Source organism: Python bivittatus, unplaced genomic scaffold (genome assembly GCF_059951505.1).
Source record: "Python bivittatus isolate LINGU-HERP-01145 unplaced genomic scaffold, Pbiv_v1 ctg000020_np1212, whole genome shotgun sequence".
Classification (NCBI taxonomy): Eukaryota; Metazoa; Chordata; class Lepidosauria; order Squamata; family Pythonidae; genus Python; species Python bivittatus.
The window spans coordinates 122,067,202-122,139,290 of NW_028277030.1; the positions used below are offsets into that span (position 1 = coordinate 122,067,202).

Consider the following 72,089-nt stretch of genomic DNA (forward strand, 5'->3'; position numbering starts at 1 on the left):
CTTGAATTCAATTTGATTGAAAGAATTCAATCAAATTCTTGCATTCCATAATTCAAGCCTCATTTCCTTAACATACTTTTTCTTTAAATCAGCAAAAGTGCACCAAAGTACTTTCTCATATTTCATACATTACTCAAAAGCCTATTGAAGAACCAAAATCTGGTTTGCATATCTCTTGCAAGCAAATAACCATACTGCACTTCTCAAATGTTGTTCATTGTAACCTCTCATACCCTTTCAATCTGGGTTCTGCCAAGCCCTTTCCCAGCCACATTTAACAAAATAATTCCTCTTGCCAGGTACAGAGGAAGTCTTCACATACTTGTTGAATAAATGGCCCAGCCACTCCATTAGCAAACTGATTTCTTTTTCTTCAGTTTTTTTTTTATTGGACATGAATGTTTTAAAAAATTATTTCAAATCCACTATTGAACTAATGGCTATCATTCTCATATAAATGTCTAAAATATCTCCTAGCATTCAGTCATTTCAGTTTCATCCAAAATTATTTATTTCTTTTCTTTTCAATTACATTCACTCCACTAGAGCATCCTTGTTTAGCCCTTTTTACTTACTTTCAAAACAATGTCCTTTTCCGATGGGAACTGTTCTGCATTTCCCTGCCTCTTTTAATCTTAACTTTTCTTTGCTCTCTTTGACTACATTCTGTACAACTTTTTTCCCTCTCTATACAATTACCTATTTTCATTTCATCCTCATTTTTTGTAACAGTCATTCTTTTATAAGCATATTTTTTCATCCATAGCCTCTTTCATTTCATAATTCCACTCTTTTTCACATCAGGCATTACCCTAATTCTATTCACTTCTGTGGCACTCTTTAACATAATTCTTGTAAGGGGAAAAGAGTGAGAGAAGGAAAATGGCAGAAGGAATATTTGGAACCAGCAGGACAGGGAGTCCCCCCACTGGCTGAAGGATTACTCATGAGTAAGAAGCTGTGGAGAACAACAAAGGGTACTAGAGCAATGACTGATAGCGGATTCAAGGTGGAGCATGAGAATCTGGAGGTTCTACCTGTAAGGAGAACCCGAGAAGCCTTCTGAGGTCCAGCATAGGAAGAGGAGGATGACAAGGAGAGAGTGGGAGGAGAAAGCACATTGGTGACCTGACCTAAGAAGGAAGCAGAACCAACCAGCTCCAGGGGACCCTGGTAGAAACAATTCAAGTGAGCCCAGTATCAGAAGCAGAGAGGAGGAGAGTTGTTTGGTGACTGGAAAGTTCATTCCATAGCTTAGGGATGTTTAAAGCTTCTCTTTTACTGAGTGTTCCTGGGTCTGTATACTGTTGCTAATGATAGAAGTAAATATTGCAGAAGAGTCCACAATTAGAGGGGGGAGATTCTTTTTTGAAGCCCAGGACAGAGGAAAATTGCCCTTTACAGCTCTCCCAGCTAGGGGAAATGTTGGCTGCAGACTTCATGAGAATCAAGCCTATAGGAGGCGGAAGACTGAGGACCAGCTCTGGTGTCTTAGCCAGGGCTACATTTTGTTTTACCCTTCCTTCCATGCCCATTTCCTCCCTAGATCTATTTTTTACACTACTAAAAACTGGTGTGTCCCACATTCAGAAACTCTCACCACTCTTATATCCTTTCCTATTTTTTTCAATCTCATATCAATAACTATCAGAGCAATTTTACTTTCAGAGCAACTTAGCTTTAGGTCAAACATGATTACCCTAATGCAAGGTAAGATCTCTACTCCAGAGACTACCTTACAAATCATTATAATGTTACCTGCTTCCCCCCAGTTAGAAGGTCCATGCAGTTGTTTTCTATATTATAATGTAAATTCTGTATAGGAAAGCAAATAGATTGGAGGAGGAAGAACATTTCTCTTAGGTATTGACTCTTTCATTAGTGGTGTCATTTTCTGGTTGCCAGTCGCCTAAGCAGCAGCAACCTTGTGTTGATATAACAGTCTTGTACTGAGAGAGAATGAAGCATCAAAAGTAAAATGAATCTCTAAAGGTACCTGACTTTTTCAGAAGTACATTATCTTATGTCAGGGGCAGTTGGAGGCAGTATCCCTGTTGTTACTGGATTTACCCACTGCACAAAGCCATGATTTGTAATAATAATAATACATTAAATTTATATATCACCCAAATCCCAGCCATTCTGGGTGGTTATCTGAGGGATCCAGGACATGGTTTACAAGCCATTGTGGCTGGGTTTGAACAACAAACTAAGATAAACATTGCCATTCTAAATAGAGCGTGATTTCTTAGAATGTGTCTTAAGATGTACAATGATAGGAAGGTACATAGGAACCAGGCCTTCCATGACTAGCTTTCTACCTGCCTCACCTTCCTTTGTCATGATGTCAACAGATTTTGATTGATTGATTGAGTCAGCCACCATGTTCCTCGTGTGGCAAGAGTTTGATGACTAAAGGAAAGGAATACTGCTCCTCAGGCAGAGAAGTCAAAACTGGGACACCTGTCACAAGGCTAGTTAACATATTTTGCATTATGGGTTTGGCATTGTTTGAGCATAAGCACTACTGCATGTTGCAACATATATTCCCCTGCGTTGAAACCCTCAAGGGGTTAGACGCTGGGAACAGTCAAACTTTTGCTATGAAGAAAAGTACTCAGAACAGATCCAACTAGGATAGCACTACATAAATCAATAATCCAAATCCAAATCAACTACCATCAAAATCAAATAACAAATGGACAGATTAGTTGTTGAGGAACCACCACCATTAGAATGGCAGGTTTGCAACTTTGGGAAAAAAAGTTATGCATGCAAGCTGGAAAATGCATTTGGGCTAATGCCTTAATCTCATTATGAAGCACTGTCTTGCTTGCTTTGAACATCTAACCTGAGGAGGAGTTTCTGAGTAACCCAAACTTTGGAGGTGGGATCTCTACTTGGCAATCTATTTTTCAAATTAAAGGGTTTTTTATCAAAGAATTTAAGACTTACAGTTTGGTGAGATTGTTATGGAATCTCTGATAGAGGACAACTCAACTATATCTAGCTTTTTAAGAAAAGAAGGTCCTCTCCAGATTTCTCTGGAAAAAGAATACTTAAACCAATTGAATATTTAAGTGCACACATATTTCCATTAACCTGTGATTGTACTTACAAAAGTAGAATTTATGAACATAACTTAAGGATAACCAGTTCTAACAATTCAGAGCTTGGGAAGTAAAAGATAGAGAAAGCTTCAGTGTGCTTCACTTTCTTGCCCACAGTTTGAGAAAGGTTGGGCTGACACCTTCTGGACATATTTGGGCTATAGCAGGGTTGGTAGAGACTTGTAGCTCTCCAGAGTCTGGTGGATTACAGTTTGGATTAGAGACCTTGACCCATGCTGGCTGGAGCTGATGGAAGCTGCATTCTAAGAATATCCAGATGGCCACTGATATAAATTAAAGGGAAGGTTTGACTAGATGTCCTCTTAGATTGATTGGTGACTCTTTGGTTTTCTAGATTTGTAATAATATTTATAGTCTAGTCTGGGGCTTGGATAGGCATTTTAACTATCCATAAAGAAGCAAGCATTTTAGCCCCCTTCCTACAATTAAGATGCTTAATATAGTCAAGGCTAACCAAATTGTTTAGTAATTGAGATAGAAAGTCATCTCTCCCTCTTTCTCTCTCTCTCTCTCTCACTGTAAAATAATAACATTTTCCTGCTTTTTTATAATCTCCCAAATTAGGTGTTTCATGCCATCTTAATGTGGAGTGGCCCTATCGCACAATGAGTGTTTTCTCCCGTAATTGACAGCAGCTCATGGAGGGAGGCATTGTTTTCTCCAGATCTACCAGGAAGAAAGAGTTAAAATTCTCCTCCCTGTGTGCTGTGAACACAATGGGAATTGCCTTCCCCTACCACTATAATAGAATGAAAGTGTTTGCAATAGTTTAGGTAACAAAAGCAATTATAGTAATGTGAAATGTGTATCAGTTTACATGTTTTATTATGTTTATATGGCAACTTACAATCAAAGTCCTTTTGGCACCTTACAGTAAAAGAATTTAAACTGAATGTTTAAACATAAATACCTTATGCAGCCAAAAATGCCAGGCACATGAATTTGAAAAACAGCACAGCCACACTTACTTTCATGCAAGGATTTGGGGTGCCTCGACCCTGCAGCAGAATGAGAAAGGAATGGATTGCTAAAATGGACTGTATTGGGTTAGATGACAGGTGGAGAAATGCTAGGTCTGAATGTTCTCTCATGTAAAAAAAATATGGCTGGGTCACAGTAAGGGCCAGAACTAAATTTCATTGACATATATTCAATGTTGAAATTGAATAAAATATGATTACTGTCCATTCAGGTATGAACAATTTCCTCTTGTGTCATATTAAAAGGGGTAATTTGGGGGGGGGGCTTCTTGGGTTGTACTCAAGGCTTTCAAGGAGTGCATGAGGTCAGGATATGCACATCTGATGATACTAGAGGAAGCACTGGTTCATAACAGGCATCATCATCCTCAGAAGCAAGGTAGGAAGAACCAAGGGTGTGTGTGTGTGTGTGTGTGGTCCACCAGTATCTCTCTTGTATCTCCCAGATCTCCACAGAGAGAAGGCCAAAACACTAGCCATAAGCTAGAAGCTACTGCATGAATGCTGATGAAGTTCTCTGTTTCTTTTCTGTGCCCAGCAGGCTGGGGATGAGAGAGAATTCATCTCTCCTGAGTCTAGCAAAGAAATATCACAGAATGTAGCAGGAGAAATGGAGTTTGTCTCTGCTTGCTTTCAGAAGACTAATGAATTTGGGCAGGCTGGTAACTTTGATGGAATTTATTTGCAAGGCTGTATAAAGCTCTGTATTTTCCAAGTGACATCCTAAAGCATTTACTGTTTTTGTGACATATTTAAAACTGACTTGTTTCAGCTGAAATAAATGGAGTGTGGGGCAGGGGGAGGGAAGGGTTGATTCTAACCCCTAAAGCCAGATAAATCCTTACAAGCATAAATACTGCATCACCTAGGAAAGAAAGCTTGTCTTTTTATTGGGCTAAAGGAAGAGAATTCTCAAACAAGTTGCTATGTTATTAAAAGCAGAAGTATGCACCACCTTGCTCCTCTAGAGTATAGCAAATGTTTAGAATTTCCTTAGAAATATATAATTAAATTATGGAAATGAGTTTTATACTGTTAGCTAATAGTAAATTATTACTCATTTATCTGCTTGGTACATCAATAATTTTCCTAAACCAGAAAATGCCTTTTCATTGCAGTTTTTAAAAATGCGTCATCGCCCGGGTTGCTATGCAATGAGAGCTAACTTGAGTGTACTAAAAAGCTAAACAAATGATTGACATTCATTCAGGATATAACATTAACCATTAAGTATTTCAGTCACATTTATGCATACAAGGAATCACCTTATGCCACCAACACTCCCAGCTACATAAGAGGCACCACAGACTTCCTAAAAAAACTGGAATCCATTGGCAATCTTCTCTGACCATACACTTTAGCTACTATGGATGTTGAGGCACTATACAGTAACATCCCCTTCAAGCCATCAGGAATATAATCATGGCTGTCCATGAAGCATACCTTGCTACCAGTCCTTGTGACTTTGTACTGACCCATACTTTACCTTTGGCAACAACATATATTAGCAAATCAGTGGCACAGCTATGGGCACAGGCCTAGCTCCACAATGTACCATCATTGTCATATTGACCTGGAATCCTTCTTACCTTTTACCCTCTGAAATTCCTCCTTTCCTTGAGATTCAGTGATGGCATTTTCATCAATTGGACTCACAGAAAAGAATCCCTTTTCAAATTCCATCAAGACCTTAACAACTTCTATCCTACTATCAATCTAGGCCTGGACCTATCTACAGAACAAGTCTACTTCCTTGATGACATGGTAGAACTACACAGAACTACATAGGCACCATATTATAAAGAAACTGGAGATCACCATGCATACCTACATTCTTCCATCTTCCATCCAGAACCCACCACCAAATGTATCATCTATAGATAGGGTCTACATTACACTCACATTTGTTCTGGCCCACTAAACGTGCACAATTGATGGAATTAAACCAGGCATTCAGGAGACTGAACTACTACTTAGCAAGGTCAAAGCACATATCAATAGAGCTAGATTGATTCCCAGAGAGGACCTGATAAAAGACAGATCACAAAACAGAATGCCAGTGTAGGTAACATTCTTGTCACCTACAGCTCAAGCCACTCAAACACATTATTAATAAGCTACAACCTATATTGGCTGTCCTTTTCACTGTTACTTTTCCCTAATTGCCTGGCCCTTGTCCTTTTTGCCTGGCAGTCTTCGTCTTACTACTTCATTCTGCTTGCCTCCTCCCTTCTTTCAAGGGACAACCCCTATAAAGTCACCCTCTTTCACAGCCTTGATGTGAGACCTTATGTGGGCATCCTATTCTGAAGGGAGAGAAAAAAACAGTTGCAAATCATTCACTCACTGTCCATGTAAAGATGAAAACTACTGTGAGGTACTGGCTGGACTAGCTTTCCACCCATTGCCCAATGACTCTGCTTCCAGATCCTTGATTTTTTTATTGCAGGAAACCAGAGATCTACAACTTTGCTGGAGGAAAGAAGTATACCTCTTTGCAATTCTGCTGAGAATAGATCATATCTCCTTGGGTGACTGTGTAGGATATATGTAGCTGGAGCCCGGAGGTGGTTAATGCTTTTCTAAAGGAGGGGGTTACATATCCACTACTGAAGAAGGCATTTCTTCAACCATCTGGATTAGACAACTTCCACCCCATGTGCCCTTTCTGAGTAAGATTTTGGAGAAGGTTATGGGGCTTCAATTACAGAGCAACTACAGGAAATAGATTATCTAGATCACTTTCCATTAGGATTCAGGCCTGGCTATGTGATTGAAGCAGCATTAGTTGCTCTGGTGAGTGAACTTTCTCAGGATCTGGACAGAGGGAGTGCATCCCTCCTGGCTCTATTAGATGTCCCAGCACCATCCAGTACTTTCGGACTACCTGAGGGGGTTGGATATTGGAGGCACTTTTGTGGTGGTTCTTCTCCTTTCCTGAGTGGGAGATTTCAATTGGTGTGTATGGGGAATAGTTAAGCCCTTGGGAGCTCCAATGGGGAGGATGTGGATCTCTTCCCCATGTTGTTTAATATCTACATGAAATTGCTGTGGGAAGTAATCCATCAGTTTTTGTGTGGGAGGAGGTAGCATCAATTCTTCAATGACCCTCAAGCGTGTCAGATTCAGCCGGCATGGAACGGCAGGGCGAAGGCACCGCTCAGCTTCGCCTAAGTCAATTTCATCGCCCAGGAGTGAGCAGAGGAAAAGGGGAAGTGAAACTGCGGGCTGATTACTGACAGGTGGTGGTGCTTAACTCAAAACCACAAGCGGATACTCGGGCGCTGCAAAGAAAGGAAAGCGCAGAGGCTTGGAAGGGAAGCAATCAGAGAAGCAGCAAACAGGCAAACCCAACAAAGGCAACAACAGCACAACCCATAGACTGCCATCAGAAAGACAAAAGCACCAGACTGAATCTGCCATTTGGGTGAGGGGGGATTACTGCGGGTAATCTGTAACTAAGTAACGGGTAAAGCGTGGGAACGGGGAAGCTATAAAGTACCATGTAAGCTATGCCAAGCCAACCCTGGCTTTGTCTGTACTTATAGTAGAGTCTCGCTTATCCAACATAAACGGGCCGCCAGAACGTTGGATAAGCAAAAATGTCAGATAACACACAGTAACAATTGAGTGCAGTAAAAAAAAAAAAAAAAACGATCCGCTGCGCCTGTTGCAATCGATTTTTGCGTTGCAGTGCTACCGTCAGGAGAAACAAGGAAGTACACTCACGCTTGCAAACAAGTGGCACACTTTTCTCGTCACCAATTTATGCGTGTTGTTTTTTTAGGGGCATTGGATAAGACGGAATGTTGGATAAGCGAAGGTCGGTTAAACGAGACTCTACTGTACTTACGTTATGCTTGAGTAAACTTCTTTGCTGAACACACGTCACAAGAGTTTCTCTGAGATGAATGGGGTAAACCTTACAAAGCGTACATGTCAATCCAGATTGGGAGGTTCTGAGGAACTGGGTGGTTGCAAGGCTTTTTGGACCCAAGAGCCTTCAGGACTATGACTCATGCCTTCATCACTTGCCCTCGCAAGCAAGCATGGGGCTGCTCTTAAAAAATTAATAAAAAAAAACCCCATCAGGACTGTAAATGGACAAAAATACGATGGTGCAGCTGCTAACAGGAAGAAGTACAATCAGTACTATTACTACTAATTGAGTAGTAATGAGTCCAATTCAAGGTGCTAATTATTACTTATAAATCTTGGTACCCTGATACTTAACAAGACCATCCCTCCAACTCAGCGCTAGCCCAGCTTATGCATGCATCCCCAGAGAGTCTGCTAAGTATCCCCACTCTTTCTGAGGTAAAAATGGTGGGGGCCTGGAGATATGGCTCCTTGGTCATGACTACCACAGTATGGAACATGTTGTCCCGAGGAGGCCTTACATTGCTCACCTTCTGTAAGGCTTTAAAAACTCTACTGTTCTGATCTGCCTTTGACACGGACTATGGACCTAGACTTCTTTGCTGGGCATTATGGACTTGTCTAATGATTCACACTCTGGATTGGAGCAGCAGGGCTCGAGAGGTTCTGACTTGAAACTCAGGAGTCAGCAACGTCTCAGATATCTGCAGATGAAGCTCAGGAAGTGAGGAACCTGTTGGAGGGTGAGCCTGCAGGTCTGGAACAGTCAGGCAATGTCACTTGCGGAAGAAGCACAGCAACAGGATAAGTTGCCTGATGTGTAAGCCCTTGCCCCCTGCCTTCCCCAGCATCAAGTAAGTAGAACAAAAATGCTCAATGAGACTCTTCAAAAGAATGAGGCATGACTGAAGTCAGTGCTGTAGGAGAAGGGCTTTTTCCTAAGTCTGACCTCTTGCAATTGCTGGCACAGGACGGATAGTTTGCCAACCATAAAAGGAACCCCTCCCTTAACTGCAGCCTTCACTATGCAGCAGTTACTAGCTGAATTTGAACTGAAGGCTCAGCTGTCACAATCGGCAATACAGACTGCCATACCATATCCTAAGTGTCATGCCGTGTTTAAGGTGTTGCACTAGAAGCTGGGAGACCTAGCTTCTTGTCCACCCCCAGCCACAGAAGCTCACTGGGTGACTTTGTGCTAGTCACTCTCTCAGCCCAACCTGCCTCTGAGGGTTGTTGCTGTGGGAAAAACTAGGACAGAAGCAAGCACTATGTATACAGACTCCTGTACAAATGGCAGGATTAGATTAAATCTAATACATAAATGAATGTCCTGTCTCAGTACTTGAGAAATTTAATGACACTCTTAGCCAGGCTCCTCCTCCTTTTTTTGGCTCCTATATGCAATCTATATGTGAGCTTTTGTCTTGCTGACTTCCCTGCACACCAGTTTCAAGTTGGCTTCATATCAGCCTACTTTCAGGTTCAGCGGGTAAATGGGTTACTTTCTTGCTGCTTCCACGAAGCCCACTGTTATCTAACTACTGTGAATTTGTCAGGCGCTTTATGTCTGAAGTTCCTACTAAATTTGCCATGGGAAACCATCGCATCAAAAAGCTACAGTAGGGAGGCTTTCTAGTGGCTGAATATGGGACTGACTTCAAGAGCTAGATTGGAATGAGGTTGCAGGGATAGATCAGTTCCAGGAGGGGCTTGCAGATGACATGCTGGATGAATTAGCTAAAGTGGAATACCCCTCCACTTTGCAAAATTTAAGTAATCTGTGCTTGCAACTTGATGGGCACCTGGACCAATGTGATCACGTCTCCATCCAGTCTTTTCTGGAAGCAATATAGCCCCAGGCTCCAGCTGCAAGAAACTTCGTAAGTATCATCATACTAGCAAGGATGGTAGATAGCTTTTTGCTAGTTAAGGGCCTAACACTTCTTGTTTGTTAAGCCATTCTGAGTTTATGCAAGTGAATGATGTACAAGTGATTGACTGAATACATGAAATGTGTATAAATATGCATCTGAATATACAGTGGGGCAAAAAAGTATTTAGTCAGCCACCAATTGTGCAAGTTCTCCCACTTAAAAAGATGAGAGAGGCCTGTAATTTTCATCATAGGTATACCTCAACTATGAGAGACAAAATGGGGGAAAAAATCCAGAAAGTCACATTGTCTGATTTTTAAAGAATTTATTTGCAAATCATGGTGGAAAATAAGTATTTGGTCAATATCAAAAGTTCATCTCAATACTTTGTTATATATCCTTTGTTGGCAATGACAGAGGTCAAACGTTTTCTGTAAGTCTTCACAAGGTTTTCACACACTGTTGCTGGTATTTTGGCCCATTCCTCCATGCAGATCTCCTCTAGAGAAGTGATGTTTTGGGGCTGTCGCTGGGCAACACGGCCTTTCAACTCCCTCCAAAGGTTTTCCATGGGGTTGAGATCTGGAGACTGGCTAGGCCACTCCAGGACCTTGAAATGCTTCTTACAAAGCCACTCCTTCGTTGCCCGGGCGGTGTGTTTGGGATCATTGTCATGCTGAAAGACCCAGCCACGTTTCATCTTCAATGCCCTTGCTGATGGAAGGAGGTGTTCACTCAAAATCTCACAATACATGGCCCCATACATTCTTTCCTTTACACGGATCAGTCGTCCCGGTCCCTTTGCAGACAAACAGCCCCAAAGCATGATGTTTCCACCCCCATGCTTCACAGTAGGTATGGTGTTCTTTGGATGCAACTCAGCATTCTCTCTCCTCCAAACACGAGGAGTTGAGTTTAGACCAAAACATTCTACTTTGGTTTCATCTGACCATATGACATTCTCCCAATCCTCTTCTGGATCATCCAAATGCTCTCTAGCAAACTTCAGACAGGCCCAGACATGTACTGGCTTAAGCAGGGGGACACACCTGGCACTGCAGGATTTGAGTCCCTGGCGGCGGCATGTGTTACTGACAGTAGCCTTTGTTACTTTGGTCTCAGCTCTCTGCAGGTCATTCACTAGGTCCCCCCATGTGGTTCTGGGATTTTTGCTCACTGTTCTTGTGATCATTTTGACCCCACGGGGTGAGATCTTGCATGGAGCCCCAGATCAAGGGAGATTATCAGTGGTCTTGTATGTCTTCCATTTTCTAATTATTGCTCCCACAGTTGATTTCTTTGCACCAAGCTGCTTGCTTATTGCAGATTCAGTCTTCCCAGCCTGGCACAGGTCTACAATTTTGTTTCTGGTGTCCTTCGACAGCTCTTTGGTCTTGGCCATAGTGGAGTTTGGAGTGTGACTGTTTGAGGTTGTGGACAGGTGTCTTTTATACTGACAACAAGGTCAAACAGGTGCCATTACTACAGGTAACGAGTGGAGGACAGAGGAGCCTCTTAAAGAAGTAGTTACAGGTCTGTGAGAGCCAGACATCTTGCTTGTTTGTAGGTGACCAAATACTTATTTTCCACCATGATTTGCAAATAAATTCTTTAAAAATCAGACAATGTGATTTTCTGGATTTCCCCCCCCCCATTTTGTCTTTCATAGTTGAGGTATACCTATGATGAAAATTACAGGCCTCTCTCATCTTTTTAAGTGGGAGAACTTGCACAATTGGTGGCTGACTAAATACTTTTTTGCCCCACTGTATAAGAAATGGAGGATGAGGGAATCTACTTATTTTCAAGTTTATATCATTATACATACATTAATTTAGCTTAATAATATTTTACTACTGGCCTGACCAGGTTTTGGAGTATCACCACTAGTATACCTCTTAAAAGCAAAGTGTGAGCTTTAGCCTGAAACTATCTACTTATATATAGGCAGCTGTACACTGAAAATAATTTACAAAAAGCACTTTAGAATCCTTGCAAGTGTGAGCCCCATAGCAATCTACTTATTTACTGAAGAAGCCATTGTTTTTCAGCTTTCTTCTGATATAAGAAATATAGTCATGACAGAGAGATAAACATTTGAATGTAAGTAAGGAAGATAAATCAAATTAAGGATAGAGACAGAAATCTAGGAATAAATATAGGAGATTAAAGTAGAAATAATGCTTAAATATCAAAACAGGAAATAAAATAAAAATAGACCTTGAATACAGCAACAGTAATAACCACAAATGTCACAACTGCATTGATAAAAGAAACATTTATTTTGATATAATAAATCTTGCCATGAATTAAAGAGCACTGTAGGAAATGTCTCCTCTTGTTTGTGGTCTGAGCCATCTCTCAAAGGAACCCATGGCATTTGCTGGGAACAGTGAAAGCTGAACTCACACTCAGAAAAAGGGAGGCTAGACCCTGAAGGGCAAGGAGTCTACATGAAATGGCTCAGATTTTCTCCTCTGATCCTTACCCACAAACCAAAGTTTACATCAAGTCAGAAATGGATAAAGAGGAGGAACTGGTAGAGGCAGAGGTAGAGCAATAGACTATAAGAACAAGCTCCCCAAAAGCCCAAGTACAGCAGCCTTTAAAGCAGTGTTGTCCAAACTTGGCCACTTTAAGATGAGTGGACTTCAACTCCCCAACATGGCTGGCTGGGGAATTCTGGGAGTTGAAGTCCACTCATCTTAAAGTGGCCAAGTTTGGACAACACTGCTTTAAAGTATTGTTAGGAAAGGAGATGACAGTCTCGGCAGAAGTCAATGGAAGTAGGTGGTTGGCTTAGTCAATACTATGAATTTGTTGCATTTATACCCCCTTCCTACAATCCCAGAGGACTCTTGGCAGTTTCACAAGAATACAAATGTAAAAGACATTTACATCCAATAGTGCCAAACACAAGGCACACCAAACCAAAACATCCCAAAACAATTAAAAAAGACATGGAAAAAAATCCAAGTTCTTCATTTAATTTCAAAAGCTCCTGAGAAGGAAGAAGACAGTTTTACCAATGTGCATGATAAACACATAAAGTATCACTGCTGAAGGCTTGGATCTGGAAACAAGGAATCTCCTGATAGGAAAAGTATAAGTGCTTCCCATTGATCTCCTTACAGGAACTGTTCTTCTTTCCTATTGCAAATTAAAGGCTCAAACAAAGAAGGAGCCTTAAATGTGGCAGGAGTTATTAAAAGAGCTTAACCACTGAGAGTTGTGAGATGCAGCAATGTAGAAAATAGGGAAACGTGGGCATCTCCCCAAAATAAAAGTTGTAATAAAGCAGCTAAGGTTAGACGGTAACCTATAATCCGTTTCTCTTACAGGAAATTGATTTAACTTTAGGACATCTATGAGACTTTTAATTAAGAGAGTACTGGTAAACAGTTAGTGAAGAGAATAAAGACTAGAGTGCTCCTGTTTTGAAATAATGAATAAACTCTTATGTAGGGTAAGGGCTCACATCTTTACTAGAGAATGCCTACAGCAAATGGTCATTCCTTAAATGTATAAACAGCTTATTCTCCTGGTTAATGGGTCTTATTGGCAGGGCATTTGGGAAGAGATTATATCAAGCCCTAAACCACTTTATTGGCCAATGATACCTGAAGAGACCAACCAATATTGCTACAATGTTGCAACTGCAATACTGTCAACTGGTTAAAAGAAAGGGACTCCAATATAAGGCACCCCATGATCAGGGTTCTTCTGATCCCTGTAACCATTTTAAAAGATCACATTATATGTAGTAGGCCTGATCTCTAAAACTAGCTAGGGACATTAATACATAATGGTAATGTGTATTACCACCCATGAGTCCAAAGCACTTAGGACAGGCAACAGCAAAGAAAATTGATGAAAAAATTATGAAGTCTTTAGCAGGGTGGGGATCCCTCAAGAAGTCCTTACAGATCAAGAGACAAATCTTCAGTCAGCCCTCATCTTTATGCTGACTTGGAAGTTCAGAATCAGCCTAAACTGAAGACTTGATGGAGCATATGACTTAAATCTTAAAGAAATATTGGAATTGGAATACCTAGTTACTTTATCTTTTTGCTTATCGAGAGGTACCACAAACATCTAGGGGCTTTAGTTCATTTGAACTCCTTTAAGGTAGATGGCCCTGAAGTACTCTGGACATTGTAAAAGAAGGATGGAGAAATCGGTTAGCAAATCCCCAAGAATATCATCAAGTATATTTTGGAACAAAGAAAGAAATGAAAAAGATATAACACAATTAGATCAGGAATGTTTCAGTTATGTCCAAGAAACCCAGAAAAGGGTGAGAAAGTGGTAGAATAAGGAGAGAAAAAGAAAGACACCAAGTCCTTCTACTATTACCTAGTTTAGCAGGCAAACTCCATGTCAAATGGTAGGTATTTATCAGTGATAAGGAATGGACCAGTAGATTGTCAATTTTACCTAATCCAAGTAAAATTAACATCAATCATGTGAATAACTATGGATGTATATAAATGGGAATTAAACCCTGTCTTAGTGGTATTGAGCCAACACAATAACATCCTAACAAGATCAGAGAAAATCCAGATTAACTCAGAGTTAACTGCAAACCAGAAAATTCTTTTAAGATTTTGAAGACATGTTCACAGATAGATCAGGAACAACTCATCTCACCAAGCAATCAACATATATAAAGGAAACACTATACTTACCAAACCACTCATATGGACTCAACAAATGAAAAACAGTAATCCAGGACTGTGTGATGGCACATAATCTTATAATCTTACAAGTTTTGGTGATGGACAACCTTTTGGTCCATCACCAAAAAGGACGCAGTGTTTTTACATTTCTTTGGAGTGGTGGATTCAAGTCTTAAGATTGCATGCTGATATTGCTAAAGTCTTATACTGTGACAGATTATTTCTTCTATTATCTCAGAACTGCCGATGTTGTTCAGAACAACTCTTCAGGGTTTCAATTATATTTTTTTCTCAGCCCTGAAACTGGACCTGGAGCTTTCTGCATCCAATAGACATCCTCTAACATTATGCTGTATGTGGCAAGGAGGAGTCACCCAAAACTTTTTAATCTTACTGGGATTCCTTCCAACTGTATCTTTTGGTTCAGTATCGTTCAAGTGGTATTAAAGGCCAACACATCGAGTTACCTCTTTCATTAAAAGCCTAAGTAGCAATTTCCTACTTGAACATATAGAGATAAGTGAGGCGAAATGGAATTCAATTACAGCTTTATTTTTCTGTATTGTTGTCTCCAATTATTTGTGAAAAGACTCATTTTCTTGTCAAGAGATTTTGTAAATTCCCTTTTTCCTTTACAGCCTGCATGCCACAAAATGATTGCATTTTAAAGAGATATCAGCTGAAGAAAGTTGGCTAAGTTGTTTTGAATGACTAACTTACAATGATTGCAATAATCAAGGCAACCAGTAAGAATGTTCACGTGGAATCAATAAATATTGCCTATTATGTGATTACGCGGGATCTTCCTTAATTTTGTATATCTAAATACTGCCAAAATCTACCAAACTGGTCTTTTGACATCAGCCCATTTACTCTTTATTCCTTGTGCTGCCTTCACTTCTTTCCATTCCAGTTTGACACCAAGAGCCTTTTCCTCTGGTTCAGGATCTTCTCTGACCATTCCACTAGGCTTTGCAACAACAATGGGCAGTGGGCCACACTCTTCACGGAATTCTACCACATAGAGACCCTTCTTGTTCGCTAGGCTTTGATGAGTGTCCTGTTGGGACAATACAAAGAGAGGATTTTAGTCCACAGAAATATCAATTTATCAAATTGCAAAATTTAGTAAACCAGTGGTTTCATGGAAGCTAAAGGCCAGCCTTAGCTGCTAGTTCTAAACTGCTCTTTACTGTTTTTAGTATCAGAAGCAGTATCTCTTAGCCTTAGCCTTAACCCCAAGGCAAGACAGACATGACAGTTTTTTGTAAGGAAATGAAGTGATCCTTTAGAAATCAGTAAGAATTATGTATGAAGCAAACATTTGCTAGGATGCAGATAAGCTCAGGTTTAAAATACTGTGAGACTTTCTATGCTAATAAAAACTAGTTTCACAGTGCTAAAGATTGATTCAATCCTGTGATCTGTATCAAATAAGAGTGCATCCAATTTCAGTTGGGCCCCAGTGTGAAGCAGTCTTCTTTATATTACTTTTTTCAGAAGAAGATGAAAAAGGCCTGTCCAATTTCAGACACATAGATTTGGGAACTAGTCTCCTTTAAATTCCACTCCCTCTGCCCCAGAACTGATTGTTGGTTTTAGACAGAATTAGATGACATTTGCAAATACGGTTGCTTCTTCTATTTGCTTATGTTTCAGGCAGTCTTTAAAAATTTGAGATAAAGAACTCTACCTCTTCCTGTTTGCTTGGCAATCCCTATGAAAATGACAGCTATTTTAGAGTTGCCATTTGGCAAAAAACCTGATAAATTACAGGACACGTGCAGAGCTTTAGGCAGCAAACTTCTTTAAATCTGGTATTTTTAGGAGATGGACCTATGCTGGTTTGCCGACATTTTTTTCTGTCCCGCTTTGTGGTTTGGGGTATTTTCTATAAATTCCTAGGCACTTTCATCAGGAATTAAGCAAGTATGGCTGGGGAACTTTGTACCCCCTTCGGCTGCACTGTTTTTTGAAATATCCAGCACTCACACAGAAGCGGTTTTAAAAGCAACTGCCAGAAACTGATCTCATCTGTTTTACTTCCCCCATCGCCACCCTACTTAGCACATAATCTAACAGTGATCTCAATTTATATAATTTTGTAGAATCTGAGGGGCTGGCTGAAGAGAAGAAAGGGAGAGAAAAGCAAATGGAAAAGATGTGCACAACTTATAAAGAAAGAAGGGGAAAAAAAGAACCATGTCAAGAAAGAAAAAGGGGTGTGTGGAGAAGAATCAGACTCAGCCATGATTAACCAACTGTTCAAGAAATTAACAACATAAATCATAGTGTTAAATTAAAAATTCCAGCAATCACATGAGAAAATGGAGGAAACAAAGGAGGAACTAAAAACTGAAATTATGAATATAGCAAAGAGAGTTTTAGCCTAAACACAAGAGATATCAAAGTCAAAAGAAAGACAAGAAAGTCTGAAATGAGGAGTGGAAGCTCAAGATTTGAAAAGTTAAGAAATGGAAAGAACAATATGCATTCTGCTTTCACATATAAATAGCTTGTTGCATCAGCCAATGGACCATTTAATCTAGCAGCGTCTGTCACACCAGCTTCTGAATTAACTTCATAGTTCTTCAAAACTATTTTGCCTATTTCTCATAGTAATGTACTGGCATTCTAAGCAATAAATGAGATCCCCAGATTGATTTCCACCATTACAGATTTTCTTGGGATAAAAATTAGCTAGGAGGTTAGATGAACTTTAGATGATTTTTCAGACATGTGATAAATATTAAAGAAAGCAAGCAACCCATTCAGAATGCAAGCTCTACAAAGCACAAATGAGGCTGAAGAAAATGCAGCAAAATTATAAAGCTGAAATTTGTTTGCTTGAAGATCCTTGGATTATAAAGGAAATGAAAGCACTCCCCCAACAAAACAAAACATAACCCCCCTCAAAGGGGGGGGGGAGAAATCATAAATGAATGGTAAAAGCAGATGTATTCCAAATAGAAGGCCTCAAGTTTAATCCGAGGCATATTTCATTGATAATGGATCAGATAGTAGGAGATGAGAAATATCTCTACTTGCCCAATACCCAAGAGAGACTGTCACTCAAGCTGTTAACACTGGGCTACAATGAGGAACATAACTTTTTTATTTGGCCTCTGATTGTCTTATCAGGGCAAAATCCCTAATCGATTTAATTTCATTCACCTTTACATTGTATCAACATTGGTGTTGTTCTTGTTCCGTGCCTGCCTCAAGTCTCAGCCATGGCAATATTTTTAAGAACAAATACAATCCGTGTCTGGATTGTAAAAAAAGTTTTTTAATAAAGATTTCATTGGAGAAAATTTTCATACTCCACTAATCATGGTTAGGAGATTGAGAAATGATTTTAAATTTATTTGAACATTCCCTCCCTGTACCTTCCCACTGTACTATGGCAAAGCACAGTTCCTAAAATATCATTAAAAATATAGGCCAAAGCTAATATTTTTAACACAGTGATAAACATGTTTTAGTCACCCACTGTAATTTTTACCTGATTAGCTAATCCCTTAAAGAGACATGTAGTGAGATTCAGTAAATTATTGGATCCATAAATCCTGGCGTACATGTCTTTAATCCCAATCAGTTTGCAGATCGTGATGATAGCACGGTGACAGCGAAGACCATACCCTGTGAAAAATAATTTAGTAAGATTCAAATAAAAATTGCAATATTATAAGCAGCTGCTGTTAAATCAAATCTAACAACTTACTTGAGGAATATATTATTAGGGGCTATCTACAACAGCATATTATTGGAAGCAGATTTGCTAAGGGTTTTCACATTTTTTAAACTTCTAAAGTTATAAATATGAACTTGAAATACTAGACATTGATTTATTACTTAGAAGAAAAAATAGCACAAGGTTCCATTTAGAGTACTAACTCAGTTTGTGCCCACTGAACATTGTATGACTTCCTCTGATACGGATTAATTGTCTTAGTTGAAGGGTATCAAGGTATCTCAAATTTGGTACATTCATACTTTTCTTTATACTAGTATAGTTTGCCCATTCCAACATTTATTATAATTACATACAAATGAAGTTTTATTATGTGATTGCCATATATAAAACCAAAGAGTTAAGCAACTGAATTGGGAATACTTAAAATAAAAATGTTTCAAGAAGTATGGTAATTTTAATTGCAATTGTTCTATCAAACAATTGTAATAAAAATGGTCATGACTTAAGTTCCATCTCAGTTTTTGCAGAAGGAGGTCATAATTAAACTGATAAGAGTCCTTTGTAATGTTTACCTAAGTTAAATTTACTACTTCATGAAATTTATTTAATTCAATTTTTGACTGACATGTATTACTTGCATTTTTAAGAAAAAACGAGCATATCATCTGCAAAAAATTAAATGTTCTATTTTTATTTTAAGATCTTGAATATTCCTATTCTTCCTAATATTTTGTTGATGTTATTGCAATTATATTATTATAAGATCAAACAAATGAGGTAAGAATGGGTATATTTGTTTAGTATACTATTTATCTTAAAAATGTCTACATGAGAAGGCTACTTAAATGTGATCAAGGGAATATTCTTAATACAGGAAGCCTAGTGGCAGGCCCAGGATGTTCTGCATTTCCTAAAACTATTTACACAAACTGCTGGACTCACCACGACTATGTATAGTTTCAGCTTAATTCATGCATCAAAGGAATCTGGGAGTACACTTATTATGTCTCACACAAACTGAGCAATTTTGATTTGTTAGAAATTCAGTTTTCAGTTGAGACTGAAAAAATGATCCTGCCAAAGGTCTTATATACAGTATATGTTATTTATGGCATTAAATTTAACTCTTGGTAGTTTCTCAAGAGATCACTCAGATGCAATTATGCCAGCAACCTGATTCTTTCTCAGATCATGAAATCGAAAGATCTTGATCCTTATGACTAGAAGACACATCTGAGAGCATGAGCAGTATCTGCTGAAACTTCAGAAGGAAGGAGAGTGGTGAATCAAATGTTCAGTGATTGGGAGTGCTGGGATTCTAGTGCTCATACTTTTGGCCATGAGAAGCAAAAGAAGAATGCGTTGTGCTAGTTACTTAAATTGCATAATAGATATAGTTAGCAGGAATCAGGATTTTTTAACACAATTGAATTAATTAAGCAAAATTTTCAGTTGTTAAACAGAGGAGATGTAGTTTTGCATTCCTTCAAAGGAAGTTAAGTACAAAAGGAGCTAGCAAAACTGAGCTATAGTTGGACAAGCTGGTTTTAAAATGAAATGCAGAATACTTTTCTTTGTAGAACATTACACTTATTTTTGATGCAGATATTCTATTGTCACTTTTATTTAGATTTATACAGTCCTCTTATATTTTCCAACAGAAACTTGCTTCATGTAATTAGGCTTATAAATCTTTTAAAAATCCAAGTGTGATCAAACGTATTTTATTAAAAAGCTATGACTGCAGGGCAAGCTTGTCACTCAGCAATTGGAGAACAATTGTCCATTTCTCATGTCAATAGTAGATGTGCAACTGATTAAATGAAAACACAGAGATAACTAACTATATGCATAGCAGGACAACATTTTTATCATCGATTCTTCCACAAGTAAATATTGTGCCATATGTTACTTTGTGGCTACAGCAGACTTAATCCAAGCTTCTACTCACAGAATTTAATGGGAAATTAAAGCCACTCAGTTGAATAGGTCAGTCTGCAATCCAAATTGAATGAATCTAAGTATTAGCTGACTCTGATACAGATAATACTATGAATGTTCCCCACACAGAAATTCCCAATTTCTATGCCAATTTCTTATTTTACTCACCTCTGTTTTGCTTCTTCATCCGAATTGTTGTTTTATTAAAAGTGGTTGCAATATCATGGAAAACTAAAATAAAAATAAAATATTGCTAAACATGTATTTTGAATTCCCACTGATTTCAATACAACTTGAACACATTTACTGCTTTTTCACAGACAATCTACTTCCTACACAGAAAGCAGTACAGCACAGGAGGTGGAAACATTTTCACTTGTTGAGTGTACACTGCTCTGAAACCTGTCTGAAAAGCAATTTGTACAGTATAGTATTTACATTTTTTTAAATAATGGCAGCAGAATAAAAAGCTGAAGTATTGATTTTCTGGTTCTGAGTCTTAAGAAAATAGAAAGCTTTTACTTTTCCATTACTGGGGTAACATAACCAGGAAGGTAGTTTGGGACAATCTACAAATTGGTGCAATCAATTTATGTTTGTGTGTTTCATCTGAGGTGGCTAATTCAAATGTGTTGCAACTAGTTACCAAGCATCAAAAATTCTTGGCATAATCTGAAAGAAAGGGCAAAATAACCTTGCTAAAACTAATCAGATGTTGGTATTCTCAGGGGTGGGAGAGGAAAGTGCCTAGAGAATTCTGCAGACATCCCTCTGAGCCCCACAACATTTTTAAATGATCCTTGGAAAAATTCATGCAAGAGGTCTTATTTGGGTATGAGACTGAATAAAACGGCTATTCATTCAGGTGCCCCCCCCAAAAAGTTTCTGATGGTGCATATTAAGCAGTCTAGTTCTGCAAACTCTTGAATCTTGGATTTTGAGACAAAGAGACAGAAGAAATAAACAGCTTTGTAATATCTGGGAAAAATACTGTAATCATCTCACTTTTAAAATTTCAATTAAAATGTAATTCTAATTCTTACTTGTATGATCTTCATATCTTTCAACATACTGTAAATGGCGAACAGCTTTGTTCTTTGCCTGGGGAAAGGAACATTTTAAAAAAAATTAGAACTGATTAAGAAAAGGTACTAACTCAATTTTAAAGCTAAGTCACAGGAATGATAAAAGGAGAAAACATTAAACTTACTTCTCTGCATAATTATAAACTACAATCTAATACTTAAATCAATTAAAAGAGATCAAAATGATAGCTGGAAGTACTATGCTTAACAAATACTTCCAGTTTATTTAACAAGGGACGACATTTTAATAATATGGGTCATAAAAATATTAATTTTTGTTAGCCTTCCTTAAGTCACCAGGAGGCAATACCTTCTTCAACATACATGACCAAGTGAGGGACTAATTCACAAAGTCTGGTTTAATCTAATAAAGATAGATTGATATTCAAGTGAAATGCCAATCTTAAAATGTCAAGTCTGAATTAAGGAAATCTTAGTGTTCTTGGCCTAGAGCTCAGCAGGAAGATGTGAAAAATAATTATGATACTGAAAAACAAAGAAAAGAGATGTTTAACTAATTCATCTGGAAAAACTGACTTGCAACACTTTTTTTTTCAAGAAAAGGAAAATTAAAATGGCCTGTGGAGAGTAAAAAAGCTCCAGTTATATTCCTTCCAATGTTAGCTCAAAATGAAAAAGGTTACATGCAGAAAGTTAGAGAATAGTTGTATATAATATTTAAAATCTGTATACAATTGTTAGTTTCAGTCACTTCTGAGTAAGTTTTGAATCACAAATTGGCTTCAGCTGAGAAGCCTGATCTGGTTCTTTCCTAAGCTTTTGATAGCCCATGGTTTTCATAAAAATGTAAATAAATCAGTTCTCTTATGAATGACAAGAAGAGACTGGCTCCAGCTTGCTTGCTTGCTTTCTGGAGATTTTTGGCAGGCTTGGTCTAAGAGAGCTAAGAGTGGTGGTAGGGACTTTATTCCGCACAAAGGGAAGCACAAAACATCTATGAGCCATTGCACTTCACTGTGAATGCAAAGTCACAGATACTGAGCGCGTGACAAATGACATCATCTTCCAGATGGATGCCCTTCCCTGCCTTTTAAAATTCTGAAGTCCTCCAAATCTGTAATTTGAAATCACTGAAGTTTCTTCAAACAGGCAAGGGGGGGGGGGAAGGGGTACACTCTGCAGAAGAGCCTATCTATCTTTTGAGTACCAGCCCATGTGCAGTAGTGGGAATTGACTGAATCTTTGCAAGCAAGTGGCAGCAGTGAATAAGGGAGAGATTCAAGAATACTTTCTTGAGTAACAGGGGCTTCCTATCCACGCCATTGTATCTATCTTGCACATTTTCATAGACAATTCATGGTCCTTATTATTCCATGAATGATGTCTATGGAATTTGTGGTGGGAGGGACAAGATATCCAGCTTAATGGCAGAGCATGTATTTTGCACACACGTTCAGTGTTTGCCAAGTGCAGATAAAAGCAACCAATAGCAAGTGATGAGAAAGGCTGTTAATCAGAAACCCTGATCTGAGATATTTTTTAATATGATCTGAGATATTTTTTAATATTTTACAAACATCTGCCCAGAAGGCTAGAATCACAACATTGTAAAATCATGGAAGTAAAGACAGACTTTAATAACAATTGATGGTGTTCGGCTTTTGCATTACATACTTTTCTTAATGCGTTCTTCATGTGGGATGCTTTTCCCAGAGCAAAACCTGATAGATACAAATGGACTGTTAGAAGACAAATACCACAAATGGAAACTTGCAAAAAAAATGTGGAAACTCCTATTTATAGCACCAAGGTTCTTTATACAGTACCAAGGTTTTTCCCGTATCTATGTAATACTAAGGTTCTCTTCCAGTTTCCCCCAGTGGACTAAGAGCTGCAAATATATCCAAGTAACTAGAAGGCGCAGATGGAATTCTTTCTATCCCAGCGAAAAGGCTTACTGAATTTCAACAATGCTTCCTTCCACCTCCCCCAATAAATTTGCCCTTGCTTCCTTGTTCAATCTGTGGTCCACTTTTTGTTCAGCAAAAGTCTGAAAGTCATAAGGATTTTTTAATTATATATTTTTATTTTTTATTATAAATAAGAATTGTCAGCATGCAAAAATTACAAAAGGTAAAGGAATCTAACAGAAAAATATGGCTAATTATATTAGTTTTGTTGCTGGGCTGTATTATATTTTTATTCTGAACATAAACAGGCCCCTGATGCTGAGCTTTACAATCTGGGCTGCGCTGCTGCTACAAAACAGATTATTTCCAAGAAGACTGTTGACAGATTTAGAAAAGCTTCCTTCCCTGTTTCCTCAGTCTTTGCCAAATTTAGGCAGTATTGTGTTGTTTCTACATTTCTATCCTAGTAAAGAACCTCTTTCTTATTCCTTGGTAATTAGCTCATATATGACATATATCGCACACATTTAAATTCTACAAGGAGAAAGAAATTGGGCAAAAGCAAATAATGGGGCTATATTAAGGCAAATGGGAAAAAATAATGAAAACAGCATCATAGGTGAGATGAAAGCTGAAGAAGTCTTAAAAAAAATAGGAGGAAAAAAATCTGCAGAGCTGCTGCTGGCCTGATACCACAGAGTGAAGATACTGTAGTCAAAAGCTCATTTATGTGTCTACCTTTTTCAGTACATGCTTATATCTGAAGTGAAGATTTTAATAGAGAGCAATCTGCCCTACTGCTGTGAATAACATCAGTTTTCAACCAAGCTTGCTTAATAGGAACAATGACAATCTTATTACATACGGGAAACAGCATCAGCACAGGCTTGATGTGAATAATATTCAAGGAAGGAGGTCCACTGCAACACACATTCAAGGTTCAAGGTGTCTGCTCAACCACGCCCAATGCTATCATTTTGCAACCCTTAAAGTTACTGTGATCTCAGCACAGGGTCCGGGAAGTTAGAGCAGAGACAACCAAGCTATTTGTGCTCTGCTCTAATTCTAAAGATGCTTGTCTGCAGCAGTGTCTCCCGAATGTTAATACATTCAGCAAAAGGAGAATTCTACCTCTCTGTGGAAGGATTATCTATAGCTTCCACTCTCTGAGCCACCTATTGGAGGACAATTACTTACCAGCAGATCCTCTTCCATTTCCAACAACCACAAGGGCGCTCATAGATCTTTTTCGGCCTTCATTTGCAGTCATGTTAAATACAGGTTTTAGCTGAAGGAAAAGATAGCAATTAATCTAGTCAATTCAATTAGATTGACTTCATAAGGTATATACTTATTTTTTTTTAAAGAAAAAGATGGCCAATTCATTATAGTAATTTAAGCTTTTGTGAGTTTCTTCCCCCAATGATTTGAGGTTGGGGGAGGTTTGACTGCAAGACTCTTATACTGCTTTCTTGAAGTAGAAATGAGATCTTTCTGGTCTTCAGTATATTACAGTTAATACTTAGGCTTTACTCTTTCCTTTGGTTTAGTTTATGTTCACTTGAACTAGTTTTGGTTTGGTTGAAATTTAATTTATTCGTATAGTTTTATATGAGTGCTTTAGTTGCAATGGTGCATCTGAGCTGGCTTGTGAAAGCCACTTGGTAAATTTTCAGGAATTTTGTGAGCTGGTTGAGAGCAGAGCCGAACTGCAACACCTAACTTGACAATCAGCTGTTTGGCAGCTCCTGGTGTGGTAGCAGCAATGGAGGTGACAGAGCCAGTTTTTATATATTTATTTGCACACCACTGTTTAGTTGTATTAACAGCTTTGCAACTGCTCATGTTACCTGTGGAGATTTATATTAAGCACTGCTATTAACAAATGAATATTTTACTCCACAAGAAGTGGGGTAAATTGTTTAGGTCCTTTGCTATAACCCAGACTTCCTTAAGTTTGTTGCCAGCAAGATAATAACACAAAATACAATTCTTTTGTCTTCCATCTTCCCCTATTTTTGTATATTTTATACGCTTTTTGCCACAAGTGTCTGTGAAAAGAAAGGGCTGATGTCAAAATACCTATTTCCAGGTGCCAAAGTGCTGCCTGCCTCTATTGGAGTAGCACTGCTAGTAGAGATAACCCATATTAACATCCTCTAATACAGTACAAAGTTTTTCAAACTGTGATCCACAGAATCTTACGGTTCCATGAGGCCTTGACTGGGTTCCATGAGACCATAGGTAAAATAAAATAAAATAAATAAAATAAAATAAATCACTCAAGTGCAGCCAATTTCCTATCAGTTGTGCTTTGCCTCTTAATCAGGGGTTCTGGGAACTTTTTTTTTTTTTTTTAAAACAAACATGTCCCACAGCTGAAAAAATTTGAAAAATGTTGCACCAATAGACCATATGCATGTCTGAGATGTTTTCAAATATTCTTTTATAAGCAAAAATGTCAACAACTTTATATGCAATCTTCTTTCAATGTTTAAATAAAATGTGAAAGCGTTTCTAGGGCGAAATAAAATTGCTTCATAAAATAGATATGGTCCACCATTGGCCATTCCTGTTTTAGACAAAGAATTCTGGGAGTTGAAGTCCACACATCTTCAAGCTGCCAGCTTTGAGAAACACTGCTTTAAAGCACCCTTCCTCACTGTGGACAGGCTGCCTTAGGATGATGCAAGTGCAACACACCTGGAAGGCATCAATTTAGGAAAGACTATTTTAGAGCAGAGGGTTGGACTGTCACTGTCTTTCCAATTAGAACGGTATGTTTAAAAAAATCATTTAACCACTTGTAATTTTCTTGCCCCTTCCATCATGTCTTATATAGGAGTGATGATGTTTAGAGGCCCTTAGAAAAGCCACTGTCATTCAAGTTCAAATACTGGACTCTTTTATGGCAAACGTTTTAATGGGTCATCAACAAAACACTGTAAGATCAGTATTTGCCCACAGGTACAGAAAACAATGCACAATAACTGAATGACTCAGATTAAACTGACATAGTTCCAGGTTGAATTAAATTGGCCAAATATCCTAAATTCATAGTGAAGCAATTATATCCATGAATTAGCCCAAACTCATCACTGTTCAGTGATATTATGAACTGATTCACATATTGCACAAAACTATGGTTTGTTTGACTATGGTGGATTGCATCAACTATAGGAGAGGCACAACAAGCCATGCCCCCAAATAACAATCCATATCAGTGTGATGTGTAATCTCAGCCTTATATTTTATGCTGCCTGGAGTCACCAGCATTTTGCACAATGTCTAAATGTAAACCTGGATAAAGTAGAGCTTATATATGCATTTTTAAGGAAAAAGGGAATCTTTAAAAAAGGAGAAAAGATCCACATATGGAAGGTCTGCAAGAGATGCTATCAGCAGTAAAACTGAAGTCTACTGTAAAGCAATACTTGCTTCAAAAGCAGTTTGCTAATAGGTTTCTGAAGATCATAGACTGATTTATGATAGGAGAATTTATGGCCTTCCCGTTATTAGAAAAGGTATTGTTTGAAAATCCACGGCAGTGGTTCTTAAATTGTTTGACCCAACTGCCCCTTTGCACAGTCTCAAATAATGTCATTATCCCCTACAAACAGACTATTGTTTTATCCAAGCATCTCAGCAGTGGCAGTCCCAAACTGGATCCGTGACTCACAAACAAGCAATTACAGATTGCTCTGTTACCCCCAGGTTATGACTTGGGGATAATTACCCCCAGTTTAAGAACCACTGCTCTAAGGTCTGCACTGAGTCTGCACAACTACAGAATGGCTCAAACTTCCCAATTCTGGATTACTTGCCAGAGCACCACATGTTCCCTAAACAAGCCTGGTTATACTGGAAACAAGGCTGACCATGAATAATGCTAACCAAGACTTCTCATTCAATCAGGATTGGAAGATTAGCACATTCTAACAAAAAGGAGATCTGGCTGTTGGGGACCGGAAGAACACAATTCCATGCATTGCTCGGTATTTCTTAAAAATGTGTGATATGTTGCATTTGTATTAGCCTGCAGATAAACTAGTGCCAAGAGGAATGGAAATGCAGGAGAGCAAGGCTCCTTTCTTCCTTTTCCAGCAGATGGCAAGAGCAGCGCACAGAAACAAGTCAGCCAAGAAGTGACTGCCTTAAAAAACTACCCTCGTCACCTGTTTTTGTGCAACTCTGAAAGGAAATGTGCCCGGTCACCCATCACAATCACAGCTATCACATCTCTCTCAAAATTCCATAGAGACTTTTGAAGCTTGGTCACGTGTACAGGCAGCCATGGACTGCCGCTACTTTTTTCCCATTCACTGAGCACTGGCAATTAGTTCACTTCCCCACTCTTTGTAGGAAAAGAAAATAACTCAGTGCATAATTGCCTTGCAAAGGAATGTATAACTCTTACAGATTTTGGGGGGGGGGAATGCCTTTACTTTGGCTTCAGTACTACCGTGTCCTTCAGAATGCAGCAAATCCTACACTAAACGCAGCCACTCAGGAGTCCAATACCTTCAGTTCAAAAGGATTTTTGCTCAGCAAATTTGTTTAGGATATATACTTTAAAGAAAGGATGAAGAGAATGAGCACACTTACACAGATGTACTGTATGCATAAAGGTGAGGGAGAATCACAAATACACTGGTTACATCCAGATTGCCCTAGAACACTGTTTCTCAACCTCAGCAACTTTAAGATGTGTGGATTTCAACTCCCAGAATTCACCAGCCAACACTGCCCTAGAGGCTATCATCAGAAAGACCAGATAAATTATGTACTGCATTTTCTTCTCAAACGACTGTCCTTTGACATGAGTAACAAGAGATGTAAAACATACTAATAGTGATATTTAATCTCCCTACAACTGCTAACTTGTCAATCAAAGCAGAAGTTATTTCAATAATGACAGGCATCACTTCCTGATGTAGAATCGCTATGCATTAATAATTTTCTTCTGCCCTGGAGCTGGACAGTTTATTCCTCAAGGCTGAATGTAGGAAACTTTAATGACATTATGTGTTAAGAGAGTTCAGGGAAGAACTCATAAAAGGAATATCATGTTTGCACCATTTCTCTGTTTCATGCAATGTGGAACTGTAGCCTTAAAGCGTGTTCACCAGTTGTGACTTAATGATATGGTAGGATCAAAGAAAATATATTGACAGATATAAAATATGCTCAGTATAAATAAATGTCATTACAGAGAAAATCTGCAATCTCAAAATATAGCTGTGAGAATAGAAATACCACAAGGTGTTGTTACAGAACAGCCAAAGAAATAAAAATGCTGAGGAATGGCAGCTTCAAGATTGTCCCTGTTAAGAGAACAGTCACTGAAAGCATAGCAAAATCTATAACTTCAGTTATATAGTTATATGGATCACTAGTAGGCAGTACATGACCAGTTTCATTCTATATTGGGACTCACAGAAGTAGGCACCTAAACCTTATTCTATGGGGTTCAAACTAGGAATTGAACTCCTGAATCACTGCACTACCTTTAGAAGCTTTCCAGGTCCTGGTGCTCAGCAACGTTGCAGGAAGGGATGTGTTGACTTTAGTATATATCATTTCATGTCTTTAGGAAATACCTTTCATTTACCTTTCAACAAAATCCCAAGGGAATTGTTATTAGGCCTTTATTCTATGTTGACTTACTTTCTATGCATTAAATCTGCTCCTTTTTTGCAATTGTGTTTAAGCGGCTAGCTTAGCAATTTTGTGTGCTGCCATTAAGTGCTGCTTTTAGGGCGACGACTTCCGGGGAAGAAATGGCGAACTGAAGATGGCTCTGCTAAAAGTGGAGCCGACGACTGCAGTGGATTGAAGAGCCAGTGAGTGGACAGGCTCTTCGTAATTCCTCTCCAGACAAGGAGAGGACTTGAGATTGCCCACAAGTGCTCTAGACAGTTGCTCCTCACGAGGAGACTGCAAGACAGTGGTCTCCGGTGGGTTTACAGCTCTGGGGGAGGAGGGAATAAGTATCTTGCTCAACTCACAGTCAGCGCCTTGGGTTTGCATACTTCTTTTTCTAATCACTTTTGGAAATTGCTTGTTAACTGCTTTTCAGCTATTAGAAACCTTTGGAGCAACACGTTTTACAGCCCTGGCTGAATTTACTCCAACCCTTAGCAGAGGAAGTTTTGAGGAGTTAATTTTTTTTTTCTGGAATAAACAGCAAAAGGGTGATTAAAACTTTGATTTTAGAAAGTTACAAATGGACCAAGGGCCCAGATAAATTTGAAATAAGATTTTGAAATTAATTATAAGAATCCTTCCCATGAGAAAATACTTTGTTTTGAATTCTTTAAAAAAAAAAATGATAGGACGGGACTTTGAAGCTTGGACATTAGAGGGAACCAGAAGGAACTAAAGATTACAATTAAAGGAGAAGAACGCTTAAATTTGACTTATTAATACAAAATGGAGCAAAATATTTTAACAAGGATATTTTTGAACAATGGACCCAGAAGTTAATTTTAAAAATATCTGCCTCGATAAATAGACTCTGTTTAAAAGATGTTATGGAAGAGGATCAAGTTTTACTGGACAAGACTAAAACTGATCTGAAAGTGGATTTAAAAATGACAAGCTACAAGGATGATATGGAAAAAGATGCTACACTGGACATACTAAAGAAACTGGCTGATGTCTTAATAATTAAAAGGGATATACAAATAACAAACCAAGAGAGTGACCTGGATAATCTTTCTATATTGGATTTGCAAAAGAGACTTATTAAACGTTTGCAGAATTTTGTCAGAAGGGACAAAGAAAAAAATGAAAAGAAATCAAGTTTTAGGACATTATTTGAAGGGACTAAAGATCAAGACTGTTAAAAATAAAAGAAAGGAATATAAATTTGGATTATTTGATCAAGGTTAAAATAAATATGTTGTTATCTCTGGTAACTCTTAATGGACTTTTGTTGATCAGGACTGAAATGATGAGGTTTTAAAGGAATTGTTTATAGATAAGAGATGGGATTTGGGATATGGGAAAAAGAGATAATTTGTTGTATTTTAAGAGAAAGTGATAAGTTACTAAAATCGTTTATACTTGTGATGAAGGTAGAAGTTATTTCTTTATATATTTCTTTTCTTTTTCTTTACTATATTCTTATTTTTCTTTTCTATTTTCTTTTGTGCACCTATTTTTTCTTTGACTTTTTTCTTTTTTTTTAGTCTGTATTAGTTTTTTATTGTTGTAGTTGTAATTTTCAATTGAATTACTATTTTAAAAAAGCATTGCTGAGGGCGGAGCTGGCGTCGCAGCGGTACGGCGGGCGATCCTGGGCTTCCAGGATCACAGCCGATATCTCCCCCCCCGGACGGTCCCGATGGACCTAAGCCGTCCCGTAGAGATGGCGATCGCAAAGGGCGCGTCCCGCGGATCTCAGGGACGCCGCAAGTCCCAGATTGATCTCGGGAGAAGCTCTTGAAGCCGGCGGAGGAGAGCCAGCCAAAAATGGCTGCGAAAGCCGGGACAGCTCCAAAGGAAGAAGAAAGAGGGGTGTCAACCGGGTGAGATGGACCTTTACTATTCAACTATTCTTAGAGAACACCTTAAGTAACTTAAAGAGATTTTTAAAAGTGAAGAAAAGTGGATCAAGCGGCGAGATTGAGCCTTATTAAAAAAAAAAAAAAAGGGGGGGGGAAATCTTTTTTTTTTAACTTTCCCTTTTTAGTGGAATTGGCAAGATGTTTTTTCTTTTAAAAAAAATATATTTTTAACTGGACTGGCTTTTTCTTTTTAATACTCAATAATTCTTTATCTTAAGCCTCTTTTTTGACTAAGATTTCTTTATTGTTATAAGAAATTTATATTTTTTGATTTTGAAATGGGGAAAGTGGAGTTAAGAGAAAGTAAATGAAAGAAAGTTGCACTGCCATCTAGAGGCTCGACATAGTGCCTTTTTTCTTCCATTGTGACGCATGCTCAAGGACCCTGGGCTTTCTAAAAAGATAGTGGGATGTGCATGTTTATACAGGTGCCATCCGAATAACTATAAACAAGAAAGTGGAGTTGAAAGCAACTTTGAAAATATCAAGATGGAAAGTTTGAGTTAGTCACAAGAGCCTTGATTAGTGGCAGTAGCTCTTCTTTCTGCTAGAAGCTCTGCTTTGCTCTCTATTCCCCCCCCCCCCAGTTGGATTTTTAAAGAGATCCAGCCTTTCCCCTCCTCTTCTTTTTTTTTTCTTCTTTTTCTTTTTTTTCTCTTTCTCTTGGCAAGAACAAAGATAAAGAATCCTTTGACTCAATGAAGGTTTATACAAGATAATAGACTATACGAGAAACACAATGCAGAAAAAGATTTTTAAACTATCGAGGATGACTATAAAAAACTGGAAGAAGAGCTGCAGAAATTCCTGCAAAAAAAGGAAAAAAAAGATATTAAAGCTAAAATGGACTTAATTAAACATAAAACGGGATCAATGGAAAAGGAAGAAATAGCACAAGAAATCAGAAACATTAAACAGAATTATTTTGAGGCTTATAAACTGAGAATTAAAAGGGTTAATCAACTGTTAAATGAAGAGGGACAGACTTGTTCTTGGTACTGAGGGTGAGAAAAAGATTATACAAGATTATAATAGAAAATCGTACTAAGAGAATGTATAAAAAGAAGAAGTAAAACAATATTGAAAGAAACTACTTCAGATGCTTAAAGAAAAAATGAGGGGAATACAACAATGATGGAACTGACAGAAGCTTCAAAAAGCAGAATGTTTGAAAGGACATTTATTATTGCTTTCTCTTATCCAATAATATAGAAAAAGGAATAAACAGCTAGATGTTTTGGGATATTGAATGAAAAGGGTGAACTTAAAATTATGCAAGCGCTGGAATAAAGTATAAAACTGAGATATATAGTTAAAAATTGTATTTGATTATAAATGTTTTAAGAGATTAGACTAAAATTTATACATGGTTGGATATAGTAACATATAGATTTTAAACTAGAGACATTTTTGTTGAAACATGTAGTGAAGAATTAAGTATGTTTTGATAGTGGTTAGAACTGTAACTTTTAAGAATTGGAAGAATGAAAAAGTACCTATGCAGGAGGAAGTTATTGAAAATTATGGAATGTGCAGAGATGAGTTAAATTGAGATTTGAAATTAGAATAAGAAGATAAGTAATTTTATATGACACGGGATTTGTTTTATTAATGATTGGATGAGAAAATATAGTAATGTAATGGATTAGGAAATTTTACAATAGAAATTTGATATCAATTATTATATATATACACATATAATCGATAGATGAAAATGTACTACTAATCCTATTGAAAGTTAAAATTTCTTGTAATAAATGATTCTATAGACTAGCTATGAATGATTAATAATTGTTAATTGATAAGTACACAAGTATATTTTGAATAGATATGAGAATTTAAGATTATGAAAGGGGCACCAACGAGTTGGTAACTGGTTGACACACGGTATAAAATGGAAGATGTTTTTTTTATGCTTTTCTATGTTCTTGTTTGTTTATGTATGTTTTGTGTTTGTTGTAAAAAATAAAAAAATTTATTAAAAAAAAAAAGCATTGCTTTTACGGCACAAGCTTAAGGTCAAAACAACATTTCTCAGAGAGACATATTTGAAAGACTTAAGGGCCGGCTAAATACTCTTCACGATAAATTACTTGTATACAAAGAAAAGTAGATGGTGTAGGTTATACAAAAGCTAGAACAGCTATTAACAAATGCAACATCCAATATGCAGATATTTACTATCTTGTTGCATCAGGAAGACAGAATAATCAGTGTTTATAGAAGGGTACCATTAGGATTCATTGTTCATAAAATACTAGTAATGCTGCTTTGGCATCTTTGTTCAAAAAGCAGTTTCTTCTACAGTATAATTAATTTTCAGGAAAATGCTGATTAGCGTAGGCCAACAGTCAAGCACTCTTGTAGAACCATTCCCCTTGTTAACAGGAATGGAAAGAAATGTAACAGAGGGAACTATATAATCATATGCAAGCCCCCTGCCATTAATTACACCATGGTGCCATTTCTGTTTGGATTACCATTCTATTAGTCTATTATTGCATGCTGTTAGACATATAGATATAGAGATGGGTTTTGTATTCTTTTTGTTGGGTTCTGTTGAATTTTCTGTAAGTTGCCCAGGATGTTTTTGGTTGAGTTGGGTGGCCAAACAAATGTTTTAAATAAATACACAGATTGTAAATATTAATTAGAATATGTATGTATTACAACACTGTAGTGTTCCTTGCTATCCTACGAAAAGATCTGGATTCCTAATTACTTGCTATAGTGCTAAGTTATTATTAATTTTGTGCTTTAATACTGCTGCTTTCAAAAGTGAACACACATTTGCATCTAAAGAAATAACTACAGAGCACTATGAAAGTGGAAAGGAGAAGACACACAATTATAATTATTTGTATAGTGCTTATAATTTAAAACTTCCTCTTCAGTGAAAAACAAAAGCTTAACAGTTGCATTTTGAACAGTCTGCTGGCCCTTCACAACTGTATAAGAGTGACACAATTCTTACTTATATAATTAGTAACAAGATTTTTGTGACAAAAATACATTCATCTTAGCTGACAGAAGTTTGTTAAATTCTTACTCTTCAAGTGTTTTCTGACTACACTAATACATTTAAACCTGTATGACTCTGAATCAAGATATCATAAGGCTGGACATGTTTTCTAGTATAATGTTTTCAGACTCTTTCTCCCAATGTAAACTGCTTGATTTTTTTTGGCAATGCCAGGGCAGTTAAAGCAGTATCAAACATCTTTGTCTAGATCCTTTACACTGTTGTAAGTAGCTGCTTATTTCTATTATATTTGGGAATCAATCACCTTCCATTACTAACCTTTCTATATTTCTTGGAATGAGTAACACATTTGTTTAAAAACGGAAGTAGAATCTCTTAGGAGAGAAATCAAGGTACAATTTTAAAATTGAAACAAAAATGTGATGCTCTTAAGGATATTAAAATAAAAATTCAGTTTCACAGTTCATCACAATTAATTAGGTCCAACTACTAGGGAAGAAATGGCAAACCGAAGACAGCTCTGTGAAAAGCTGAGCTGACAACCGTGGTGGAATGAAGAGCTGGTGCGCAGACCAGCTCTTTGTAATTCCTCTCCGGACAAGGAGAAGATGTGAAATCGCCCACAAGTGCTCCAGACAATTGCTCCCAACAAGGAGACCACAAGACAGTGGTCTCTGGTGGGTTTAGAGCTCTGGGAGACAAGGGAATGCCATCTTAGCTTAAACCACGGTTGGTGCCTTTTTAAAGGACATAGAGTTCACATACCTCCTTTTTTAATCACTTTTGCAAATTGCTTGTTAACTGCTTTTCAACTATTAGGAACCTTTATAGTGTTTACAGTATTGGGTGAGTTTCCTTCAGTCCTGTAGTGGATGGCATGAGAGGGGAAGATTCTGGAATGGAACTTCAAGGTTGTCAAGAGGGGGGAGAGATATTATAGGGCAAGTTCCTCCTCAGCCCACAGCAAGAGTGTGGGAAGACAAAGAGGATGAGGCTGGCCCCTTCCTAGAATCTCACAGGTTATAGCCACTAGTTGCTTTAGCGTAAGTTTAGTCTGGCGAGATTTTGTCTATTAGGTGTGAGCTAATAAAGGAACTGAACTGTACTGGATTGTCTTGTTGCTGTTCTTGGGGTGAACCTGACAAGTCCTTAGCAAAAGAAGTTTTAAATACAAGTTTAAGAACTTTTTAAAAAAATCTTTTTTTGGAATAAACAGCGAAAAGGTGATTAGAACGTTGATTCTGGAAAGTTACAAATGGACTTAGGGTCCAGATGGATTTGAAATAAGATTTTGAAATTAATTATAAGAATCCTTCCCATGGGAAAATACTTTGTTTTGAATTCTTTAAAAAAAAAAATGATAGGACGGGACTTTGAAGCTTGGACATTAGAGGGACCTAGAAGGAACTAAAGATTATAATTAAAGAAGATGCTTAAATTTGACTTACTAATACAGAATGGAGCAAAATATGTTAACATCTGACATACTGAAGGATATTTGTGAACAATGGACCCAAGTTAATTTTAAGAGTATCTGCCATTATAGATAGACTGTGTATAAAAGATATTATGGAACAGGTTTTACCGGACAAGACTGAGACTGATCTGGAAGTGGATTTAAAAATGACAGGCTACAAGAATGATATGGAAAAACATGATATAATGGATATACAAATGGAACCAGCTGATGTCTTAACAATTAAAAGGGATATACAAATAACAAACCAAAAGAGTGATGTGGATAACTTTCCTATATTGGATTTACAAAAAAGACTTGTTAAAGTTTTGAAAAATTTTTGTGAGAAGGGACAAACAAAAAAATGAAAAGAAATCAAGTTCTAGGACATTATTTGAAGGGACTAAAGATCAAGACTTCTAAAAGTAAAAGAAAGGAATATAAAGTTGATTATTTGATCAAGGTTAAAATAGATATGTTGTTATCTCTGGTAACCCTTAATGGACTTTTGCTGACCAGGACTAAACAACAAGGTTTTAGGATTTGTTTATAAATAAGTGTTGAGATATGGGAAGAAGAGATCATTTGTTGTAGTTTAAGAGAAGGTGGTAAGTTACTAAAATTGTTTATGCTTGTTGTGATGAAGGAGGAAGTCATTTCTTTATATATTTATTTTCTTTTTCTTTACTATATTCTTATTTTTTCTTTCTTTTCTATTTTCTTTTCTATTTTTCTTTTTTCTTTTAGTTTGCATTAGTTTTCATCTTTTTAATTGTAAGGTTTAATAAAATTACTATTAAAAAACAATTAATTAGGTCCCACAGCATCTCAAATAGTTTGTTAAAATGTGTTTGTGACACCTCTTCAGCTATTTGTCTTAATAGCCTGGTCTGCACAGCACTATTTTGCTGTGAGCTTTTTGGCACTCTAAAATCTTTGTATGGGAATGAAGCAGCTGCTTAGTTACCAGTGACATTAAGGGCTTAACTTGAAATTCTTTGCCCTAATTTCTTCTAATCTTTTTGCTGAGACCCTCCCAAGCCCTGCTTTCACAATTTGGCTAGTAGGAACATATTCATTCAAATTATGAGTGGCATCAAAATAATGGACCAGCTTTCTAGTCTCTCCTAAGAGTCTTAATTTTTCTCTCTTAACATTTTCTAGGCCTTGTGACCATGGAGATAGTCTTGAAAATCTGACAGACGCTTTGCTTTGATCTGTGCCTGTGTTCTATCTACTTTGGAAATAGCAAGTTGCCTCAAGCTGTATATAGCATCTGTCTGCCACCACTTGAACATATGCTCAAAAATCTCAATGACAGAGCACACACTTTGCATTCAGATATCCCAAGTTTAATCCTTGGCTTTTTCTCTTAAAAAGAAGTGGAGCTAAAAAAGAAAGAAAGAAAGAAAGTTCCACTGCTACTACTAATCACATTTCTAAACACAATAGAACAAAGTTCTGGCGCAGAGTAAGAGGGGTTCTTCATTCTTGCATGCTCCACAGGGCTGTGGAAAAGGAGAAGCACTTTTGTTTTGGTGCCAATCCCAACAGAAAAAAAATGCAGAGAAGCTGAATGAATTATTTCTGTCTTCACAGAAGAAAAATTGGGGAGATCCCTGACCCCGAATACCTGTTCCCAGGAAGGGAATAAAGACATTACTTGAGGTGTACAAAATTATGCATGGTGTGGATAAAATGGAGGAGAAGCTGCTAGAACCAGAGGTCACCCATTGAAATTGAATCCTGGAAGAATCAGGACAGACAAAAGGAAATTTTGTTATACAATGCAGTAATTAAATTTTGGAATTCGCTACCACGCGATACAGTGTCAGCTATCACGTAGACTGGCTTCAAAAAGGTGTTGGACCAATTAATGGAAGATAAAGGGATCAATGGCCATTAGTCTTGATGGCAGTGTGACTGCCTCTGAAGACCATCTGCTGGGAAACTAGTGGACTTCCTTGTGCAGTTGGCTGGCTACTATGAGAACAGAATGCTGGACTAGATGGGACAGGGATCTACTCCAGAAGAGCACTGCTTATGTTCTTACTTGTACATGGCCAGATGATGTGGGGAGGCCCTCAAACCAGCTACCCTATGCCTTCCAAAGGACTTACAGGTAGTCCTCAACTTATGACCATTTGTTTAATGACCTTTCAAAGTTACAGTGGTGCTGAAAAAAGTGACTTATGACTGGTCCTCACACTTAAAACCACTGCAGTGTACCTGCAGTCATGTGATCAAAATCTGGGTGCTTGGCAATTGGCATGTATTTACAGTTGTGGCAGTGTCCCAGGGTCACATGATTGCCATTTGTGACTTTCTCAGGGGCTTCCAACAAGCAAAGTCAATGGGGGAAGCCAGATTCACTTAATGACCATGGCAAAAAAGGTCATAAAATTGGGCACAACTCACTTAATGACCACAGTGCTTAGCAACGGAAGTTCTGGTCCCAATTGTGGTCATAAGCCAAGGACTACCTTTGGGTTGGCTTGCTTGTTTGCTTCCTTAGCAGCAGATTCAGAGATGTACTTTGCTAACACAACAAAAGGTTTTGTATAGCACTGATGTTCAAACCAAAGGCACTTTCAATACTTGATTTAGACCTGAGGTATGCAAAGCTTTCTACAGAACTGTTTTAACAGTACAGTCCTATGGTTAAAACTACCTGATATCAAGAAAACACACTGCATGAGAGAAGATAAGTGATATACAGAGTTCACGCACAGAACAATTTAACACTGATACCTTTTCTCTCCATGCTCCTATCGCTCATAAGTCTAAATATCACACTTAGGTTCTCCCAGCCTGTCATCATACGTTACTTCAAGGGTGCATTAGAGGAAGCCAGCAACTGCATGAATTGGGACAGCCTTCAAATGCATCTGGGTCTGTGACATTCATATTTGCACATGATGCAGCTTACTAGAAATAAACAACTTCCAGATAACTACTAATAAATATTCAGCCTGTTCATTTATTCAACCCTTTACATGTGTGATGAAAAGAGACAAGAAAGGAATAATTTATCATAGCATCTAAACCTGGGGTCTTTTTCTGTTGCTCCCAAACAATTCAGGATAAAAATAAGCAGTAACTGCTGTGCTGGGCAGACTGCCAATGGAATGCAGTTGATGTTAACTATGAGCTAAGATTGAACAAGCGACAGTAAAAATAATTTTAAAAAGGCTTGTGTGAGCAATTTTTTCCTCTGAGGATCACCAAGTCAGGTATGTAATTTAAAAATCCCCACTGGTACCAATGGTTGTTTTTTGTATTTGTTTTAAAGAAAAACCGCACCTGCATGGGCATGGTGATCATTTTTTCAAAGCATACTTACTTAAAATAGTTTATGTGTTTGGTCTTTGTTTCCTGCCAAACTCGCTTGCTCCCACTGGAAGAAAGTAAGGCTGACCACAAACTCTACCTTATTTGCTTGATCCTGCCTTAGTGGAATATGTAAACTTGGGGAAAGGATCAGAGGACTTGAGTATCTTAATTATGAAGGAAACTTACATTTGGGACTCCTTAGTTTGGAGAAAAGACAAATGTTCAGGCCATGATCACAGTGTATAAAATCATGTAGACAACAGAAAAAGTGGGCAGAGGAATGTTTTTCTCCCTTCTTGATAGACCAGGGGTTCTCCAGTAAAGCTAACTGGAAGGAGATTTAGGACAGACCAAAATAAATAAACAAACAAACAAACAAACAAACAAATAAATAAATAAATCCTTCAGTACCACATATTTAAACTGTAGAATTCATTACCACAAAATGTGGTGATGGCCACTGATTTGGATGGGTTTGGAAGGAGATTGGATCCATTCACAGAGTATAGATCTATCAAAGGCTATTAGTCTTTTAAGACTCAGAGCTGCATCAGAATGAAACAAGAAGCCATCTATGGAAACAATGTCAGGAGACAGTTGTCTCTAGCTCCTGCTTCTGAACTACCCTACTCAATACATTATGGCACACTTATTCTAGTCTGCTTTCTCTTCCACAAAAATAATTGAAAACCCATGCTTTTATTTCCTTTGTGGCCTAGGAGGGGGAAAATAAAAAGTGAGGTAGGAATTTCTTCCATCCTCTGTGACCCGTGCAGCATTTTGGTGTTTTATTAATTTTATTTCATCTACTTAACACCTGACCATAAGACAGATGGTCAAGAAGAGAAAAGGGTGTCAATTGCAGCAAAATCAGATTCAGCCCATTAACTGCTAGCCTCAACATGATCAAGATTGAAGCTGTGGGATCCTAGGAAAAGATATGGCTGCTTTAAAGAGTTGCAGACAGGCAATTTATTTATGCTCCCACATGCTCCAGTGTACTACTTAGAGACTGAATCTTGGGTATTACTAATGCTAAGAATTATGTTTCTGCAGAATGGGGGACCTAAATTAAAATATTTTAAATCCTCTTGAATATCAAGTATATTTATAATGTTGGTGGAAAATCCCAGCACTGTTTTAAAATTCAGACTTTAGCACACAGATTTATAATTCAATTTATTTGTAGGAATATCTCTACAAAGTAACAAGAAATCAAAATTGCTATGCTAGTGGAAAAGATTTAACATTGGATCCAGTTGTTTGGTAACTACCATACATGGTTAGTTCCATATGTACAATTAAAACTGGGTGTAGCTAGAGGAGGAAAAATCCAGAGGAGCTACTAAAAAGGTTCAGAAAAATTGCAAGATGTTTTATAAATTCTGAAGCATAAGCCTTACTGTCTTTCCTAATTTTTTTAAAAAAAGAGATACTAGTAGCAAAAGCACTTAGCTTTTGTGGACATGCGGGAGTTTGTAAATATTGTATGTACATCAGACAGGAGGTATGTCTGATTGCATATCCCTATTAAAAATGATCCTGGGTTGGCCTCATCATAGATATGTGAAATGGCCCATGAAATTCTATTTTAGTAACTTAAATAGATGGGCAGGCAGAGATAGGTAATTACTCACTGAAATGTTTAATGCTTCAAGATTCTAAGAATAATTTAGACTACTGTAATTTTAAGTGCAGAAAGTATTCAATATGGGTAGGTAGGGATGAAAGAGAAATTCTCCTTCAGTCTTTACAATTCTCTGAATTTTGTAGTGCAGTTCTCTAATAAAAATGTAGTTGAAGAGGGAAATGTACACAAAGCAGTATACACATTTTTATGCTGACTTTTAATTTAAAAAATGGTGAACTGATGCAAAACCAGGAGACGACAAAAGTTGTGGAAGCCCAAACAGGCATGTTTGCCTGTCCTGAGGAATATGTAAAACATCAGCAAAGGATATGTAAACAATAATCCACGAATTATTTATAATAAGCTTATAAACAGTCAAGACTGAGATCAGACAAAATCATAGGACTGTTGGAGAGGAAGGTAAGATGTGGTCAGTTCTAAAACTCTGGTTGTTTTAAGGCTGGGAAGTATGAGGAATTTAGAAGGCAATCCTGCTGAACATCTGCCTCCTGTTCAGTAGAAATCTGAATTATGAGAAGAATGAAAGAGAATGCTACAAAGGCCCTATGAGTTACAGGCACTGGAGAAGAGTAACCATGGAACAAAATTGGGAAGAGAAAAGAACAAGAAATCAGAAATGCAAGAACATAATCCCAAACCCAAATCCACTCAGTATCATATCAGATTTAATACACCTAATGAATAAAAGTACTATTAAGACAAAAAAGCAACATGCCTAATGTTTTTCAAAAGCAGAAAGACAAAAAGTGGTCCCAACCTCCTTTTACATAATTTTGTTCCAGCATTCTTTTGGGTTTGGATAGAAGGCAGAGTATCTGGAGAAGAGTCTGTTTCTGTCTCTTTCACTTTTGTGTGGTTAACCTAATAGTTAACTTTATCCGTTTTTCATCATAGATCAGAAATATCCCCTATTTTAAAAAATGCTCTCTTCAAATTATATTGAAGAGTTTTGTTTTTCAACATCAATCTTAGTTTTTGTTGACCATGATGCTGTGGCACAGAAGTCAATATAAAAAACAACAGCACATTTTATTTTTCAGTTGTAATACATTATTCAGAATCCACTGGTCTGCCAAATTCCTATTCCTATAGACTATAGGCCCACACAACATGCAGCCACCAGGCAGCCTTGTGTAGCCCCCCAGCGGTTTTTAAAAAGTCAATACGTTCGCTGCCACTGCCCCAAAAGACACACTGCCAAGCACCTCCAATGTCTCCAGGCCTCACTGCCTCTGCCACTCTGCTAGCGGCCAAACAGCTGATTGGCACGCCAGGCGTTCCTTTGTGGCCCATGATAATTTTTAATTTATCGATGGGGCCCTTTTTCCTCTACAAGTTGCACGGGCCTGCTACAGAGATACTATGAAAGGAATAAAATTAAGACTGGATGTTGAACACTGCTTTTATATTTAAAGACTTGTAAGTTTGCATTTGTAATAAAAAAAACACTTACCTCAATTATTCTGCTATCAAAATCGTCATATGTTTCTGTCAGTTAAGGAGACATGTATCAGTGATATACAGCACATACAGTATCCGTATTATTTTCCAAAAGCAATTAAGCTGCACCTCATCTCATTTAGACCTATGTGGGATCAAGTCATGTGAAGTACACTTAATTACAAAGATGTTGGAACTGGCCTTCAAACAAACATTTGTCTTGGAATACCTGCTCATAGCGGTACATCAGTGGCCTGTGTTCCAGGTGAATGCTGCTGATCCTCTAACACAGGACAAATATGAACAGCTCAAGCAGCCATAAATAGGACACTAATGAACTGGAACGTCTATTTAGTAAGGCAGTGTTTCTCAACCTTGACAACTCTAAGATGTATGGACTTCAACTCCCAGAATTCCCCAGCCAGCATTATAAAGCCTTATTCACCTGACTAAGCATTACCTGACTAAGCAATCATGCACAGATCAGACAGAATTTAAACGCAACACAAACAGCCAGGCTAAAAACGCTCACTTTTATTGTGCCAACATTACAAAAGGATATTTATTTAGAAATGAGTGAGACAATATTTCTAACTGTACTCTGGTTTTTTCAGTAAAATTGTTTTCAAAGGGAACCAAAGGCAAATTATACTGAGCCCATTTCTCTGCAATTCTCTCTGCTTTGGGTGTTCAATTCTTCCCACAGTCACTGGGAAAGTGGGGAATTTGCAATCAGAATTCACTGAGATTACAGGACACTAATTTGAATTTTTGGACAGTACATAACTTTAAATTCCCATAACAACTTGGTAGAACATGGCAACTGAGCTGTATTCTGAATCTTTTCCAATGTATTTTAATAAATGTTTGCAGTTATTGGATATGATCAAAATCCATGTAGCAAATATGTAGCCTGAATAATAGTGTGGAGTATTTCATGCATCTTTCCATCCTTTCCTCTTATAGCAAGGAAACAATTTCCCCCCAAAACTAGGTTTTTTTTTTTACTGGTATCTATTCTCCTAGATGGCCTTCCATTTATACAGATAACTTGGTGTTAGCAGTATACAATACAGCAGAATATGAAACCACTAAAGATACCTTGTTTCTAGAGAACACACTTTTCATTCTTTCCTTAGTTATCTCACCTCCATTGGGACCAGGATCAGGAGATCCTAAACTGACACCTCCCCAGGATCGTCCAGTCCAACCTCTTTCCTTCTTAATCCTCATTTTCCTTTTTTGGTCGATTTTTATTTGTTCCTCAGCTTTTGCTAACTGCAGTGTCTTCTGCTCTTCTTCATCTCTCTGACTAATGGCTTGAACTTTTCCAGATACCACCAATGGAGCATTGAGGCCAGGCCAAAGGAAACCGAAAGATCCTGAACATATCAACACAAAAGTAAGTAGAGAAACATTCCCATCATGGATATTATTTAGATACTTCCAACCTACACTTCCCAGAGCAAAATATCAGAAGCCACAAAATGAATATTTTGCATTAAAATTCATCAGCTTTCCAAAACAAACGCTCATGTCCATGGGAAAATGGCTCATTCATTTTATATGTACAACTTATCATGGCATCTTATTTAGTGGAGAAAGATTAAAGATTAAAACTGTAAAAAAGTGTAAGACAATTTTGGCTAACTAGAACTTCCAAAAGTTCAAATATTTTTAGTAAGATAGATAAAAGGAGAGAATCCAACTGTCTAGAACCTATGACTGAATTAACAACTGAAAGTGAGTCAATATTTTTCCATATTTTCCTTTCTTCCAACCAGGAGTCATTTCTATACAACTAGAAAACAAATTTCCTGAAATAAATTCTGATTACTACTCCCTTTGGCTATTTTCAGCACCCCAAGGAAACCGTTATAAATACACTCTATTATTAATTATGTGGATTCTGCAATAAGAAATTGCAGTATATCCTCACCTCCTAAGAACAGTCTTTCTGCTGGGGTTCAGGCAGCACAATTCCTCCTCACGTGGCTGACCCTACTATTAGGAGAGTGAGGCCACAATTGAGCTCAGGCAGCAGATGCTAGGGAGTCTGGAGAGGATACCAATGATAACTCCCCCATCCCATTGTCGCTTCTCAGACACACCCAGGACCTTCCCACTCCAAAGAGACAGCGATCTCCCCTATGTAAGCTATCTTGCACCTCCTAGACTACCACCTCACTGTTTGGGGGATTAATTAATTCCAATTAATTAACATTTGGCAATTAATATGACTGGTATTTGATCAATCTGCTCTGGGCCTTTGTACTTTTGTAATGACAGGATTCTCTAGAGCAGGGTTTCCCAAACTGTGAGATCTACCTCCCTTACGTTGTTTCAATAAATCCACCCTTCCCAAAGTTTCATTGTATTGTTCTCATTGTTCATTTTGGTGTTTGGATTTTTAGGGGAGGTGTGTATATTAAGATTACACTAAAGGGAGGTGTAATGGCAAAAAGTTTACAAACCTCTGCTCCAGAGGATGTATATGTGCTCCTTCTCGCTTCTCAATGGCCCCGATTTGGCTCATATCCTATCAACATCTGGGTTCAGTATTATTTGGACTGATTTGAATAATCAATTCTTTCTGGACTCTTGCTTATTTCATGAATTTACCTTCGCCAAGGATCTGGCCTCTATTGAGATCCCTCGTTCTTCTTTTCTTGCCTCGCTTGCCTCGCCCTTTCCTTCCACCGGCAGTATTCTCTGCTGCAACTCCTTTCCAAAGTTGGCTGGCTGTCACTGTTATGAAACAGATGTTGTTGTGTATAAAGTGTCCAAATCATAACGCATTTTAACAGCAGTTCAAATGAAAAAAAAGTGCATGCCATTTATTCTCATGTTTAAGCCAGCTGTACTTCAAGGAAGAAAGTATCAAACTGCTGCTGAGATGGGCTTGCACTTAATTTGTTTTGAAGTAAAGTGTTTACTGGAATTAATGCCAAAATCATAGGATAACATAGAAGCATCATGACCTATTGCCTAACAAGTGCATCAGTTTATATAGATAATCATTTTCATCTCCACAAGAATATAAAATACTTCTTTCTATCACCCTACCAAAGTGTAAAACTGTACAGGTGAAACTCAAAAAATTAGAATATCGTGCAAATGTTCATTTATGTCAGTAAGGCAACTCACAAGGTGAAACCAATATATGAGATAGACGCATTACATGAAAAGCAAGATATGTCAAGCCTTACTTTGGTATAATTGTGATGATTATGGCGTACAGCTTATGAAAACCCCAAATTCACAATCTCAGAAAATTAGAATATTACATGACATCAATAACACAAGGATTGGAAATAGAACAATATCAGACCTCTGCAAAGTATAAGCATGCATATGTACTCAGTACTTGGTTTGGGCCCCTTTTGCAGCAATGACTGCCGCAATGTGACGTGGCATGGATGCTATCAGCCTGTGGCACTGCTGAGGTGTTATGGAAGACCAGGATGCTTCAATAGCGGCCTTCAGCTCTGCTGCATTGTTCGGTCTCATGTCCCTCATCTTTCTCTTGGCAATGCCCCATAGATTCTCTATGGGGTTCAGGTTAGGTGAGTTTGCTGGCCAATCAAACACAGTAATCCCATGGTCATTGAACCAGGTTTTGGTACTTTTGGCAGTGTGGGCAGGTGCCAAGTCCTGCTGGAAAATGAAGTCAGCATCCCCATAAAGCTCGTCTGCGGAAGGAAGCATGAAGTGCTCCAAAATCTCCTGGTAGACGGCTGCGTTGACCCTGGACTTAATGAAGCACAGTGGACCAACACCAGCAGATGACATGGCTCCCCAAATCAACACATACTGTGGAAACTTCACACTGGACTTCAAGCATCGTGCATTGTGTGCCTCTCCATTCTTCCTCCAGACTCTGGGTCCTTGGTTCCCAAATGAGATGCAAAAGTTGCTCTCATCAGAAAAGAGGACTTTGGGCCACTGGGCAACAGACCAGTTCTTTTTTTCTGTAGCCCAGGTAAGACGCTTCTGATGTTGTTTGTTGTTCAGGAGCGGGAGGAGCTTGTTCCTTGACAAGAGGAATACGATATTTGAAGCCCATGTCCAGGATCCGTCTGTGTGTGGTGGCTCTTGATGCGCTAACTCCAGCCTCAGTCCACTCCTTGTGAAAGTCCCCAACACTTCTGAATGGCCTTTTCCTGACAATCCTCTCCAGGCTGCGGTCATCCCTGCTGCTTGTGCACCTTTTTCTATCACACTTTTCCCTTCCACATAACCTTCTATTGATGTGCTTTGATACAGCACTTTGGGAACATCCAACTTCTTTTGCAATTACCTTTTGGGGCTTTCCCTCCTTATGGAGGGTGTCAATGATGGTTTTCTGCACAACTGTCAGGTCAGCAGTCTTTCCCATGCTTGTGATTCCTACTGAACCAGCCAGAGAGACCATTTAAAGGCTCAGGAACCCTTTGCAGGTGTTATGGATTCATTAGCTGATTAGAGTGGGACACTTTGAGCCTAGAATATTGAACCTTTTCACACTATTCTAATTTTCTGAGATTGTGAATTTGGGGTTTTCATAAGCTGTATGCCATAATCATCACAATTATACCAAAGTAAGGCTTGACATATCTTGCTTTGCATGTAATGTGTCTATCTCATATATTGGTTTCACCTTGTGAGTTGCCTTACTGACATAAATGAACATTTGCACGATATTCTAATTTTTCGAGTTTCACCTGTATATGACAGTAATTCTGGCAGTCCCAGCTGTTGTTGTTAAACAAGAACTGCGCAGGTCATTAAGCGAGGACCTTACATGACCGCGACTTCTGACTTCCTGCCAGCTTCCCTATTGACTTTGCTTGTGGGAAGCCAGCAGGGAAGGTCACAAATTGCAATCATGTGACTGTGGGGATGCTGCACTGGTCGGAACTATGAGATGTCACAAGTACCATTTGTTCATCGCTGTTGTAACTTTGAATGGTCGCTGAATGAATGGTTGTAACCTGAGGACTACCTGTACAAAAAGCTGAACAAAGTCCCATGTCTATTCTTGATCTGTTCCTTTAGTAAGGCGTTACAGGTAGTCCTTGAGTTACCACCATTTGTTCAGTGATTGTTCATCATTATGATGGCACTGGATGAATGGTACATATGCCCAGTCCCTGAAGTTACAGCCATTGCAGCGCCCCCATGGTGGGATTCAGTTAACAATGGCAATTGCCATCTCTAAGCATCTCTAAGCGATGCCATCTCTAAGCGATGCAGTCACATGCTGTTGAGTTTTACAACTGCATCACTTAGTGATGGAAATTCTGGTCCCAACTGTCATCATAACTCAAGGACTATAAAACATTATATATTATATATTATCTAAGACATTATTTTAAATTTTCTTTTCTTCATGTGGCCCATCTTATCATCACATGGAAGAAGTATAACACAGAAATATCTAGGTCTATGTCTGCATCAAAGTACAGGTGGTCCTTGTTAAACTACCACTTGTTCAGTGACCATTCAAACTTATGACAGAGATGAACAAGTGGTAGTTACGACCAGACTTCATACATATGACTCTCGCAGCATCCCACAGACACGTGATTGCAATTTGGAACCTTTCCTGCTGGCTTCCCACAAGCAAAGTCAATTGGGAAGCCAGCAGGAAGTCATGGTCACATGAGGTCCTCACTTAACGACCCATGCGGTCCTCATTTAACAATGGCAACTGGGACTGTCAGAACTGCCATCACTAAGCAGCGTGGTCACATGGCTTTTTTACTTACAACTATGTCGCTTAACAATGGATTTTCCAGTCCTAATTAGCTTTGTTGAACAAAGACTACCTTTAAGGCCAAATACCATTTAGCCTTCTGAGATAGCTAGGGCAGGAAATGGACACAAGAACTAATGGAATTCTATAATTGTAGGGTATAATAATAAAATCTTAAAACCATGACAGTTTCCCTCTGTCCCTTCTTACACCAAAGAGAATCAAGGTAGGGTATTCCTTAGTTTCTTTCTCTCTCCCTCCTGTTTCTCAGAGATGAGCTGGTGTTTACATAACCACCCTCCATTCCTTCCTCAAGATTATGTCCATATTCCTCTATGCCATTACTCCCAAGTAACCCTTGCATTTATTTATTAATGATTTGAATTGGTATGATCTTTATCATATAAAAATAATTATTTATATGATTTATTACCAACATTTTTATTCCACCTTTCAGGATATAACATCACTCAAATAATAAACAAACAAATCCCATAGCAACAGTTATAATGCACAAGTTAAAACAGATTTTTAAAAAGTTCTTTTTTTAAAAAAAAAGCAGCATTTCTTCATATTAAGAAAAGCAGTATACAAAAAGCAAACATGAAGACATCTCATGGTTTCCATAACCAGAAAGGTCTTCCTTTGGCTATCTGCTGACTAAATTCCTAATGGCAGGGGTGGATGAGCCAGTGGGATTGGAACTAGGCTTCCGAAGTGAAATGATATTTTCAGTGGAACTTGTAAACTGGAAAGGAGATGCTGATCTTTAACTGGAAAGCAGATTAAGCAAGATTATAGCTGATAAAAAGCCAAGTTAATAAGATCCAATCAAGCTCATGTTAGAAGCCCTTCGGATTTGTTTTCTTGTTCAGTGCCACAAAGAATACATTACAGATGGTGACTACAGCAGGAATTGTTTAACTGTGGACATACGTGTGGCCTGAGGATGAGCACACTGAAATTAGTCTACAGCAAAAGGGATTTACAATTTTTTTGGTAAAATTTCAGATGTTTTCAGCCACTGTGGAGATCTTCTTTCCATTTTGATCCCCAATCTACCCAAATACTCGGGTTTTATTGTCTTCTCCGCTGGTATTCTGTATTCCATATTTGGTTACTGCCTCTTTTCTTCCCATTGACCACATGAATCATCACTTCTAAAAAAATCAACTCCCCATTCTTCTTCCATAGTCAAGATGAAACAAGGAGAATCAATTCACAACTGGTGGTGACAATACTGCCAAGTACTACTTCAAATTTTCTGCAGTCTCTAATGAGGTGACAGTGCATTGCCGATGTAAAAGAAAATAATATTTCAAATAATTTTCAAAAAATGGAAACTTACAGCACTTAACTAGTCATAGGCACAACAAAGACTGTCAAATGTTCATCAGAAAACTAATACATTCATTTTTTACTCCCTTCACTTAATATAGCAAGTAGAGATACACAAGATTTTAGGAAAAATGGACTAGCTTAATCCTAATCAAGCTTACTTGGACAAAAACTCCAAAAATTCATCTCTTTGCTTCAGAGGAAGATGAAAGATTCATGCAGTACTGATGTTACGTGGAGGGCCCAATCTAATCTAAATTCTTCTCTTTTCTCCAGGGCTGGTTCCAGTCAATGTTGATGGGGGAGAGAGGTCTAGCTTACGATCCCGTTTTGTGGGGTGCCTCAGAATTTTGCCCTTTCCCTGCTCTTATTTAACATCTACATGAAGCCAATGAGTGAGGTCAACTGTCAACATGGGGTGCAACATCATCAGTATGCTGATGATTCTCAGTTGTACATCCTGACCCCGGGCTGATCAGGCAATTCTGTCAAGGTCCTTTCTCAATGTCTTGAGGCTATGAGGGTCTGGATGGGGGAGAATAGGCTTTGGCTCAACCCTGGCAAGACTGAGTGGCCATGGGCTTTAAGGCCGTCTAGGTTTGGGGATCTTTCATCTTTAATTCTGCATGGAGGTGCACTTCCCCAGTCAGAGTTGGTGCACAATTTGGGGGTCCTCCTGGACTTTTGGCTCCTGCTTGAAGGGGTTTTTGCACAGATTTGTCTTATGTATCAATTGTTCCCATTCCTGGAACAAGAGGCTTTGCACACAGGGACTCGTGCTTCAGTTACTTCCTGTTTGGATTACTGCAATGTGTTCTACATGGGGCTGCCCTTGAAGAGCACTCAGAAGCTATAACTGGTCCAGAATGCATTAGTGCAGGTAGTTTTTGGTGTTTCTTCTTATGCCAATATAACACTGCTGCTCTGCAAGCTGCACTTGGTCTCAGTAAGCTTCTGGGTGTGATTCAAGGTGCTGGTTATCACCTACAAAGCCCTACATGGCATAGGGCCAGGCTAATTGTGGGACCACCTTTCTCCCATTGTTTCCACTCATCCCACCAGATCTAGTAGAGAGGTCCAGGTCCTTTCTATCAAACAATGACATCTTGTTGGACTCCAGAGTCATGCCTTATCAGTGGCAGTGCCTGCCCTATGGAATAGCATCCTCAGAGATTTTGATGGCCCCAACCTTAAATTGAAAACCTGGCTATTTTCTCAGGCATTTGGGTCAGGTGGTTAGATGGCTCTGCTATTGTTAATGTGCTTCTTTTCCTGGTGAGTGGAGTTTTGGACACCTGGGGTTATATGTTGTGGCTTTTTCTGTGTTTTTAATCCTTGTAAGCTTCCCAGAGTCACTTCTATGAGATTGGCAGCCATAAATACATACGTATATACATACATACAACTCAAGATTATTGGGCCCTCCCAACACCCACCCTTCATTCAGATGTCCTGCTATGTGTCCCAGTCATTGTTTGAAATATGAGTAGGCCAAATACTAAGAAAGAAAGAAATCATTGGATCCTTTGGTGCAAGAGGCCTCACATTATGCAGTGGCTAGTCATCATGCAGCATTGCGCAATGGCAGTTTAGGGGGAAAAATCCCTAATACCCTAAGACAAGGGTGGGTAGCCTTTGATTCTCCAGATGTTACTGAACTATAGTAAAGCTTCGAGATCCATCATTTGCCATTTTAACTGGGGCTGCTGACGGCTGAAGTTCAGTAATTATTTGGAGGACCTCAATGTCCAACTCTGCCCTAGTAAGACTTGACTAATCAACACTGATTAGTTCTGATTCTGAGAACATTAGGGATTCACACGACTATTTTAATTCCTTAGCCAACTGAGGAATCATGTATATTCTTGAACAGGGTAATTCTCTATGAGAGAATTTGAGCCTACACCGTGGCAATAAGGATGGTGAACCAGGCCCATTTTTCCACCCTTAAAGTGTCTGCAAAATGCCAGACAGCTGCATTCCCCTTGAACAAACAGGGTTCCAGTCTGGGAGTGCTGCTTGGTCCTCAGTTATCACTAAATCTACAGGTGGCATGGTGAGTGGCACATCTGCACAACTATGGCTAATGTGCCAGCTATAAGCCTTCCTGAGCCAGTCAGCTTTAGTGGAGGTTATTCACACTTTAGTGAAGTGCTGTCTTCATGTAACCTTGAAAAGTGTCCAAAAATGTAACTGGTGCAAAGTGCTGCAGCTAGATTAGTCAAGACTGCACTAAAAGCTCTGCACTAATTGCCCAACTGCCTATCAAGTACAATTTAAGGTAACAGTGCTGACTTTATAGCCCGAAACAATTTATGGGCTGGCTGCCTGAACAACTAACTGGCTCTTCTGTTATGAACCTGACCGATAACTTAGATTAGCAGAAGGTGCTTTTGCTCCCAGAAGCTTGTTTGTCTGACATGTGGGGAAAGGCCTTCTTCTGTGTAGCTCCCAGGCTATGGAATCAAAAGCTTCCATCAAGATTTTCACCGTTAATAGATTTTAATCTCACTTTATATTTTGGTTTTCGATGGTGTAAGCTGCCTTAAATGTTTATAAAAGTAGAAAGATGGGGTGTAAATCTAATGAACATAACAGTAAAATTATAGGCTGCAGGATTGGTTAGTGGCTTCCAAATACCTACATTTGTTGAAAAAGCTTCTCTGCCTTCTCTGTTGCACTGTCACATTATATGATGCAGAAATGTTGCAATGTGTCTGTAAAGTCCATGCCAAGGCAGCATACTGGCAACTGATTCCATGCCTTGAAATCAAAGCATAACCTGTGGAAAAAAATCATATGTTAATATCCCAGTTACTAAAATCTATAAAGCATTAACACAGAAAAGCAACACAGAATCTACATCCCCCTAGCCAGTTTTCAGAATAACTGATTGCTTAGTATTGTACCCCCAGTCACAGTTCTCTAAATGAGTGTTTCTCAACCTTGGCAAGTTTAAGAGGGGTAGACTTCATGCTGCCTGGGAAATTCTGGAAGTTGAAGTCCACCCCTCTTAAACTTGCCAAGGTTGAGAAACATTGCTCTAGACAGAAAAGAATTTCCTTCGGCATCTCTGTTACTGAAAGCTCGGCCTCTGCATTTCCCCCCTGCAAATAAAGAAACCAAGAAGTGATTTTGAACAGAACAAGAAAAGCCTTGAGGGTAGGGAGCTTCCTTATCTCGTATTATTCTTTCACTCAATTTATTATGGAGTGACAGAATAATATATACTTTCACTCAATTTATTACTGAAGAAAGGAAAAAAAGGATCATTCATTCACTGCATGTCCACTTTGGCCCCTTTTGGGGGGTGGGGCTTTTTTAACCCCTTCCATTTTTCATTCTCTTTCAGAGCATCAGAGTTATAACGCTCGCAGGAAAAGGCCTCTTAGATTCCAGCCTCTCCACACTGACCTATCACATGCCTTCAGGAAACCTGTTAAGGAGGACACAAGGATGCAAGCACCCTGCTACTGTGGTTTCAAGGTCCATGATAGAAATTTGAAAAGTCTCCTACCTACCAAGAACGGTTGGAGCCCATTCTTTGTATCACCTCTTACCCTTCAAAGTTGGGAGGTTCAGAAATGGGTATAATTCATACAGAAGAAAACTTACCGCATTTACCACTCAAACTGCCCTTGCTTTTAAAATAGGGGAAAGTGATGGAAAGCAATGACTGAGAGACAAATTAATGGTGCAGGGCTTACTGGGAGATATGAGATAGGAATGGCTGAACTTGAATGTTGGTACTAACTGAAGTGGACTCCCAATTTCAGAAAAAACAAAACCCCATAGAGACAAGAAAGCTCTAAACTCTTCGCATTTGAAACAGAGATTAATCTAAGCGCCACTGGTTAAACTATCTCTACAATAAACTCTTTGAAAGCAATCCATCTTAACCAGTAGCTATGTCTGATATTCTAATTTAGCATGTCTTGCAAATGCAGGCAAAGGATTGCACAGTAAAATACAAACCTATGCACAATTTACTCGGCAACAATTCTAAAACGATTTAATTCCTAATATGTAAATTTGCAACTTTACAATGCAGTCCTGTGATTGCCTTTTCATGAAAGAGTGAAACGAAATTAGCCGATCACATTTGCCAAACGAGTTGTGCAAACCAATTTATGTGGTTACTTTATGGTTTAGTGTGCGATGCGAAGGCGTAGGATTGGTTAAGTTAATCACGGGTGTTACGTGTGAACCGTCTATGTACTGTATATTTATTCAGAAGCTGACTCTCCTATATACAGTGGGAGTTATCCCCAGCTATGTAAGCATGCATTGACTTCCAACCGTAAATAAGCTTTCCTGCAGGGAAACACTAAATTCTGAGCCTGCCTTCTCATTTTTCATTAGCAGATTTGCTACCCTTAAAAACGCAACCAAAGCGTCAGCTACTGTACTGGCTGCAATCCGATACAAATGATCATTCACAAGGGCAAAAACTAGAACGGTGCCAGGGGAGGCAAGGCTAACGTGAGGAAGCCCCCCTGATGCAGTCTGTGCACGGAAATCTCAGCCCAGCCGAAAGCAAGAAAAGGGTTCACCTCTGCATGCGGTCTTGAGGACGCCGGCATTGCAGACTCTCTGGGCCGCAACAACTACAGCGGCCGCCATGTTTGCAAAGATCCCGGGCAGCTCCCGTGCTTCGTGCGGACAGACACCTTCTTCCGGATCCAAAATTTGAGCGTGTAAAGTCTGAGCTCGGCTTTCCAGCGCAGCAAATCGGACGAAGTTAATCAGAAGGGCAGGCACTGTTGAAGACAGCTTCTTCTTTCGGAGGGCTTATCGTTAGGACCCAGCCTTCGAGTCCTATCCAACGTTTCTCAACCTCAGCGACTTTAAGATGTGTGGACTTCAACTCCCAGAATTCCCTAGCCAGCCATGAGAAACGCTGTATAAACTTGCAGATTCAGACACTAAGAGTTCTAGTCCCAAACGGTTTTGTCGTCACTTCCTGATTTCTTTCGAAATCGATGAGAAACCACCACGACCACCATCACCTTCCATGTGCGGGGTTCTAGGCGATAACTGAAGCCTCCAAAAGGCAGGGCGCATTAAACAACAAATCGATGATTATTTGTACTGTGCTGTTGACCAGCGTCACCGTTGCCTTTAACAACACGGGAAGTGGCACCTCGTCCCTCTGCCAGAGAGCTGGTTAATATACTCCCATCCTGTATATCGACGGGACTCTTCCAAAGGGGCTCACAAAAGTCACGCAACGCAATGGGTACATCGACAATCAAACTAGAACAACGCGGAGAGAAGCAGATGCCTGGCGTTGACTTTATCTACCCGTCCCTTTCTTTCACACCTGTGTGTTTTTTTGCAGAAGGAAGTTGCTACCAGACTTCCCAAAACGCTTTCCAGAATTAAACCCACAGCATGTAACACTGCTCTCTCTATCACTCTCCAGATAAACTGTTCTTACTGGTTTTGATGATTGATGCTGGGGATGCTATAAAGGATGTCTGCATGGTTTGCAGAGCAGCTGCAGCATCAGCGACAAACATAAAAACAAATTAAATTCTTCCTGAACTTTTTTTTTTTTTGGTAATGCCTTCAGTCAGTATTGACTCCTGGTGGCTGCCAGGACGAGTCCCTGCAGTCTTCTTGGCAAGATTTCAGAAGTGGTTGGTCATTGCCTCCTTCCTAGGGCTAGAGTGTGTGACTGGCCCAAGGTCACCCAGCTGCCTTTTGTGCCTAAGGCAGACTAGAACTCGGGGTCTCCAGGTTTCTAGCTTGGTGCCTTAACCCAGGGTTTCTCAACCTTGGCAACTTTAAGACATGTAGACTTCAACTCCCAGAATTCCCTAGCCAGCTTGCTTCACCAGCTTGCTGGCTAGGGAATTCTGGGAGCTGAAATCACACTGCTCTAACTATTTATGACTGAAGATTTTCATTGGTTGGTGTTCTGGACCATTTTCCAAAATACTAGTTTTGAATGATAAATTAGGCGTTTTTTTTGTTTTGCTGGCTGGGGAATTCTGGGAATTGATGTCCACACATCTTAAAGTTGTCAAAGTTGAGAAACCCTGCCTTAACCATTATACCAAACTGGCTTTTGTGACTTTAAATTAAGATGTTAAAATCTGTGATCTGTAGTCACTGGGTGTAGTTTTGATGATGGTATATGGAGGTTGTTCAGTGGTATATCCAACTGCCCTTTCCTGTTTCCAGTTAGTGGGCCCTAGGATAATAAAATTCCAGGTAAGTTGCACAAACCTGAAGTCTGTCCATATCTGTACAAAAGTTGATACTGTAGTGTATCCTAGAGCAATCTTCCATCTGTGGATACTGGAGCTAACATAAGAATGTGGATCTCCAATTTGTGTGGTACTCCCCAAATTCTGCTTTTTGTTACCTTTCCAATTTTCCTATTTCTGCTACACTTTCCATACACTTCTGATCACAATATACTGTCGTGCTTTCCTTGCCCTTTGAAATCATTTACCAGTAGTCCTTGGGTTATAACATCAATTGGGACTGGAATTTCTGTTGCTGAGTGATGTCATAAAGTGCAATGTCACATGACCACATTGCTTAGCGATGGCAATCCCAGCAATTCCGGTTGCCATCATAACCCCAGGACCATGTCAGTTGTTAAGCGAGAAGAGGTGGGAATCCCAGGCAAGGAGTGGGGAGCACGCAGGTACCACAGGCGGGGGGGGGGGTGCCATGGCCTGGCACCACGGAGTGCGGGTGGGTTGCCAGGGGCTGTGGATGGGCCGGTGGGGGCTGGAGGTGGGTGCTAAACAGCACAGGTGGGCCAGCAGGGGCTGCAAGTAGGCCAACAGGCGCTGTGGGTGGGTGCTACGGAGCGTGGACAGACCGGCGGGGCTGTGCTGTGGGTGGGCGCATGCTACGGAGGGATCTCATACCCCGTAGTGGGGCTCCTCAGGAGAAAAAGTGGCAGGGGGGATTTGTGACCTTCCCTGCTGGCTTACCCATTGACTTTGTTTGAGGGAAGCTGGTGGGGAAGGTTGCAACTAGCGATTGTGTGACTGTGGGATGCTGCAACCATCGTAAGTGTGAGACAGTTGCCAAGTGCCCAAATCACGATCACATGACCGTGGGGGTGCTGCAATGACTGGAACTTGGGGGACCAGTCATAAGTACCACTTGTTCAACGCTGTGAACGGTGAACGGTCGCTGAACAAGTGGTCATAACCCAACAACTACCCGTATAACCTCATTTCTAATGCTAAATATATCTAACATCTGCAGTGAAAGGTCGCTATTCCCCCCCATTTGTCTATCACAAATTATATGAGGTAGTCTAATGCCATCCTTGTTTTCTTTTTGGCACCAGGCAAACACATTTTTATCCTTTTGGGCCTTTGTGTTACCATTGCTGTGATTTGAAACTAGCTTACTGCTGCTTTTACTTTCTCATTGTTTTAATGCTGATCTTGCTGATTTTATTTTGTATCATGTTTTTATCAAATGCCTTAAGGTATGATCTTAATAATGGTTTGAACTTATTGTATGTAATTCTTAGTGTAATTTTTAATGGGAAATGATACAGGAGTGATTTAAATCACACATACCTGCATACCAATCATTGCATGCTATTTCTTTGTGGGATAAGCAGTGTTATGTGGAGCGCAGAAAAGGAATAAGAAATAGTAAGCCAAAGAAATTAAAGGTATGAGAGAACAGAAGAAAAGGAAACATAGTTAAAATGAGTTTATACCAACATGATTCACAGTATCTTTTCATATCTTCTTAACACTGAAATAATCTTTGCTTCCACTATGTCCATATACCAATTCATATATTTCATTTCGTTCTCCAAAATTCTCCTTTGTCTTTCTTAGGGCTCTCAACTTCACCCAACTACAACTTCCTTGGTTTTCCCTTTCCTCTTTCCTTGTTCGCTCCTCCTTCATATATTTGTTCTGCAATTCAATCCTCATTCATTTTTTCTAACTGACCAACTGAATGTACTTTTTTGGAAATGGTCACTCTCTTTTGTATTCAGTCCACATTAATTTAATACCCATTCATTTTTTTTATCCTATTGCTTCCTCACAACAGGCCATATACTACCCAGAGCCCTCCTATCAAAATTTGCATACATTAAAATTTCTTTATTATTTATTTATTTATTTATTATTAAATTTGTATGCTATATCTATTTTATTATTTGTATGCTTTATCTATTTCCCCATGTTTAGTAAAGATTCTTCCAAGGTAAACCAATTCATTTATTTATTCCAAATGCCATTTATATAGAAATTGTATTGTTTTTCTTGTCAAAGATTATCAAACCTTGGTCTTTGATGTATTCATGATCAAATCCATATTTTTCATTGCATCATATAATCTGTCTAACAGTTGCTGAAAAGCATGTGTGTGTTCATGTTCCCAACCAACATATCTCTAATATCATCACAAGCATTCCTTCTGTACATAGCCATAAGGCTACTGAACAATCCATGAAATATCACATTTCTTTGTCTTACTCCCTACTCATTATTGTACCACTCACTAGCATTAGATTTATTATAATGCATGCATTGCTTCCATCACATAAGTCACTTACCACATTCAGAAACCAAACATCAACTTCATATTTGTGTACAACTTCCCATAATTCAAGACTATTTACTTTATCATACACTTTAATTAGATTTACAAAATGCAATAAGTTTTCTTTCTCCCATTCATACTTCCTATTAGCATTGCTCCATATACTTCTGTGGGGCTCTGGAATTTTTTTTTTTTTTTTGCTGCTCCAAGCATTTTCCACAGTCCACTTTCCATTCATTCTATTGGGAGATTAATCTAACTACTAATATTTTTTTCATACAGAACTGATACTTTCTCTTCCTGTAATTGTTCTGACTTCACTCTCATTTCTTTCACTATCCTTTTCATCCATGGCCATTTTTTTTTTAATCAAGAAACATTATTGACAGCAGTAAAAACTGGCCTGTTCCACATTCAGAATCTCTCATCCTTATATCCTTCCCTAATTTTCGCTACCTCTTTTTGGTCTGTGGAATCTTTGGTGCTCTCTGAGCTTGGTTGTTTGCTTGCAGACATTTCATTAACTGACTAGGTAACATCATCAGAGATAGTGAGTGTGGGATTTGCTCCCTGTTTATATATAGTAGCTTGTCCTGCCAGTGTTGGTGAGGGTGTGATTTTCCCCTTGGTAGTTTCTTGATTAGGGAATTGTTTGTCTGCTTTATTGATTGCTTGATTGTCTCTTTGGCAGTTCCTTGATTAGGGTATTGTTTTCTGCTTGATTGTTTGTCTGGTGTTAATCCTTGCTTAATTGGGTGTAGGCTGCTAGAGAGGATGTGTTCTGGTCTTTTTGTTTCCTTCTTAGCTTTTTTATTGTCTCTTTTGTATGGTGTGTAAATGTGGTTTATCTCTGTGTGTCTATTGATGGCTGATTTTCTGAATGCCAAGCTTCCAGGAATTCCCTAGTGTTTTTGGATTTAGTTTTGTCTAGGATGTTCAGTTTCCCAGTTGAAACTATGGCTGAGTTTGTCCATGTGTTGTGAGATTAAGGAGTTTTTTTCATGTTTTCTGACTGCTAGTTGGTGTTCATGAATGTGCTCTGCTAGTTTTCTGTCTGTCTGTCCTACTTAGTGGGTGTTACAGTCCTTACACTGTATGTTGTAGATGACTCCTGTTTTTTCTTATTGGGCTCCTGGGTCTTTTAGTTTACTTAAGATGTTTTGGAAGGTTTAGTTGGTTTGTGTGCTGCAGTGATGTCATATGATTGTAATAGTCTGTTGGTTGTTTCTGAGATGTTTCTGATGTATGGTAGTGTTATTCTTTTCATAGCTTGTGTTGGTTGTGCTGTAGTGGATTGGGTGGTCAGGCACTTTTTGATAAAGTTGCGTGGGTATTCATTTTGTTTGAAGATGTTATGTAAGCTTTTTTGGTCCCTTTTTGGTCTCTTATCAAGTCAACGTTAACATTATGTTCATTTCTTTGCTATGTGTACCTATGAATAGATTCATGCTTAAACCATATGCTCAAAACACACATGTACAAACAAAATGAAACATATTCATATCCATCATATGACTAAACCTATGCTTAAACCATATATTCAAAATAAAGAGATACAAAGTATCTTGTGTATACTCACCAACCAGTCACCATTCCCATTCATTCTTGGATCTAAGAATGGGCCACTCACTTTTTTTGTTCTTGGATATCTTGCTCCCCACATAGGTTCATGTCACTTTGCAGAATTATTTTTCTCCTGGATGTTATTTGTGCAGAATACAGTATTGTATAACTGTAGAGGGAATAGGGAATGGCCTTGAAGGACAGGAGAAAGAGCCCCTAGCAAGGCAATGATCAGACAAGCAGGACTTGAGCCCATTCCAAGAAACTAGTTTGAGTAAATGTCTCAGACAGGCCTCTCCCTAGTTTACAAAAAAATAAAGTGGTGGAGGGGAGGAAGTACATTCAGACTTGTAAGATTCTATTACTGTAGCTGTTACAATAAAAATAGTCCTGATGTTTATGGCATTGGTTTCTTAGTCTGATCTATCTTATAGGGCTGACAACTCATCTCTGGTTCCTCCATACTTACCATTTCTAAAGTATAAAGTAACTATCACCAACCTGTAGATTCTTATGCACTCAAAATCAACTACATGATACCAGTTAGTACTTTCTGAACAACGATAGTCCCTTTATTTATCATTAAACATACACCTTCATTGGCCTGCATGTATTCATCAACGTCATGCTGTAAGAGCAAATCTTCAGATCTATTATATTCTCCTCCTTTCTTTTAGTTTCACAGGTAAAACATCTCATCTCATCTCATCTCATCTCATCTCATCTCATCGATTATTTTGTTTGTAATCATGTATTCCTCTTATACTCCATATAGCATGATTGTTATCAGTTGGGCTCATATATAGTTTTGGTCACTTCAAATGCTCATTATGGCTTTGGTACATTGAGATTTCCCATAACATTCATAGTAAGATACCAAAGATGTAGAATAGGTTACTAGCCTTAGTCATATCTAAGGCAGCATTATGCTAACATAAGGATTGTACTGGGCAGTTTGGGTATATTTTGGCTAGTATGCCACAAGCACAACTAAAGCCAAGTTTTATTTCAGACATGCTCACTCTAATCTATGCAAGATAGGTTATCTAATCGAGAGTCTATATTGCAAGCCAACATACTGTGCCATCATCTCATCAAGTAAGAGACACATGTAGTGTACTGACATACATTAGGAATACAAAGATTGGGTCACAGCTGGGGCAATATCAAATTTACTCATTGATAAATGTATTTCTCAATGCTTGCAGATATGTGGTCAAATAGCCTAACTTGTGAATTTTGGTAATATCTATTAACTGGAGTGGAGGCAAACTCTGTCAAGTATACTAAAATATTGAAACACACTCAGGATATATGTCTTAAAGGAATAAAATATCATGAGAACTTTTTTCAGGCTATTCAGTTTTGATAAGCAATCTTAGATTATATATATTTGTCCAATTACAGTTTGGTTCCACATGACTGAAAAAGCAAACCAAGTCAAACTGCTCAGAAGGGAGATCCAGGAAATCCTAGGGCTGTAGGCTAGACTGGGAAATTGGAAAAAAAAAAAAATCAAGGAAGAATACAATTGCAAACCCCTTCCAATTTTCCTGTAAACAACTCCATTAAAGTAGATAGGATGAATTAGTACAAAATAAGATATTACTTCTGTATCTTTAATAGTTGTACAGCTTAATTTTCATCTGTAACATATACTTCCTGCTTTGTACTTATATATTCTTGCCAACCTAGGAAAGCCATGTAATTTGGAAAAGAATTGCCATCATAAACTGGAAGCTTTTATAGCCCTTAGGGCAAAAATGGTCTACGTGAGAGGAGCCATTCCATGATCTGGTCATGCTGCACTGACTTGCTCCAAGCACTGATGACTCACCATAATATGGAAGTTCTGCACAAAGCAAAATTCTTCCTATCTCCAGTAATGGTAGGACCTGACTGGTATAATTAAGGGATCAGCAACCTTCCCTCCATATGTCTGGACTTCAACTCCCATCAATTACCTGCCAGCATTACCAAATTTGGGAGTTATAGTTGCCCACTACATGGTGAGGTATGTTTCTTAGCTTGTGGGACAGCAACCAATATGGAAAGCAAATGTTAATATAGTCACCCTTTGGAACATCCCATGTAAATCATTTTTTCCCCCTCTATTTTTTACAAAAAAGGAAAGGCTAAAAAACGAAGAAGAAGAAGAAGAAGAAGAAGAAGAAGAAGAAGAAGAAGAAGAAGAAGAAGAAGAAGAAGAAGAAGAAGAAGAAGAAGAAGCAGAAGCAGCAGCAGCAGCAGCAGCAGCAGCAGCAGCAGCAGCAGCAGCAGCAGCAAGAAACATAATCCTTACTTTGTCCTCCAAATGGCAAAGAAGGCTTTCATCTGTCTCTTGTGTTTGCTCCTGTAGAACCCATTTCAAGCTGATGTACATCTGAGAGACTCTCCCTGAAGAAGATGAAAGAAATCAGTCATGGCTTGCATGTGATATTTTACATAATGGTTTAAGCAGTTAGAGAATCAAGCAGTAGTGATAAGGCTAGAACAGAAGTAATACAGTAATTTTCCAAATTTGTGTGTTATGTAAATTGCGCGCAGATTAAAGACGAAGAGACCTTGGATGCAGAATGTGATGGCTGTGATTTTCACAAACTAGAAAATTCATGTCAGCTAAGGATAGAGTTGCTTATTGGAATCCCAAGATTTATTATCTAAGTTGATGAGAATTCTCAGACCAATCTATCCTATTATGGAGCAGCAAGGCAAGAAAGCATATGAGGTGGCTCAGTGCTTCCCAGGTATTTTGCTTAAATGACCATAGAGACGGCTAGTGTTAGTGAGTTCCTTCCCTAGAGCAAGATGCGCTGGTGAACACAAAGTAGCTGAAAATCAGTCACCAGATGGCAAACTCTTCCTCCCACCCTGTCTTGTCTTTCCAGATCCTTGCTACTACCTAGGTTTACCATGGTCTTTTGAGGGAGGTAGGGGGACAAGTGGACACACTTTAAATAAAATACTAGGGCATTTTAATTTTTTGATGACTCCTTGTGGGGCATTTTTGTAAATCAAAGTAACCCTAGAGACTGGGGATTTGCTTTGTACTATGTGTGTTTCCTGTTTACTTTTTTTAATTGAAAGATTTTTACAAATATAGTTACATGGAACAGGGAACTTGGCAGATGGTAGCAGGGCGGTCTGTGGCCCTGGCCTATCTTTGGCATAGCAACATATAGGGTTTGGGGGCAGACAAATTTGGGGGGTTTCTAAGGAGGTGACTTTTCAGTCGAAGTACCCCAAATTTAAGTGGCAGGTAAAAATATTCCTGCTGCCGTGAGTTTTATGATTCTAGCTTTATCCCCTATTGTTGCTTTTCTACTTTATTTCTGTTTTATGATTTTAGCTTTGATGTATCACTTTTCTTTCTTGTGAGTTGCTGGCATATAAATGATAATAAATAACAGGGGAGGTCAGTGCTTCTGGCAAAGAACAAGGTATTTTTTCTCCTTACAGTGTTTTGGAAAAAGAAATAAAGTCCACAAACACACATTTCTTAACCACCTTTGCTTGGCTTAGAATTTATTCAGAACATAGGGAATTAGAAAAATAATAAGAACCTGTTCAGAAAACATATAATTTAAAACATGGTGTGATGTGATTAATGATCAGCAAGAGAATGGTTTCCATTTAATAACTTCACTAATGCTAACTTTGGTTTTCAGATTTCTCCCCCTCTCTTTTTCCATCCTGAGCCACCTCTGACTTTTCCTATTCCTTCCTTGGTATTTCCCAAAGTGTAAGTTACACAAGGATGGAGGGTGACCAGAGACTGCCTTCCTTGCAAACTCTTTCCAAGCATCTCTACCAGTGTGATGCACAAGGACACTGAATACAAAAGCCCCAGGGGCTGTATGAAGCCTGAGTGGGGTTTTTGTTGGTTTAACACACCATCTTGGCCTTTCACAGGGGGAGCAATCCAGCATGAAGTTTCTGTGCAAAGTTCTGACCCCTTGAACTGAGATTCATTCTGAAATTGGAAGGGAAAGGAAGGGAAGAGGGAGGATTATACAAAGCCCGAGGTTAGAAGGGAAAGAAAATGGGCTGTGACTGTTATTACACTGGGAGATAGAGTGCCAAAAGCAACTCACAGCCTGCCAGTGTTTTGCCAGTTGGAACATTTTATGGGCCCTTCCTCACAGTGGTATTACTGTGCCTTCCTCTTGTCCTCGGGAGGATATTGTCAATACAGAAAGCACCACCTACTTTTTTCCATGCTTCTGCGGTAAAGCTGGTCGGTGTTACTGCTGCCATCATCATGGAATTCAATGCCGAATAGTTTCAGGACAGCCATTGGTGGATTCCCACCTAGCACCATCTACTGGTGCAAGCCCAACCACCAATAGTTCTCCTGTATGTGTGGCAAGGGTGGGGCTGAGTGAGCCATGATTTTTATTATTTATTTATCATGCCTTACTAACTATTATTCACGGTGAGCCTATGACCGTGAGAAGGCAGCCCTCCCCCCCCCCCCCAGCGATCACCACCCTGCCAAGCCAAACACCTAAAGCTGACTTCAGGCTGCCTCAGCCATGGGCTAGTGATGAGACGGAGGTGATGTTGGGAGGACATGTCCTCTAGAAATTTCTTGCCCAGTCCTGACCCCAATGAAATCTTTCATTTTATTCATGGAGATTACACAAATGTATTTCATCATTCTAGAGCAGTGGTTCTCAAACATTTTGATCTCAGGAGCCCTTTTTAAAAACAAAGCAACAGGCCAATTGTGGAGGGCAACAGTCAGAACATCTGAGTATAGCCTCTTCTCAGTAAAGATGCTCTACACAGCCATCAGCAAAGCTCAGTTCTTGAAAATTTTGAGAAATTGTACAAAATAAGATGCTGGAGGAGGAGATGATAGCTACCGTCGCTAATGTGCCTTGCTGAAAAGTGGCTGCTGTAGAAGTTCCTCCTGGGGAACTGCAATCCGAGTTATATAATGTAAAGACAGCATTTATACTTCAATTCCCTTTTCTGGTGGGTTATATTTGTTTCATCTCTATATACAATAGCACAGTGATGGTCAGCATGCAGAATATTTGCCTCCTTAGCCAAAATCATTGTGTGAATCAATCCACAGTTGGGGGGGGAGAGGGGCGGGAGAGAGAGGTGGAAAACATCTGTAAATTTCCTTTTATTGTAATGACATTGATGAGCTAAGGGCCATTTCTTCAATATGGGTTGACAAGCATTTGCATTCGGGAGCATAATCAGCCAAACTGGTTTGAAAGACCTTTCCTTCTTTCTAGGGACCTTGGTATTTGTTCTGCCAGAGGCAACCCAAGCTGTTTAACAAAACTTTTTCATCACTAGGCCTACTACAGATTTCAAAACTTTGGGGCATGTTGGCAATTTAAAAATCGTGTAATTTCCTGTTTCGGCAAGAAGAATCTATTTGCATAATGTATACTTCTTTAGCTAATTAAATAGATCACAAGCAAAACAATGAGGTGTGGGGTTAATTTAATGCTAAGTAACATGCTTTAATAATATTATATATACACTGAATTCATAAATAGAAGTGCTTGTTTGGCTGCTGTTCTAAAATCTTAATTTTCTTCTTTCTGGCCAAAGTCACCATTTTTTCCGTATTTGAAAGCTGGCATTTGTTTATTTGTCCCCAGAGTTATTACTTAATATATGTAATTCAAAGATGGTGGTCAAGGTATTCAAACCTCTATTTCTATTTGCTTCCCCAGTGTACTGCATTTGCTTCGGGAAGTTTATGGTGCAAATAGAGACTCACTTTAGAGACTCATAGTAGAAGCAATAATAGAGGCCACTGCGGCTTGGTTGCTAATGAAAAGAAATCACTTGAGTTTCAGTTATTAAGAAGTCATTAACTCCACTACACACTATACTGAAAGAGATACAAAACTCATGGGCTAACCAAGCTGAAAGCACTTCTTTAAAACCAGGATTGAATCTACATGATGAATCTTAGCTCAGGACTGTCTTCTTGTTAGAACAGCATCCTTTTTTGAAACAAGAAACCCTGTTTTGAAGCTCTTGTTGTTCAAACTTAAACTGCAATACTTATTTGAGGGATTGCCTCTCCCCAGTTCGATAATGAAGCTCAAGCTCAGATATTTTGGTCACCTAATGCGAAGAGAGATCTCTTTGGAGAAGACCCTGATGCTGGGAAAGATTGAAGGCAAAAGGAGAAAAGGACGGCAGAGGATGAGATGGTTAGATAGCATCACTGAAGCAATGAGCATGAAACTGAGCAAACTCAGGGAGGCAGTGAAGGACAGGAAGGCCTGGCGCAATATGGTTCATGGGGTCACGAAGAGTCGGACACGACTTAACGACTAAACAACAACAACAACAAGTTGTATCTGCTGGTGCCATCAGATCTGGCAGGAGAGACATTAAAGAGGATTCCGTCTATTAAAGAGTGCCACCTGGCAGGACCCAGGAAGAGAGACCTTTCTGTAGTAGTGTCTGCTCTTTGGAACATCATGCCCCTGGAGATTAGGCTAGCCCTGACCTTGTAGGGTTTTTATAAGGTCTTGAAGATGTGGCTATGTCACCAGGTGTGGGAAACAGAATGTTTGGCAGAACCCATGAGATGGTTATATTGATGGATGTTTGTGGCATTGCCTTGGCTGCTGATTATATATTCATTGCTGTAATTTATATTACAGGCCTGGCGCAATATGGTTCATGGGGTCACAAAGAGTCGGACACAACTTAACGACTGAGCAACAACAACAACAATTTATATTAAGTTGGGTTTTGACTTCTTGCTAGATGCCCAGAGTCACTTTGTGTGAGATGGGTGGCTATATAAATCCGACAAACAAACAAACAAATAAAAATGGAAATAAATAAATAAGTATGTATACCCATACATACTTCTCAGCCAGGAAGATCCACTGGCTATCCAGGGTGGGTGAGAATTCAAACCAAGTTTCAAAGAGTCTTTGCTGAGAAGGTCTTCCCTTTAGTTCAGTGATTTGTTGCACAGGGGAGCTGTTATGGGTGCAGAAATTCCTGACAGCTCACCAAGGTGCAGGTTTCCAAGGGCTCTCAGGATAGACTCTCCAATTCCAGTTGCTTATGGCCCAAGCAGATGGGTAAGAACAGAAGTAGCCTTGGCAAGAAATGGCAGCAGCAGATGGAATAATCATGATGGCAGCTGCAACAGAACTATCAAGTGGGGACGGTGCAACTTTAGGAATTTCCCTACTTCTCCACCCCCAGAAGCAGAAAAAAATATTTTCCTGTTTTTTCTTTTAAAGCATAGAATGAGTCTAAAGCTCAATCCATGGTCTTTCAGAAAGCAACACTCTAGCAAATATCCTAATGGTCTCCTGTGTGCTGTGAGTTGAACTAAATTTACCTCGGCATCCCTCTGTGAATTATAGAATTATTTAAATTAGGAACATTGTGGAATCATTTTAATAATGCTACAGTCAGTTGCTTCAGCTCTTGTTAATAATTGAAAATTATGCTGCTTTTTTTTTTTAATGCTATGTTTGAAGATAGAAATTTGCAGCAATTAGCCTGTTCATTCAGCTCCTCTGCTGGTACTGAGTCATATGTATTATTTAGCTTATTTACCTACTGATTTCTCTGAAGGCAGAAATTTGCTGGATTGTCAAGCATTGGCCTGCCTGACTCCATCTTCAAAGTCAAATTGCATACTTTCTGTTTTCAGTACATTTTTTGGACAATAATTGTTGAGTTTTACTCTTGATATTTGGGACCCTAGCCTAAATTTATAGAAGATTTCTATAATGTTTTTGTTTTTACATGGTTAAAGTTTGATTTTGAAGGCAGTACATTTCCCTTGCTATAGGCTCCAGCAAACTCTGAACTGGATGGTTCTGTATGGTCATCATGTTTAACAGCTACTGATGGCTCCATACATCATTGATTTGGCCAATTATCTCTTTAAAGATACTGAAGAAGGCTATATGAAAATGGAGAAGGATACCTAAATTTCACATCAATCCCAAGGAGGTCTTGCTTGTGGAATAGCAGCTGGAATAACCTATGGAGCCCAATATATGGTTGACATGTTTGCTGTTGTAAAAGCTTCTTAGCTTACTCACCTTCCTTGTTACATTCTGGCTGTTTATCAATTTTGATATCTCCCAGGAATTTCTTTTCTTCAGAGAAGAAGGAGTATACTCTAGGCTAGATTACCTCAGGTCAAATCTCCCCTCAGCCATGAAATCATAAAACAGTGATATAAGCCACAATTAAAAAAATATGCAGTAAATTGGTACTAATATTGACAGGTTATTTTCCCATAAGTCATTTATAGCTCTCTCTAGTATCACTCAGCCATTGTTGGAGTGATATAAAGCCTATCTTTATTACTGATACATGAGCAGGGCTGTTGGGGGGAAGTAAAAAAAGTCAAGATGTGATTGTGTGACTTCAGCTTAGCCCCTTTATGTGCATTGTGTGCATGACACCAAGCACAATAGTACAGTGATACCTCGGGATACGAACGCCTCTGCTTGCGAATTTTTCGGGTTACGACCAGCTCTGGCCCCAAAATTTTACCTCGGTTTGCGAACTCCGCCTCAGGGTACGAGCCATTTTCCGCCCGTGCCACGTGGTCCGCGGCCATTTTCTGCCTGTGCCACGTGGTCCACGGCCATTTTTCCGCCCGTGCCACGTGGTCTGCGGCTGTTTTTCCGGCCCTGCCGCGTGGTCCGCGGCCGTTTTCGCGCCGCGCCGGGCTGTTTTCGCGCCGCGCCGGGCCGGGCCATTTTCGCGCCGCGCCGCACCGCGCCCGGCCGCTTTCCGTGTGGTCCGTGGACGCCAGAACGGATTAACGGTAATTACATTGAACCTTATGGGAAATTGCCTCGGGTTGCGACCAAATTCGGGCGGAGGGCGGAACGGATTAACCGGATTTACATTGAACCCTATGGGGAAATTTGCCTCGGGGTGCGACCAAATTCAGAGGGCGGAACGGATTAACCGGATTTACATTGAACCCTATGGGGAAATTTCCTTCGGGTTACGACCAACTCGGGATACGCCCAGAGTCACGGAACGGATTAAGTTCGTATCCCGAGGTACCACTGTAATTGACTACAGAAAGTCCCCTAGATATGAACTTTCAAGTTGCGAACTTCCACCAATACAAACAAGATGGACTCAGAAGTTGGAACCGGAAGTTGGGCCGGAAGTCAGGAGAAAGCGTGCCACAAACTAACCCTTTCCTGCCATTTCCTGACTTCCGGTTCCGACTTCCGGTCCTGACTTTCTGCATGGTTGGTTGTGTTTGGTGTGTGGTGACTGCAAATTGCAGACTGCAAATGTCTGCAATTAAGCGCAAGTGTCCTGAAGGGAAGGGGGATAGCGTGAAGAAGCAGCAATCCATTACAATGCTCACGAAGATGGAGATATTGAAGAAAATAGAGTTCCAGACCAAGTTGATGGCAGAGGGGTCCAGCTTAATTGAGAAAGCGCTATCACTATTTGAGATGCAGGACCCTAACATGGAGCGCTTCATCAAGGTGTCTGCAGTTGTCCATGATGCAATCCAGTGCTACAATGTCATTTATGAGGAGAGGAGGAAGACCATCACCCAAAGTTCACTGGAGCACTTCTTTAGGAAGGTGGAAAAAAGTGTTGTTTCAACTACAGAGGACAAGCCTACGCCATCTCCACAAGTGCCTACACCATTGCCACAAGTGTCTATGTCAATGGTGCCACTTACGTAAGGTGCGAACTGCGCATTTTTTTTGCTTGTTGGACTTACGAACAAAATGGACTTACGAATAGCCTCTTGGACCATAACCCGTTCGTAAGTAGGGGACTTTCTGTAGTGGGGAAATAGTCCAAGAATTGTTGTAATTATGACTGTTTAATTGAAGAAAAATGCAATCATGCTAGGTCAGAAAAAGAAGTTGCCTCACTAAGTGCTATTTGTCTAGAGGATTTATAACTTAAAAGTAGAATCCTCTGCTTATTTATTCAGCAAAAAGTACCACTAAATTGCACCTGAATTACACTTCTATTTATTACTTTTCAATCAGTATCAATTTATAGCATTTTAAATGAAATATCAGGTTGGTATGTGGGAGTAATCCTAGACATTTTTCGGAGCACTCAGTCTGCTATGACCTTTAATTCATTAAGAAAGAAGACCTAATATATGTATTCGGCTTATTGTTCTTCACAGTTCTCTCCTTTGAGGCCTGTTCTATCTGTACAGCAGCTGGCCGGCTTTTGTTTGCGTTCATTGTAATAAGAAAAATGAAAGTCAAGGTTACCTGCTGCTCCTTCCTATGACGTTTATGCAGCGTAGGCAGTGTCTTTGTGGAAGGAAGTATGCTAGTTAGGTTGTTTCCATGGAAATTAAGACTGTGGCAACACTAAGAAGTAGATGTATCCCAGTTCTAACTGATCAAATTAGAACACCAACTGATGGAAGCTAACAAACATTTCCTTTTATCCAGTTGAGCTGAGGAAGTATTATAAATCACACAAGGCCACCTCTATAAACGATATTGATGTGCCATATTCTCCTCCTGTGTAATATGCAGAAACACTTCTGTTATGTCTAGATGTTGCACATTTCCCTGATGCTGGTAGCCTTTGATAGGGTCAGGGAAATGTACCTGAAATTAGGTTTGTACACTGCATTTAACCATAGCTTATTGAATAAACCATGGATGACTGGGTTTGCCCAATCTGCTAAATCAAAAGCAAACAAAACCACATTATGTCTTAGCAAGAAGTGTGAATCCAGCTGTGGCCATTATGGCAGAACTATAATAGGATTGACAGTATTATATACAATGAAAAAATGAAAAAGTACTGTATATAATATAGGGTTCTTGCATTGTACACAGATACACAGATATCTTTTGGAGAAATGTCCTATTTTCTCCTGCAAGATCTAACTGGGGACTCTAAACAAGAATACATCACATTATAACAATTTGTTATAAATTCTTCTTTTAAAATAGTAACTTGAAAAGCTGTCCTAATTTGTAAATATATATTCAACAGAAACCACTTTTGTACGTTTACAAAACTTTGCTGAGAAACTTGATTTCTTCCATTTGTCTGCTTAGCAATGTGTGGTCTGCATGTGTGCATTGTATAATTTGAACGAAATGGTTTGCACGTTTCCATAGTTACATAATACATTGAAGAAAGAAAAATCTCAATACTCAGATGAATGGTGTTTATTAATATTCATACAATAAAATCTGCCTACTTGCAATCAAATCTATTGAAATATAATTGACTGTTTAGGTAGCTTTAGCTGCTAATTCTAGTTCCTTTCTTAGATCATTGATTTGGATTCTGGGAGGCAGTGTGTGGGGGACATGAAATTTCAGTGGCAGTATGGAAGCGAGGAAGAATGACATATCTGTCTTACGGATTCATGCCCATTACAATGTTAAATTTCTGTACACAGTAAAGACTTTAAACTATTTGAAATGACTGTTCTGTGATCATATTACAATCTACTGCTACAAAGCAAGTATGTTCTAGAAATACAATACTGGAAATTCATTGATCACTGATCAATGACATCATTAAAAGCTGCGATTCTTTGAAACTGCAGAACTCACTTTCAGTATGTAGGTAGTCGTAGCAGCTGGAAAAATTCTGAGATTATTTCAGTGCTAGAATAACACAGAAAAACTTGAGTCAGAGACTGCTGGAAAGTTTAGAAACCTGTCTCTTTTCATGTTGTATTATGTCAGAAAGATTGTAGGTTTGAATATGCTGTCTGAAAGGGTCTCTAAAAGCAGCTTTGAATTTGGCATTGATTTGAGATACAGGAACCCAACTGTTCCCATTTATCTATGACACCACTATGTTCTCTGTAATGCATGCTAAATGGAAAAGAGTGCTCAAATTATGGAAAGCCCTCTTGCCATGTACAAATTTACAGGTGTTGGTTTATTTATGCTATTTATCCACTGCCTCAATTCTTATGGGCTCTAGGGGGGCTTACAGATATTAAAATAACAATAATAAATAGTACATGATTAAAACAACAGCCACAAGAATATAAAAAATGAGTTCTTAAAAATTTATTTTTTTTATTTATTCAGTGTGGATGCCACCTGACTCCAACTGACACTGGGCAGTTCACAGCAATAGAGTAACAAAAAGACAACAAAATACAAAAAATTAACCAAAACAAGTAAAAAAATAATCTATAAAATAATTACAAAACAGCAATTTCTGAATGAGTCAGAGGATACATCTTGACTCATTTTTATCTTCTGTATATTTGCAAAAATATATAAAAAGTATGATACATAAAGGTATGATACGTAAAATTGAAAGTACGATACATAAAATTGAAGGAAATTACAAAAGAAAACAAAGAAGGACGGAAATACCCATGTCGGTACAATTTAGCTACATTATGAGTTGTAGTTCTTTGGAAGTTCTCCTTCCACTGTATTATATTGGTAAGCCTGCTGGTATCTCAGAGGCAAAATAGGATGATTGGAAAAGTGCCTTTGGCTGAATATGAGGTTGGCTGTTTCAGTGATGTGGACTGATAGTGTTTGAGTTATTGTGGTTGTTTGACTCTGTGTTCCAGATCAGTACATAGGGAATGGTGTCTCCTCATGCCTGCGTCCTACTTGGGTTGTGTGCATATATATGTACACATAACAGTCTGGAACAGTGTTTCTCAACCTTGGCAACTTTAAGATGTTGGACTTCAACTCCCAGAATTCCCCAGCAAGCATGGGCAGGTTCCCTGCTTTTCATGGCTGGCTGGGGAATTCTGGGAGTTGAAGTCCACACATTTTAAAGCTGCCAAGGTTGAGAAACACTGGTCTGGAAGAATAGGCAGTGAAAGGTACAAATACTTCCTCATATTATTATAACATCCAGATATGTCCTATATTGCTTTATTCTTATATGTATTAATACCGTATATCAATGAATGGCCCTATAATTAATACCATATATCAATGAATGGCCCTATAAATCCCACCGATATGTCCTATATTGCTTTATTCTTATATGTATTAATACTGTATATCAATGAATGGCCCTATAAATCCCACTGTCAAGGAGTGGCATCTAAGTTGAAGTAATAATAAATTGAGGCCTGGACTAGATGACCTCTAAAGTAACTTCTAACTCCATGATTTTCTGAAATAAATGAATAAAAGGTACTTTGCTGCTGTAATAAATTTACCAAGAGGTAAGAATAACCTTTTCTTCCCTTTAAGTAAATAGGAAGTATTTTGCTCATGCATTACCATGGTGACTGTAGCAATATCTTCAGGAAAAATTATTCACTTCTAACTGGCCGACATTCATATTATGAAAGGGTGGAATACAATAGTTACTGATATTGGTCAGCATAACC

At 38.8% G+C, this 72,089-nt stretch overlaps 1 protein-coding gene across 1 annotated transcript; it reads right to left on the reverse strand.

Annotated features, from left to right (window-relative positions):
• Positions 1–12,130: 12,130 nt before the first annotated feature.
• Positions 12,131–53,522, reverse strand: MRPS5 (mitochondrial ribosomal protein S5). The gene is made up of 11 exons (XM_088148612.1): positions 53,203–53,522; positions 51,294–51,431; positions 44,197–44,322; positions 42,723–42,956; positions 41,588–41,622; positions 24,338–24,428; positions 22,905–22,951; positions 21,228–21,285; positions 20,353–20,415; positions 18,052–18,188; positions 12,131–15,606 (listed from the first exon to the last, which is right to left on the reverse strand). The coding sequence occupies exons 1-11, from the start codon at positions 53,270–53,272 to the stop codon at positions 15,385–15,387; spliced, it is 1,221 nt and encodes a 406-aa protein (XP_088004738.1). The 5' UTR covers positions 53,273–53,522; the 3' UTR covers positions 12,131–15,384.
• Positions 53,523–72,089: the final 18,567 nt, after the last annotated feature.

What these genes read in the sequence shown, in the direction of transcription:
- MRPS5 (XM_088148612.1), bottom strand. Translation starts at nt 53,272, where the DNA reads ATGGCGGCCGCTGTAGTTGTTGCGGCCCAGAGAGTCTGCAATGCCGGC. An exon ending in AGGCCAGATCCTTGGCGAAG is followed by an intron (nt 42,957 to 44,196) that starts GTAAATTCATGA and finishes TGATATGTTCAG; the next exon opens with GATCTTTCGGTTTCCTTTGG. An exon ending in TGAAGAACGCATTAAGAAAA is followed by an intron (nt 21,286 to 22,904) that starts GTATGTAATGCA and finishes TCCTTTCCCCAG; the next exon opens with GCAAAGAACAAAGCTGTTCG.